This window comes from Lithobates pipiens, unplaced genomic scaffold, assembly GCF_037356315.1.
Source record: "Lithobates pipiens isolate NorthernLeopardFrog02 unplaced genomic scaffold, aLitPip1_a1.2 Scaffold_162, whole genome shotgun sequence".
Taxonomy (NCBI): domain Eukaryota; kingdom Metazoa; phylum Chordata; class Amphibia; order Anura; family Ranidae; genus Lithobates; species Lithobates pipiens.
The window spans coordinates 7161945-7234033 of NW_027507750.1; positions in this window are offsets into that span (position 1 = coordinate 7161945).

Sequence of the window (72089 nt, forward strand, 5' to 3'; positions counted from 1 at the left end):
TAAGTATGATTTAAAAAAAAACAAAAAAGCAACCCAAACTTCTCTTTTAAACTTTAGTCTTAGTAGGTATACAAAGAATATGCAATGCACAGAAAGACCGCAATAAATCAACTGGTTAAAACCAATAGGTCCTGAAAGGTATAAAAGGGAAGAGGAAGAGCTTTCTTTGAGAAGAGGTCCTCGTAGTGTAGATGTTTAGAATCTTCAGCTAGCTCAACAAGGGCCCAGAGAGATTGCCGTGAAATGGCGACCAGCACTAGTGATTAGTGATTAGCATGTGCAAAGTGTTTTCTGGTGGAAGCTCTCACGTAAAGATAAAGGTGTCTGCATGCAGTGTCCTGGTACAGTATACACAGGGTGGGCTTCTGCCCACTCACCAATCCTGGTGATACCAAGGCTCAAGGGAACAGGATGTCCCCGGAACAGGCTCTTGAAGAATCTGCAACCAGTGAAGGGTGCCGGGCCCTTGCACCTGGCAACGCCGGGGGGTTCTGCTGGGTTTGTATTGGCGACGATGAGAGTGACCCTCCCGACAGTCACCCGGCCGACAGGGAGCTGGTGATAGTGGATCTGCCTGCAGGCGTACGGCTCCCTCTCTGAAGACTCTCCACACCATCCAGGCTGTGGCACCTACTTGGAGCAGCCGGGTCCCTGTTCTTAGCTTACAGTGGACCTTCAGTCATTTTTTTCATCTTTCCAAGAACAAAAGAAAGAGCTCCTCCCCCAGACCAGGCTATTTATGTCCTCGCCCAGCATTCTCCCCTTTCCCAGGCGGCTGGAACTTGTAGTCTGCAGCAGCACTGGCTCTAATGTAAATCCCGGCTCTCCGGACCACATGTCCCACAATCCCCTGCTTTCAGTAGTGGTCTCTCTCTTTCTCTCTCTCTCTCTCTCTGCCTTCAGGAAATGACACAATGTCCAGGCTGAACACTAGAGGGAAACAAGCTCACTACAGCCTTTGTTAAAGAATTGCCCCAGGATGACACAGGCAAGTCATCCAGCACCCGGCCACACAAGAGATGCACCAAGCATGCCAAATTAGTCCTTTTTCTGAACATGACCAAATACTACGCAATATTTTATACCAACTCAACTAATTTTGAACATCATTTACAACAAAAATGTAACATGCAGCACTGATTGGTTTATTTTTTCTTTGTAACTGTTTTTTGAAAGACAACCCCCTAGAGCAGTGATGGGGAACCTCGGCACTCCATATGTTTTGGAACTACATTTCCCATGAGGCTCATGCACTCTGCAGTGTAGAGGAGCATCATGGGAAATGTAGTTCCAAAACATCTGGGGTGCCGAGGTTCCCCATCACTGCCCTTGGTTAATGACCCCAATAGGTATTTGATAGATTTCTCCAAACTTTAAGAGGGAAAGGATGAATAGTGGTATACCTGTGTGTATAACCCCCGCAAGGGGGCCGCTATTTTATTAATATTATTTATTATTAATTTGTTCCATTCCATTTGTTTAGATGTGACTTCGGATAAATTTGCATTTGTTACGTTCACTAAAGCCGCGTACACACGTAGCCGCCTGTCCGATGTACTTAGTCTGGCGGACTTCCCGCCAGACTGTCCGTCGGACTTTCCGAACGGGCTACTTGCCCACACAAGGCACTTTTTCAGCGGACTAATACGCCGTACTATCCGCCCTACTTTTGAAATGAACGGACTCGCCCACACACGCGGAGGAAAGTCCGCTCATTTCGAGCGCGTCTCCAGGTAGGCGGTGCCCGCAAATGAGACGTCGCTGGCCCCGCCTCCTGGTATGAACTTAACGGGGAACCCCATCGCCGAAAAAAATCGGCGTGGGGGTCCCCCCAAGTCCACAACAGACCCTTGTCCGAGCACGCTACCCGGCCGGCCAGGAAAGGGGGGGCGAGCGAGCGCCCCCCCCCCCCTCCTGAGCCGTACCAGGAAGGCCCCCCCACCCCAAAGCACCTTGTCCCCATGTTGATGAGGACAAGGGCCTCTTCCCGACAATCCTGGCCGTTGGTTGTCGGGGTCTGCGGGCGGGGGGCTTATCAGAATCCAGGAGCCCCCTTTAATAAGGGGGCCCCCGGATACCGCCCCCCCCCCCACCCTATGTGAATGAGTATGGGGTACAATGTACCCCTACCCATTCACCTGTCAAATAAAGTACAAAAAAAAACACAACACACAAGATAAAATAATTTATTGCACAGCTCCGGGGGTCTTCACTCTTCGGGGGTCTTCTCGCCGGACTCCTCCGCTATCTTCTTGTAGCTCTTTTACTAGCGGAGGAGCCCGGCATTCTTCTTCGTCGCCGCGGCCTCTTCTTCCGACTTCGGGGGTCTTGTCCCCCTCTTCGGTTCTTCTGCCGGGCCACCGCGCCTTCTTCTAGCTCTTTTACAGGCGGTGGCCCGGTCTTCTGTCGCCGCCGCTGTCGCCGCCGCCTTACGTTCTTCTGTTCTTTTCTTCTTCTTTTTCTTCTTCTTCAGATGTTGCCTCGCCGAGTCCTCCGCTCACAATGACGGGGACTGGGCACGCGGCGACTTATATAGGGACAAGGGGCGGGGTCTTCGGTGGATGTCACATGGGTTCATGTCACATGGGTTGATGTCACATGGTGACCCCGCCCCCTTACGATGTCACAGTCCCGGAGGATGCTGGGACTGTCGCCATGTGACATGAACCCATGAGTTTGCCGGACTTTTGTTTGATCGTGTGTACGCGACAGACAAATTTGAGAGGTAAATTCCAATACTAATAATTTAATAGTTATTATTAGTTTGTTATTCTTTTGACTTTTTCGGATTTTCTCTCTTATTTTCGAATTATCGAATTTACGAGTTTATGAATTTACAAAATTACAAATTTATGAATTTCTGAATATTCAAATTTATGAATCTACAAATTTTCAAATTTATTAATTTACGAATTTTCGAATTTATGAATTTTCGAATATATGAATTTACAAATTTTCATAGCAAATGACCTGAATCGGTATCCATTACCCGTCTATTGGTGCCCTAGGGTAAGAGTCAGTGTGATTGGGTGTTGGTGACGGCTTTTAATAATTATTTATTATGGACATGAATTAATTCAGCGCGGCACACACCACATAATAAGTCATATAATTATCCACTGAAGGACCGCCCGCCGTCGTTATACGTCGCTACTTTTGCGTTAAATACCGTTGTTATGACAGCAGATATCTGCCATAACCCTGATATTTTTTTAAACGGCCTGTAGTCCTCTATAGGACAAAAGTGGTCTCAGCGGCAGATTCGCCGCTGAGGCCATTTTTATAAGGGAGCCCCCCTCCCACCACACTCCGGTTGTCTCTGCCGCTTACCGGAGCTGTCAGTAGTGGCGGAGACAATCGCTTCCGCTCCCCTCACTGCCTGGATGCCGAGTGAGGGGAAGATGGCCCGCGCTGGTCTCCAAAGAAAGCATTGCAGGGCAGAAGCGACGTCAAACATCACTTCCGGCCAAGGATCTTAAAGGAGTAAAAAAATTATTTGGTAAAAAACAAATAAACACTTTTTTAAATGTATTATTTTTTTTTATTGCATTTTAGTGTAAATGTGAGATGTGATGTCTTTTTGATCTCACATTAAAAAGGACCTGCCATGCTTTTTTTCTATTACAAGGGATGTTTACATTCCATGTAATCACCACCTATCAATACCCACCAGTGCCACCTACCAGTGCGAACAGTGCCACCTACCAGTGCGAACAGTGCCACCTACCAGTGCCCACAGTGCCACCCATCAATGCCCACCAGTGCTGCCAATCAATGCCCACCAGTGTTTATAATCAGTGCCACAGATCAGTGATCAGAGCCCATCAGTGCCACCTATCACTGCTGCTTACCAATGCGACCTATCAGTGCCCTTCAGTGCCAACCATCAGTGCTACCCATCAGTATCACCCATCAGTGCCACCCATCAGTGCCGCCTCATCAGTGCTTATCAGTGCCACCTATCAGTGACCATTAGTGCCACCATATCAGTGCCTATCAGTGCCGCCTATCAGTGCCCATCAGTGCCACCTATCAGGGCCCATCAGCGCAGCCTATAAGTGTCCATCAGTGCAGGCTCATCAGTGCTTATTAGTGCCCATTAGTGCCGCCTTATCAGTGCCTATCAGTGCCCATCAGTGCTGCCTATCAGTGCCCATCAGTGCAGCCTATCAGTGCCCATCAGTGCTGCCTATCTGTACCCATCAGTGCCGCCTATCAGTGCCCATCAGTGCCGCCTAACAGTGCCCATCAATTCTGCCTATCAGTGCCCATCAATGCTGCCTATTAGTGCCCATCAGTGCTGCCTATTAGTGCCTATCAGCGCTGCCTATCAGTGCCCATCAGTGCGGCCTATCAGTGCCCATCAGTGCTGCCTATTAGTGCCCATCAGTGCTGCCTATCAGTGCCCATCAGTGCGGCCTATCAGTGCCCTTCAGTGCTGTCTATTAGTGCCCATCAGTGCCCATCAGGGCTGCCTATCAGTGCCCATCAGTGCTGCCTATCAGTGCCCATCAGTGCCGCCTATCAGTGCCCATCAGCGCAGCCTATCAGTGCCCATCAGTGCTGCCTATCAGTGCTCATCAGCGCAGCCTATAAGTGTACATCAGTGCAGCCTCATCAGCGCCCATCAGTGAAGGAGAAGAATTGCCTGTTTTCAAAATTTTATAACAAAATATTAAACTGTTTTGTTTTTGTTTTTTAAAATTTTGGTCTCATTTTGTCTTATTTCGAAAACAAAATTAAAAACCCAGCAGCAATTAAATACCACCAAAAGAAAGCTCTATCTGTGTGAATAAAATTATAAAAATGTCATTTGGGTAAACTGTAGCATGACAGCACAATTGTCATTGAAAGAGTGAGAGCGCTGAAAGCTGAGAATTGGCCTGGGCAGGAAGGGGGGTGTAAGTGCCCGGTAGGCAAGTGGTTAAGAAATGAAGCGCAATGTATGCGTAAAATCCTACAGAACCGAGCGAAAGAGAAGTGATGTGTGAAGTACGTTCGTCGCACCATAATTCAATAACAATTTACTCATGGAGCTGAAAAAGGAAATGTTGACTACAAAAGAATGTATGCAATGTTGGTCTAGTGGGGCTCATGCACAAAGGGCGGCCCGGCCTTAGTCATTTCCTAGCCTGGGATTGTGCAGGTTGATGTTTACACCATGGAGGAGATGAAAGGAGGCTTTGCCCGGAGAAGTAGCTGAGAACTCGGCTGGTGTTTGTGATCGGAACATCAAGATAACAAGTTCCAGACAATGTGCTCCTTCACCAGTACAATTGCCCGCTGACCTCTCCGGTTAACCTCTCTGCCTGGGTTTCCCTTGTAAGAAAACAAGACGATATTCTATATACATCGGAGGCAGTAGCCGTATACACAAAGGGCTAATTTATTAACTTCTTCCACGCACTATGATGTTCTGGTGGGCTCTGGAGCTAGAAGACCTCCCTACAGCTCCAGAGGGGGAAATATCACAAGATACAACTGAATCAACGTTGCTTTTTTCTTCTTTGTCCTATGCAGACTTTTGCAGCTGAGAATATTAACAACTTAAAATTTGGTTCATTGAGATGGGGAACAATAGACATAATGGTCCACCTGGCGACACCAGCTCTCTACTCATGGAGAACTATGGTTGCACCTCACCTGAAGACACCAGCTCTCTGCTCCTGGAGAACTATGGTTGCCACCTCATCTGAAGACACCAGTTCTCTACTCCTGGAGAATTATGGTTGCACCTCACCTGAAAACACCAGCTCTCTGCTCCTGGAGAATTATGGTTGCCACCTCATCTGAAAACACCAGCTCTCTGCTCCTGGAGAACTATGGTTGCCACCTCATCTGAAGACACCAGCTCTCTGCTCCTGGAGAATTATGGTTGCACCTCACCTGAAGACACCAGCTCTCTGCTCCTGGAGAACTATGGTTGCACCTCACCTGAAGACACCAGCTCTCTGCTCCTGGAGAACTATGGTTGCCACCTCATCTGAAGACACCAGTTCTCTACTCATGGAGAACTATGGTTGCACCTCACCTGAAAACACCAGCTCTCTGCTCCTGGAGAATTATGGTTGCCACCTCATCTGAAAACACCAGCTCTCTGCTCCTGGAGAACTATGGTTGCCACCTCATCTGAAGACACCAGCTCTCTGCTCCTGGAGAATTATGGTTGCACCTCACCTGAAGACACCAGCTCTCTGCTCCTGGAGAACTATGGTTGCACCTCACCTGAAAACACCAGCTCTCTGCTCCTGGAGAACTATGGTTGCACCTCACCTGAAGACACCAGCTCTCTGCTCCTGGAGAAGTGACCTATGGTTGCCACCTTACCTGAAAACACCAGCTCTCTGCTCCTGGAGAACTATGGTTGCACCTCATCTGAAGACAACAGCTCTCTGCTCCTGGAGAATTATGGTTGCACCTCATCTGAAGACACCAGTTCTCTACTCATGGAGAATTATGGTTGCACCTCATCTGAAGACACCAGCTCTCTGCTCCTGGAGAACTATGGTTGCACCTCACCTGAAAACACCAGCTCTCTGCTCCTGGAGAATTATGGTTGCACCTCATCTGAAGACACCAGTTCTCTACTCATGGAGAATTATGGTTGCACCTCATCTGAAGACACCAGCTCTCTGCTCCTGGAGAACTATGGTTGCACCTCACCTGAAGACACCAGTTCTCTACTCATGGAGAATTATGGTTGCACCTCACCTGAAGACACCAGCTCTCTGCTCCTGGAGAACTATGGTTGCCACCTCACCTGAAGACACCAGCTCTCTGCTCCTGGAGAACTATGGTTGCACCTCACCTGAAGACACCAGCTCTCTGCTCCTGGAGAATTATGGTTGCACCTCACCTGAAGACACCAGCTCTCTACTCATGGAGAACTATGGTTGCACCTCACCTGAAGACACCAGCTCTCTGCTCCTGGAGAATTATGGTTGCACCTCACCTGAAGACACCAGTTCTCTACTCATGGAGAACTATGGTTGCACCTCACCTGAAGACACCAGCTCTCTGCTCCTGGAGAACTATGGTTGCACCTCACCTGAAGACACCAGCTCTCTGCTCATGGAGAACTATGGTTGCACTTCATCTGAAGACACCAGCTCTCTACTCATGGAGAACTATGGTTGCACCTCACCTGAAGACACCAGCTCTCTGCTCCTGGAGAACTATGGTTGCACCTCACCTGAAGACACCAGCTCTCTGCTCCTGGAGAACTATGGTGGCACCTCACCTGAAGACACCAGCTCTCTGCTCATGGAGAACTATGGTTGCACCTCATCTGAAGACACCAGCTCTCTGCTCCTGGAGAAGTAGCCTATGGTTGCCACCTCACCTGAAGACACCAGCTCTCAGCTCCTGGAGGAGTGACCTATGGTTGCCACCCCATCCCTTTAAACCCAAACACGTATTAATTACACGGGTTCCATGGCTGATTAAGGTGGTAATTAAACTCACTTGTTGCCTTATCTGCATTTAATTGGCCTCAGAGCCGGTGTCATTCAAAGGTCTTCAGGTTTAAAGGGGTGAGGTTGCAACCCTATGGAGAACTGGGCGATCAACGGTGTTAGATCTCTCACTTCTCAGCCTTAGAGCTAGCATGGGGGCAGATAGAACATCCACCTAGGTATGTATGATTGATTAAAAAAAAAAAAAAAAAATTCTCTTTAAATTAACGAATCAAAACAATTTTTTTTCATTCTGTACATGCCTAATGGGCAGCCTCTGTACTCTTCGGGAAAGGGCAGTTGTTACCAGCGGCCCCTTCAGGTGTAGTGCTGCATAGACAATAATCATATTGGTAAAGATTGTCACCTTCCCCAACCCCCCCTCGGGTATGAGAAGTACATACATTGTGCCACGCTGCTCCAAGATAACTACATAATACAGATCATACCCGGAGCTCAGCCTTAAGTGTGGCAGAAGCAATGCAGAGATGTTGGGAGACCTCCTAATACAGTGGTCTCCATACTGCGGCCCGTGGGCCAAATTCAGCCCCTTTTCTTGCCTTTATCTAACCCTTGGGTCACTATTCCTCTCATTAATAAAAGGCATTACACCTCCTACTGACACCAACATTGAAGCAACACTCCTTCCTCTGACACCAACAATGAGGCACTATTCCTCCCACTGATACCAATGATGGGGCACTATTCCTCCCACAGACACTAACGAGGGGGCACTATTTCTTCCACTGACACCAATGATGGGCCACTATTCCTCCCACTGATACCAATGATGGGGCACTATTCCTCCCACTGATACCAATGATGGGGCACTATTCCTCCCTCTGACACCAATGATGGGGCACTATTCCTTCCTCTGACACCAACAATGAGGCACTATTCCTCCCACTGATACAAATGATGGGGCACTATTCCTCCCACTGACACCAATGATGGGACACTATTCCTCCCACTGATACCAATGATGGGGCACTATTCCTCCCACAGACACTAACGAGGGGGCACTATTTCTTCCACTGACACCAATGATGGGCCACTATTCCTCCCACTGATACCAATGATGGGGCACTATTCCTCCCACAGACAATAACGAGGGGGCACTATTTCTTCCACTGACACCAATGATGGGCCACTATTCCTCCCACTGATACCAATGATGGGGCACTATTCCTTCCACAGACGCCAATGATGGGGCACTATTCCTTCCACTGACACCAATGATGGGCCACTATTCCTCCCACTGACACCAATGATGGGACACTATTCCTCCCACTGACACCAATGATGGGACACTATTCCTCCCACTGATACCAATGATGGGGCACTATTCCTCCCACTGACACCAATGATGGGACACTATTCCTCCCACTGACACCAATGGTGGGACACTATTCCTTCCACTGACACCAATGATGGGACACTATTCCTCCCACTGACACCAATGATGGGACACTATTCCTCCCACTGACACCAATGATGGGACACTATTCCTCCCACTGATACCAATGATGGGGCACTATTCCTCCCACAGACACTAACGAGGGGGCACTATTTCTTCCACTGACACCAATGATGGGCCACTATTCCTCCCACTGATACCAATGATGGGGCACTATTCCTCCCACAGACAATAACGAGGGGGCACTATTTCTTCCACTGACACCAATGATGGGCCACTATTCCTCCCACTGATACCAATGATGGGGCACTATTCCTTCCACAGACGCCAATGATGGGGCACTATTCCTTCCACTGACACCAATGATGGGCCACTATTCCTCCCACTGACACCAATGATGGGACACTGTTCCTCCCACTGACACCAATGATGGGGCACTATTCCTCCCACTGATACCAATGATGGGCCACTATTCCTCCCACTGACACCAATGATGGGGCACTATTCCTTCCAATGACACCAATGATGGGGAACTATTTCTCCTCTTACTGACCATAGGTGTTTCTTTTACACCCAAGCCTGAGGGACAGTAACCTGGCCCTTTGTTTCGAAGCTTTGGAGACCCCTGTCCTAATACAATGTACCTTATTAGAAGCCATATCCGGTCTCCCTGGACTATGAGCTCTCCTCTACACCTAACTCGATGGCGCGTTCTTCGACCCCTAGGCATGGGCCTACTTTGCCTAATACTAAGCCAAGCCCGGCTTTCGAACCATTTGGCATGCCATCAGAAGGGGGAGGTGGAAATGAATAGTAATCACAATGTGAAAGAAGTTATCCTGTGTGATTTATTTTTATTTTTTTTTCCCATCCTGTTGCCAAGACAGCCTGGCGCTGGGAATCCACTAAAATGAACTGCAGCCGAGGCAGAAAATCAATCACTGAACACGCAGCCAACGCGCTGCATCGAAGTCAATAAACCTGATCGACTATCAGCAACTGAACAGCGGCGAAACAAATATGACAACTCAAATGGCTAATAATCTGCAGCGGAATGCAAATGATCTCATGAAAGCCAATCAAGCGGAGAAATCAATGGGCCGCAGAAATCAGAAAGAGCAACGCTGACGTATTCCTGAAGGGCGACTCCGCCGCCCGCCCCCCCCCCCCCCCCCCCCCGCTGTCAGCGCGCCTCGTGTCAAGGGATCCACCGCTTAGATTTACTAAGAAATGAACTCCTATTGATTTCGGGGTGGCGGGGAACTAATTAGCGCCTTTGTTGCTGGAAGTAAATTGTCCTAAAGCTTTTGTCTTGTGCGAGAATCCATTTGCACCTGGTAAAATCCCGGCCGCGTGATGCATTTATTTATAGAGGGCCATGTGATCCGCGCCGGGCGTCACGCCGCCGACAGAATAAATACAAGGCAGTCAAATAAATAGAAAAGGAGTTACGGTAAGTGCGCGGCAATCCCGTACTGTATACAGGGAGACGTTAGGGAGACCTGCCCCATGGGAAACTTTATTATTATTCAAAAGATTTTCACTAAATACAATTTACTTCTACAATGTATCTCTTTATAAAACAAAGTTACTAAATTACATGCACGCTTTTACCCTCCGACAAGGGCAACTTACTGGCCACTTATCCGGATTCCACTATGGAAATTCATATATGAGCACCCACTTGGAACTGAAGATGCCACGGGCCGACCCATATGGGGGGCTGATTTGCTGGGTAATGGCCAATGGTGTCACTAGGACAGGGCCGTGGGTAAGGGGGTACCACCAGCTCCTCCTGTACGGGGCCAAGGCCAGCGGGGGGGTCGCTAGGTGAATCGGATGTGAGTAAGGAGGGTGATTGGCACAGAGGTGGGGGGGGGGCAATTTCTGGAACCGATCCCCTGCATGGCTCTCTCTGCAGCAGCTGAAAGTTGGCTTCTTCAGCTGCAGCAGAGAGAACCTTATAGGCGCAGGGATCTCCAAACTACGGCCCTCCAGCTGGTGCGGAACTACACGTCCCATGAGGCATTATAAAACTCTGATATTCCCAGACATGACTGGGTACAGGGCCGGCCCTACCTTGGGACCCGGGCAGCACTTTGAGAGGGGCAGCAAATTGAACCATCGCCGCTTCTTCTTCTCTTCTATTTACCCAGCAAATTGACAACAAGGATTTTTTTTTTTTTTCCAAACATATTTTATTGAGTATAAAGGATGGTAACAGGAAACATAAAATTAACAACTGTTACAGTTAGCATGGCACTTAAACGTGAAACATGCACAGTAATGCGTAAGACAATGTGTAGTAGTGTGACAGTAACAGTAAAAGTATAACACTGTAAGGCTATATCAACATGCATATTGTACGGTCCTGCTGTTAGGGGGTATATAAACAGGCCCGTGAGCGGGTTACTCGGACCTGGCTCTCTATAATCCGGGCTCAGGAGGCAGGATCCGTCTGGTGGTGAAATGGGGGGGGGGGAGGGGGAACGACCTTGATAAGGGTGTGGAACATGACATTTTACCTGTGGCCGGGAGAGGGTTGGGGGGGAGGGAAGACAGAGGGAAAACGGGTACTGGATAGAGGGGAGTGGGGACAACAAGGATTTTTTTCCAGCAGTTTTGTGTGTCATGATGACAACTGCCCCTCCACCTGCCCACCCCTATACTGCCCTAGCCTGTCTATATACTACCCTAGCCTGTCTCTATACTACACTAGCCTGTCCATATACTACCCTAGCCTGTCCATATACTACACTAGCCTGTCTATATACTATACTAGCCTGTCTATATACTACCCTAGCCTGTCTATATACTACCCTAGCCTGTCTATATACTACCCTAGCCTGTCCATATACTACACTAGCCTGTCTATATACTATACTAGCCTGTCTATATACTACACTAGCCTGTCTATATACTACCCTAGCCTGTCCATATACTACCCTAGCCTGTCTATATACTATACTACCCTGTCTATATACTACTCTAGTCTGTTCATATACTACACTAGCCTGTCTATATACCACACTAGCCTGTCCATATACTACTCTAGCTTGTCTATATACTACCCTAGCCTGTCCATATACTACCGTAGCCTTTCTATATACTACCCTTGCCTGTCCATATACTAACCTAGCCTGTCCATATACTACTCTAGCCTGTCTTTATACTACCCTAGCCTGTCCATATACTACACTAGCCTGTCTATATACTACTCTAGCCTGCCCCTATACAGCCTAAGCCTGTCCATATACTACCCTAGCCCGTTTATATACTACCCTAGCCTGTTTATATACTACCCTAGCCTATTCATATACTACCCTAGCCTGTCTATATACTACCCTAGCCTGTCCATATACTACCGTAGCCTTTCTATATACTACCCTAGCCTGTCTATATACTACACTAGCCTGTCTATATACTATACTAGCCTGTCTATATACTACCCTAGAGCCTGTCTATATACTACACTAGCCTGTCTATATACTATACTAGCCTGTCTATATACTACCCTAGCTTGTCTATATACTACCCTAGCCTGTCCATATACTACCCTAGCCTGTCTATATACTATACTAGCCTGTCTATATACTACCCTAGCCTGTCTATATACTACTCTAGCCTGTCCATATACTACACTAGCCTGTCTATATACTATACTAGCCTGTCTATATACTACACTAGCCTGTCTATATACTACCCTAGCCTGTCCATATACTACCCTAGCCTGTCTATATACTATACTACCCTGTCTATATACTACTCTAGTCTGTTCATATACTACACTAGCCTGTCTATATACCACACTAGCCTGTCTATATACTACCCTAGCCTGTCCATATACTACCGTAGCCTTTCTATATACTACCCTTGCCTGTCCATATACTAACCTAGCCTGTCCATATACTACTCTAGCCTGTCTTTATACTACCCTAGCCTGTCCATATACTACACTAGCCTGTCTATATACTACTCTAGCCTGCCCCTATACAGCCTAAGCCTGTCCATATACTACCCTAGCCCGTTTATATACTACCCTAGCCTGTTTATATACTACCCTAGCCTATTCATATACTACCCTAGCCTGTCTATATACTACCCTAGCCTGTCCATATACTACCGTAGCCTTTCTATATACTACCCTAGCCTGTCTATATACTACACTAGCCTGTCTATATACTATACTAGCCTGTCTATATACTACCCTAGAGCCTGTCTATATACTACACTAGCCTGTCTATATACTATACTAGCCTGTCTATATACTACCCTAGCTTGTCTATATACTACCCTAGCCTGTCCATATACTACCCTAGCCTGTCTATATACTATACTAGCCTGTCTATATACTACCCTAGCCTGTCTATATACTACCCTAGCCTGTCCATATACTACACTAGCCTGTCTATATACTATACTAGCCTGTCTATATACTACACTAGCCTGTCTATATACTACCCTAGCCTGTCCATATACTACCCTAGCCTGTCTATATACTATACTACCCTGTCTATATACTACTCTAGTCTGTTCATATACTACACTAGCCTGTCTATATACCACCCTAGCCTGTCTATATACTACCCTAGCCTGTCCATATACTACCGTAGCCTTTCTATATACTACCCTTGCCTGTCCATATACTAACCTAGCCTGTCCATATACTACTCTAGCCTGTCTTTATACTACCCTAGCCTGTCCATATACTACACTAGCCTGTCTATATACTACTCTAGCCTGCCCCTATACAGCCTAAGCCTGTCCATATACTACCCTAGCCCGTTTATATACTACCCTAGCCTGTTTATATACTACCCTAGCCTATTCATATACTACCCTAGCCTGTCTATATACTACCCTAGCCTGTCCATATACTACCGTAGCCTTTCTATATACTACCCTTGCCTGTCCATATACTAACCTAGCCTGTCCATATACTACTCTAGCCTGTCTTTATACTACCCTAGCCTGTCCATATGCTACACTAGCCTGTCTATATACTACTCTAGCCTGCCCCTATACAGCCTAAGCCTGTCCATATACTACCCTAGCCCGTTTATATACTACCCTAGCCTGTTTATATACTACCCTAGCCTATTCATATACTACCCTAACCTGTCTATATACTACCCTAGCCTGTTTATATACTACCCTAGCCTGTCTTTATACTACCCTAGCCTGTCCATATACTACCCTAGCCTGTCTATATACTACCCTAGGCTGTCTATATGCTAACCTAGCCTGCCCATATACAACCCTAGCCTGTCCATATACTACCCTAGCCTGTCTATATACTACCCTAGCTCACCCTTTGGAATTGAACATAATGATATGTCATATAATTTTGCATATAGACAAGGTGCTGTTGCATGTAAATCTGACTTCCTGATAAATTTTATTTTAGTTTTATTTATTATGATATAAAATAATTGACTTGGTGGCCTTTTGGTGGGTGTGATTGTTTTTGGGGAGGGAGCAGCATTTCATTCGTGGACCCAAGAAGCACCACAATGTCTTGGGCCAGCCCTGACTAGGCATGATGGGAATTATAGTTTCTGAAAAACTGGAGGGCCATAGTTTGGAGACCCCTGAGTAGGCGATCAGTTCCAGTAATTACCACCTTCTGCCCACATATATACAGTGGTGTGAAAAAATGTTTGCCCCCTTCCTCATTTCCTGTTCCTTTGCATGTTTGTCACACTTAAGTGTTTCGGAACATCAAACCAATTTAAACAATAGTCAAGGACAACACAAGTAAACACAAAATGCAATTTGTAAATGAAGGTGTTTATTATTAAAGGTGAAAAAAAATCCAAACCATCATGGCCCTGTGTGAAAAAGTGATTGCCCCCTAAACCTAATAACTGGTTGGGCCACCCTTAGTAGCAACAACTGCAACCAAGCGTTTGCGATAACGTGCAATGAGGCTTTTACAGCGTCCTGGAGGAATTTTGGCCCACTCATCTTTGCAGAATTGTCCTAATTCAGTTACATTAAAGGGTTTTCGAGCATGAACGGCCTTTTTAAGGTCATACCACAACATCTCAATAGGATTCAGGTCAGGACTTTGGCTAGGCCACTCCAAAGTCTTCATTTTGTTTTTCTTCAGCCATTCGGTGGTGGACTTGCTGGTGTGTTTAGGATCATTGTCCTGCTGCAGAACCCAAGTTGGTTTCAGCTTGAGTACACGAACAGATGGTCGGACATTCTCCTTCAGGATCTCTTGGTAGACAGCAGAATTCATAGTTCCTTTTATCACGGCAAGTCTTCCAGGTCCTGAAGCAGCAAAACAGCCCCAGACCATCACACTACCACCACCATATTTTACTGTTGGTATAATGTTCTTTTTATGAAATGCAGTGTTCCTTCTACGCCAGATATACTTGGACACACACCTTCCAAAGAGTTCCACTTTTGTCTCATCGGTCCACAGAATGTTGTCCCAAAAGTCTTGGGGATCATCAAGATGTGTTGTGGAGAAATTGAGACGAGCTTTGATGTTCTTTTTGCTCAGCAGTGGTTTTCTCCTTGGAACTCTGCCATGCAGGCCATTTTTGCCCAGTCTTTTCCTGATGGTGGAGGCATAAACGCTGACCTTAACTGAGGCAAGTGAGGCCTGCAGTTCCTTGGACGTTGTTGTGGGGTCTTTTGTGACCTCTTGGATGAGTCGTCGCTGCGCTCTTGGGGTAATTTTGGGCGGCCGGCCACTCCTGGGAAGGTTCACCACTGTTCCATGTCTTCGCCATTTGTGGATAATGGCTCTCACTGTGGTTCGCTGGATTCCCAAAGCTTTGGAAATGGCTTTATAACCCTTTCCAGACTGATAGATCTCAATTACTTTCTTTCTCAATTGTTCCTGAATTTCTTTGGGTCTCGGCATGATGTGTAGCTTTTAAGGATCTTCTGGTGGACCTTACTGTGTCAAGCACCTCCTATTTAAGTGATGCCTTGATTGTGAACAGGTGTGGCAATAATCAGGCCTGGGTGTGGCTAGAGAAATTGAACTCAGGTGTGGACAACCACAGTTATAGTATGTTTTAACAAGGGGGCAATCACTTTTTCACACAGGGCCATGATGGTTTGGATTTTTTTTCACCTTTAATAATAAACACCTTCATTTACAAATTGCATTTTGTGTTTACTTGTGTTGTCCTTGACTATTGTTTAAATTGGTTTGATGTTCCGAAACACTTAAGTGTGACAAACATGCAAAGGAACAGGAAATGAGGAAGGGGGCAAACACTTTTTCACACCACTGTATATATATATATATATGGATTGCGCTTGGCAAGGGAATATACAAGCATATATAAGCACACAGACTCTAGTATATCACTGCAGCGCCATCTATAGTTCGGAGTGCATAGTACATACTGTTAAAATTCCAATATTAGTACATAATTGGCCCTTTGTGCTTCTTCATCCTGTCCCGGTCTGAGCTCTGTTGTGCATAGACTACAAGGCCGATATCAAATAAGACTCCGCTACATACACTGTTTGCATCAAAACTCCATTTAATGATATGATAATAAATACTGAGCTGTGTTTATCTGTGTCTCTAATATCTGCCTGGAGTACATTTTGCAGAGCTCTAAGGTTTAGGGAGTTCCTCTCCAAGTTCTTTCATAGCAAAGGCCATTGGATTTGATAAAGAAATTCAAAGTTCCTTGCGGTTTTCTGCAGCTGCTCAGCCTGTACCGGAGCCAATCATCTGGACGAAGATGTTTTTTCCATCATTTGTGTCAGTTTTGCTGAGCAACTTTCACCACGCAAGTGAAACTCATTGAAGGGAACTGCCGTGTATTTTCACTGAGCGTTCAGGAAACAGCCAAAGTTCCTTTAAGAGGACAAAATAAAAACGGAGATGTTGGAGAAGCCACCATTGACTAAAAAATTTCATTTAAATTAATGTGGTTGTAGACTTCAGAAGGGAAATCTGAACAAAGCACACCCCTCTATAGTGTGTACTTGTCTCAGTCCAGAGCACTAAGTGTCATTTCTGTCTGCTGCCGCCTTCCTCTATCAGCATGAATCACTTCTGACAAGTTATCCTGACACCGAGAGAAAAATGGTGACAGTGGAGGGAGCTCCAGCTGATTGACAGCTGAGTACAGAGATAGGCAGAGTACAGAGACAGGTGGAGTACAGAGTACAGAAATGGGTAGAGACAGGTGGAGTACAGAGACAGGCAGAGTACAGAGATAGCAAGAGACAGGTAGAGTACAGAGTACAGAGATAGGCAGAGTACAGAGACAGGTGGAGTACAGAGATAGGCATAGGCAGGCATAGTACAGAGACAGGTGGTGTACAGAGTACAGAAATGGGTAGAGTACAGAGATAGGTGGAGTACAGATTACAGAGCACAGAGATAGGCAGAGACAAGGGGGTTACAGAGACAGGCAGAGTACAGAGACAGGCAGAGTACAGAGACAGGTGGAGTACAGAGAACAGAGACAAGCAGTGGTGTACAGAGTACAGAAATGGGTAGAGTACAGAGATAGGTGGAGTACAGATTACAGAGATAGGCACAGACAAGTGGAGTACAGAGATAGGCAGAGTACAGAGACAGGCGGAGTACAGAGACAGGCGGAGTACAGAGACAGGCAGAGTACAGAGACAGGAGAGTACAGAGAACAGAGACAAGCAGAGTACAGAGACAGGTGGAATACACAGTACAAAGACAGGCGGAGTACAGAGTACAGAGACAGGTGGAATACAGAGAACAGAGACAGGCAGAGTACAGAGTATAGAGACAGAGGTAGTACAGAGTACAGAGACAGGCAGAGTACAGAGATGGGCGTAGAACCGAGACAGGCAGAGTGCAGAGACAGGTGTAGTACAGAGAACAGAGACAGGCGGAGTACAGAGAAGGGCTTAGTACAGAGAACAGAGATAGGCAGAGTACAGAGATGGGCATAGTACAAGGAACAGAGACAGGCGTAGTACAGAGTACAGAGACAGGCAGAGTACAGAGTACAGAGACAGGCAAAGTACAGAGACGGGCATAGTACAGAGAACCGAGACTGGCATAGTACAGAGAACAGAGACGGCAGAGTACAGAGACGGGCTTAGTACAGAGAACCAAGACAGGTGTAGTACAGAGAACAGAGACAGGCAGAGTACAGAGACAGGCGTAATACAGAGAACAGAGACAGGCAGAGTACAGAGACGGGCGTAGTACAGAGAGCAGAAACAAGTGTAGTACATAGAACAAAGACAGGCAGTGTACAGAGACGGGCTTAGTACAGAGAACAGAGACAGGCAGAGTACAGAGACGGGTGTAGTACAGAGAACAGAAACAAGTGTAGTACAGAGAATAAAGACAGGCAGAGTACAAAGACGGGCTTAGCACAGAGAACAGAGACAGGTGGAGTACAGAGTACAAAGACAGGCCGAGTACAAAGTATAAAGACAGGCGGAGCACAGAGACAGGCGGAGTACAGAGACAGGCGGAGTACAGAGACAGGAGAAGTACAGAGACAAGTGGAGTACAGAGACAAGTGGAGTACAGAGACAAGTGGAGTACAGAGTACAAAGACAAGAAGAGTACAGAGAGTATAGAGATAGATGGGGTACAGAGACAGTGGTGGCTACAGAGACTTGAGGAGTACAGAGGCAGGAGGTGTACAGAGATAGATGGGGTACAGAGACAGGCACACACTAGGGCACCGTAGACTTGTATTAGTTTATGTCTGCCTCCTTCTGAATCTGCCAAGGTCTGGAAAAAACATCAGAAGAGAACTGGGTCTTTTTGTTTTTTCCAGACCTGAACATGCTGAATTGGACTGATAAATGGACACAAGTCTGTTTACATCCAGCCACCCCGAGAGTCATGACGGGTCCACGGACGTCCGCTCATAGAAGGTGGACTGAGGTCACACACTGACATGCGGTGGGGGATCCATGAGCAGATCAGGAGCAGAGCGGCTCCGTGTGAAAAGGGCCCCTTGGCATGAACTGGCCAAGGAGCTGGAGCTCCATCTAATTAATGAATACGAGGCCTGTATGAAATACTTCTCCTCCTTACCAATAATAGGCTAAGTGTTCCAGAACAGCAAAGCCACAAAAAGCAAAGCTATTATTGTGAAGGGCTGGTTGGCCCCGGTATTTCATTGGCCTCCATTCAACCACCAAAGCCACCTACTGTTTCATACCAAGGGCTTTAGGCGAACAACCAACCCCAAGGCCAGCACAAACTCTCCCGAAGACCAAGAAGAAAAACATATTTGCATTTCCAAAAAGGAAATATTTATTTCTGCAAAAACACGTTTCTGTTTGGAGACCATCAGTGGCCAACGGGTCAACCCTCCCCCCTCCCCCCCAACCTTATTTTGTTTGATTTCCTGCCCTTAAACCGTGCGCCTGGCTGTGCCTCTGATATCCCAGCCCCCTCTCCTTTTTATAAAGAGTGCTGAGCAATGTAAATCATTGCACACAGCTAAGCAAAACAGCTTGTGTTATTTAGTGCAGCCGTGATGTATGGAGCTACTGTATGAAAGGTCACCTCGGTATTAATTCTCCACCGCTTCCATACCCAGGTCTAATTTAGGATGCACAGCTAGTGCTGACAGCAGGATTTTTTGGTGCTGTTAAGGCTGTTAGGAAACACAGATCTGTCGGCTCTTTGTGATAGTCCTGAGATTTAAAACCTGGTGCTCGCAGTTCCACCACCACGCGCCACGCTTGTTTCCACCAGGCCTTTGGGCTTTAGTCAAAAAAAAAAAAGGGGGGGAAGAGGTGATCGGATTTGTTTGTAAGCGACCCGCCATTAGGCGCGATCAATGAGACGACTGGTTGCCTTTTGTTGCCTTGCCCCCGCCGTTTCGAGACCACGTTGTATATATATATATATATATATATATATATATTTTTTTTTTTTTTTATTTTTTTTTTTTTTTTTTTCTGTCAACTCTTTCCAACACGCGGCGGGAATTTTGCTTAATGCATTAGTGAAATGAAACTCGGTGGAAATGCTATTTCCACCCCCCCCCCCCCCCTCTAATCAAGGCTTTCCACACAGGAAACGGCCAATGTTTCCTTCGGATGACAAAATAAATCTGCCGAGCGGATCTAAAAGCGATTGCGTAGAGGAAATATAACCAATGATCTCTACAGGGACATTATTACATGTGGTGGCGAGCGAAGGAGAGAAAAAAAAAGAAAAAGGAAATTATGCAAAGCGCAGGAATTTATCGATGGCACATAGACAAGTAAGGGGGCTTACAGGCATGAAAGACCATTGGCGCCCTACGGTCTATATTGACCGGTGAACACAGGTGGCGTGAAGGGCGATGTAACAGCATGGCGCGGACCACCTTCAGGAAGTAGGAAAGCTGGACAATAAAATACTAAAATGTATTAAGGTGAACTTCACCGGGGGTTGAAAAAAACGTAAAAGTCAGCAGTAGGGATGAGCTGAACTGGCCTGGGTACGGGTTCCAGGGGAGGTTGGTGAACTTCAAAGAAGATGCCGGACCCGAACCCTACTGCAATCAGTTACATAGTAGGTGAGGTTGAAAAAGATATCAAGTCCAACCTATGGACCTATTGGGAGTCTGATCTGTAACATTTTAAAAATTCCTATTTTCTGGGCTAATAGGGTGTCAAAGTATAGCAGGGGGGCACTGCCCTAGGGAACATGTAGCAAAGCAAAACATGATTTATTTTTATTTTTTTTATTCAATGCTTAAAAAGAATTATTAAAATAATTGTAAAGAATCCAATTTTTTTTTTTTAAATAACAGACATTTTCTGTGTGATGGTTTTGCACAAAGAAGCCCCAGTCCTCCTTTACTCAGGCCCCCCTGCTGGCACTCCCGGCACTCTTGGCACTCCTGGCTCCTGCCCACCCCCATTGAGTACCAACATACCAAGCCGCTTGCTATGGGGGCACTCGTGTGGGGCTAGCTTCATAGACACACAGATCGTGGCTCAGCCCCACCTCTCCTCCTGCCCCACTGGCTGTGATTGACAGCAGCATAAGCCAACGGCATAAGACATAACAGAGGGTCACTGGACTTCATCTAACTATACTGGTCACTGGACTTCATCCCACTGGACTGGTCACTGGACTTTATCTCACTGGACTGGTCACTGGACTTCATCCCACTGGACTGGTCACTGGACTTCATCTCACTGGACTGGTCACTGGACTTCATCTCACTGGACTGGTCACTGGACTTCATCTCACTGGACTGGTCACTGGACTTCATCCCACTGGACTGGTCACTGGACTTCATCTCACTGGACTGGTCACTGGACTTCATCCCACTGGACTGGTCACTGGACTTCATCTCACTGGACTGGTCACTGGACTTCATCTCACTGGACTGGTCACTGGACTTCATCTCACTGGACTGGTCACTGGACTTCATCTCACTGGACTGGTCACTGGACTTTATCTCACTGGACTGGTCACTGGACTTTATCCCTCTGGACTGGTCACTGGACAACATCTCACTGGACTGGTCACTGGACTTCATCTCACTGGACTGGTCACTGGACTTTATCCCTCTGGACTGGTCACTGGACAACATCTCACTGGACTGGTCACTGGACTTCATCTCACTGGACTGGTCACTGGACTTTATCCCTCTGGACTGGTCACTGGACAACATCTCACTGGACTGGTTACTGGCCTTTATCTCACTGGACTGGTCACTGGACTACATCTCACTGGACTTATATAGTTACATAGTTAGTCAGGTTGAAAGAAGACAGAAGTCCATCCAGTTCAATCAATTAAAAAAAAGAAAAATCATACAATCCCATATATACAATCCTTCACAGTTGATCCAGAGGAAGGTGAAAAACCCCAGCAGAGCATGATCCAAATTCCTCTTTTCCTCTAGACGTAAAGAGTGTCCCCTTGTCCTCTGTGATGACCTTAATGGGAAAAACCCAAAACCAAGTTCACTATATGGACCCCTTATATATTTATACATGGAGATCATACCCCCCTTATGTATTTATACATGGAGATCATACCCCCCCTTATGTATTTATACATGGAGATCATATCCCCCCTTATGTATTTATACATGAAGATCATACCCCCTTACGTATTTATACATGGAGATCATACCCCCCTTACGTATTTATACATGGTGATCATATCCCCCCTTATGTATTTATACATGGAGATCATATCCCCTTATGTATTTATACATGGAGATCATACCCCCCTTATGTATTTATACATGGAGATCATACCCCCCTTTATGTATTTATACATGGAGATCAAATCCCCCCCCCCCCCCCTCAAGGCGCTGGATTCGTCCTGTGTTGTCAAGCATCTGAGAAGAGGTAGGTCTTGAGTTTTTTCCTGAAAGCCAGATGGTTTTCTTCCATGCGGATGTGAGTCGGTAGGGCGTTCCATAGCCGTGGTCCTTGGACTGCGAATCTCTGTTCTCCCTTTGATTTGTAACGGGATTTGGGAATGTGGAGAAGGTTTTGGTTAGATGAACGAAGGCTGCAATTGGGTGTGTAGTGTTTTATTTTCTTACGTAGGTATTGAGGAGCGTCTCCATGTGTGCATTTGTGGGTGAGGCAGAGGGTCTTAAATGTGATCCGATTTTTTACGGTTAGCCAGTGTAGGCTCCTCAGCGAAGGGGAGATGGATTTCCAGGGTTTTTTTCCTGTTATCAGTCTTGCCGCCGTGTTTTGGATGAGTTGTAAGCGCGCAAGCGAACCATTGTAGATCTGAATCTGTGACTCCTGCTACTTCTGTGAGGCAGATCAGTAGAGTATTGTGGTCCACTGTATCGAACGCTGCACTGAGGTCCAACAGTACCAGGAGACAGGATTCTCCGTCATCTGCTGCTTCGAGGGCGTCGTCCAATATCTTGAGGAGTGCAGTTTCTGTTCCATGGCCTGGGCCGAAGCCTGATTGCAGTGGGTCCAGGAGTTTGTGTGTGTCCAGGTGGCGTTGTAGCTGTTGTACTACAGCTTTCTCCATAATCTTGGAGATGGTGTTAAGGCTTGTTATCGGTCTGCGGTGGTTAGGGTCCTGAGGGTCGAGGTTGGGTTTCTTTAGCAGGGGTTTGACTGTGCCTTGTTTGAGGGCGCCCCCGGAACCATCCCTTCTTTAAGTGACTGATTTATGAGGTGAGTTATGGTGGGAGCCAAGATGTCGGAACATTCTTTCATGAGTTTTGAGGGGATGATGTCAATTGGTGATGTGCTGTCTCTGAGGTTTTTGATGATGTTTATAGTTGTGTCCGTGGTGATTGGGGTCAGAGAAAACTTCGGTGGTTGTGGGATGTTCGTGTTGATATCTTCTTTTTGCTTTGCTTAACTGAGGTTGGTTGTTTTTTTCTGATGAATTGTTTTCCGGATGTTGTCCATTTTACCGATGAAAAAATCTGATAACTCATTACAGAAGTCTTGGGTTTCGTTTGCTGGGGGCTCTAAGCAGGTGGGGTTCATCGACTGATCGACTATTTTGAAAAGCTCCAGAGGGCGGTTTAAGACCAATGAGATGGTCTTCGAGAAATAATCTTTTTTAGCTTTGAAGATTGCTTTGTGATATTTCTCCGTTAGTCCTTTGTAGCTTGTGTGGTTTTCCTTGGTAGGGCTTCTTCTCCACACTCTTTCAGCTCTTCTACGTTCATGTTTGAGTAGAGTGAGAGTGCCATTGAACCATCACGAGTTTTTTCTCCGGATGAGTGTTTTGAATTTTGGAGCCACTGTGTCTGCTGTTTGTAGTAATGCCTTGTTTAAGGAGTTGAGCGTTAGTTCCGATGAGTGGCTTAAATTCAGCATTGATATTTTGTTTGATAATGTGGTTTTGAAGCTTTTGGGGTGTAGTTTCTTATGCAATCTGGTCCAATGAGTTGTTGGAAGTTTCCGTTTTTGGAGGGTGGTGTTCGTGAAGATTTTAAATTTGATGGCGTGGTGGTCCGTCCATGGTAGTGGTATGTTGTCGAGTATGTTGATGTCGATATTTTGTTTGAAGATGAGGTCCAGGGTGTGACCTGAGCCATGTGTTGGAGTCTTTATCAGTTGCTGGAGACCCAGTTCTTCCAGTTGGTTGATGCAGGCGGTTGCGATAGGGTCTTGGGTAGAGTTTGCCCAGAGGTTCCAAGTCCCCAAGTACCAGAAAGTTTTTGGTTTTCAGGGTGTGCATCGAAATGAATTCAGTGAGGGGCGTAAGGAGATTAGTCTTTGGTCCTGGTGGTCTGTAGCACAGAAGTATGTGAATGGTGTCTCAGGGTGTTGACTGAAGATGTAGAGTCAGTGTCTCCATGAAAGGCACTAAAGTTCTGTAAAATTGGTTTGGTGAGCACCAGGTGAGATTTAAAAATCACTGCTAGGCCTCCTCCTTTTTTTCCTTTCCTATGCTCAGTTAGGATCCTGTAGTTTTCAGGCACCAATTCCGTTAGGGTGGTGTTGCAGTCGGGTGTTAGCCAGCTTTCCATGATGAAGAGGCAATCTATGTTGTTTTGGGTAATGAAATCGCGTACTTCCAGTCTGTGTTTGACTGCCGACCTGTTGTTGATCATGGCGCATGCTAATTGTTGTGGTTGAGTTGGCATCTTCCTGTGTTTTATAGTTGGTTTTGGGTCTGTCTTTAGTAGTTGTTCTTTTCATAGAATTTTTTGAATGGAGGCTGGTAATGTTGAAGTGGTATTTCTTAGCCTGTGGAGAACTTCCGCTGAGTATTTGAAATAGAACATGGCGAGAGGATGAAGATGATTGTACTACCGGTAGGATGACTGCGATGATGGTCCTGGTGCAGGTTTTTTTTCCTGTTATCAGTCTTGCCGCCGTGTTTTGGCTATTTGTAAGCGCGCAAGATGATCTTGGGGTATCCCATGTGGAAGGAGTTTGAGTAGTCAAGACGTGAATTACTGATCGTCTGGCTACCTCTGCTTGTAGCGAGGATCCTTGTCCTGAAGAATACTGCTGACGATAGTTGTGGTGTGTAGTGGTGCTGATGACGGTGCGACAGGTTCCGGTAGCGGTGATGGGGGGGGGTCCCCGCTGACCTACCGCACTCCCGTTGATCCAGAGGAAGGTGAAAAACCCCTAGCAGTGCCGGTCAATTGCTCCAGCAGGGGAAAAAATTCCTTCCTGACCCCTGAGGGTGGTCGGCAGCGGGAACCTGGATCAACTGCTGGGGGGGGGCGGGAGCTTACCTGATCTGCGATAGTCCAGAGAAGAAGAGAGGCAATGAGAGGGGGCTAGGAGAAGAGGGTGCTAGTGGCTTAGCCACTACTTACCAGTGATGCAGCCGCGCCTGGGTGGGTCATGAAGGACGATGGGGTGGGCCTGAGTGTAATAGTCCTGGCTTGATGTGACACCCGGTGCCTCTGCGGTGCGGTCTGGTTGCTAAGGCAGTGGTGTTCTGAGCTGGGAAGGGCACGGAGGCCTGCTGAATGGAGGTGTGGGTGAGCTGGGAAGTGGGCTGGCATGGGCTGGAGCTCAGCCGCAGCCGCGGTCTTCCTCGTCTAGCTAGCTAGAGCAGAGGTGACCATCAGTGGCTGTGGATGGTGCCCACCAGATGGGCTAGGGTTGGAATGGACCAGGTCCCGGTAGAACCTGCTGGGGGAGTATGCTCCGGGTGCCGGTGGAGTCCTGTGTGTGGATGGACCAAGATGGCCGCCAGGCTAGGCCGGAGCCACGAGCTGTCCTGGTTTCGGGTACCTGGAGCTACTCCGATCCCGTTTGTGGATGGAGGGTGTCTCGGCCTGCCAAGGGAGGGCTGGTGGAGGGAGATAAGCTGTGGACCGGCAACTGGCCAGAGCTAGGCCCGAGCCGCTGCGTGTCCTGTGAGCCTCCCCACCAGGCTGGCAGCCTCGGCGCGCTAGGCTGGGCTGGCGAGTGGGGCCCGGGGGGGGGTCCCGTACTAGTTCCTCACACTGGGGAGGAGTGCTAGGGGGGGCCTGTGGGGGTCCGTGGGGTCCTGGAAGACTGTGTCCTGGATGGCTAGGATGCCAGGATGTCTGGATGGCCGGCGCTACAGAGCGGAGCTTCTGACAACACGTCCTCAGTGCTAGCTGGTTCCAGTGTAGTAAAGGTTGTCACACATGAAGATCATATCCCCCCCATTATGTATTTATATATGGTGATCATATCCCCCCTTATGTATTTATATATGGTGATCATATCCCCCCTTATGTATTTATATATGGTGATCATATCCCCCCCTTATGTATTTATATATGGTGATCATATCCCCCCCTTATGTATTTATAAATGGTGATCATATCCCTCCCTTATGTCTCTACACCTGGACCTATGAATTAGTCAAGATAAGGAAGTCGTTTTTATTTCTTGTTAGTGTGTTGATGGGGGCACGTGTTGGACACCGTATATACAGAAGATTGCGCGTGCTTCCAAGACATCACTAGTTCAGCCTTATTTCAGACAATGGTGTCACTCTTCCCGAGTGATCAATAGAAATTTGTGAAAAATGATTGACAACATTAAACTATGGGGTGAGTGCTGGAGGTCTCCTTGGTTTTGTGGGTTTAATTCTCCACGGTGGTGTGGGTGGAGGTCACATTGGTGTTCTTTGAATTCCTCTTGTTGTTCTGGGTTGAATTCTCTTCGGTGGTGTGGATGGAATTCTCCTTTGTGGTGTGGGTGGCGTTTGAGGGATTTCTCTGCTGGTCGCCTGGCCTTATTGAGATGACAGATGTCTGTACATAGTGGTAGTTGCCTCTCCTTTCCTCAAGACTGTAAACATATATGTGATGGGACCAGACCTGGAAGCAGAGAGGTAATTGGAACAGGCGTGTAATTGGCATGGACATGCTGCCGCTCTGCTAGACCGAGAATGGAAGAAGATAGAATAGCTTATAACGGGTCGCAATCCCAGCCAACCTTGTTCTTCCAATTGCCTCTCTGTTTCCAGATCTGTTCCCATCACATCCACATTTCCAACCCGAAGGAATGGAGAGGCAACTCCATAAAACATGTTGGCCTCACCTGTTAACTGTGAACTATTACCTTCAATAAACATCTTAAATACACCCTCAAGTGTGGCGAAATTTTGCACTAGGAGCACCTCTGTACCCAGGGCTGGTGCAAGGATTTTTGACACCCTAGGCGAAACCTCATTTTGCCGCCCCCCCCCGGCTCCACCCCTGACTCCACCCCCTTTCCCCTGCTCATGCATACCCCATCTTTTTTAATGAAGCGCCCATCAATGCAGCCTCACCAACGTCCATCAATGCAGCCTCACCAACGTCCATCAATGCAGCCTACCAACGTCCATCAATGCAGCCTACCAACGTCCATCAATGCAGCCTCACCAACGTCCATCAATGCAGCCTCACCAACGTCCATCAATGCAGCCTCACCAACGTCCATCAATGCAGCCTCACCAACGTCCATCAATGCAGCCTACCAACGTCCATCAATGCAGCCTACCAGTGCTCTTCAATGCAGCCTACCAGTGCCCATCAATGAATGTTTACTTGCATCCATTCATTCGGGGATGTCAGGCTGCACCTCTGACACTATGTGCGAAGGTGGCTGCCTGCTGATGCTGAGACTTAGTTGCTTGCTGCAGAGAGAAGAGAGTAGAAACACCAATGGCCCGGCGCCCCCAGGCAGAAGTGTGCCCTAGGCGGCTGCCTAGTTTGCCTAGTGGTAGCACCGGCCTTGTCTGTACCCATCAAAAGGATTCTCAGAGCATAATTTCCATCGCTACTGGAGAAGTAGCAGCCATAGACCTCATTAGAGTCCATCTACAATGGACCTTCCTTGCAATAGTGCATCTACCAACCTCCAGCCTTAAATCAGTCCAGAGCTGCCACACAGTATTATTATTATTATTATTAATTGGTTTGTTATGAATTGTTCTGTGATTTTTGTTTTCATTATTGTTTTTTTTTTATTTTTTTATTTTTTTTGTTATATATACAGTATCTCACAAAAATTAGTACACCCCTCACATTTTTTGCAAATCTTTTCTTCTCTCTTTTCATGTGACAACACTGAAGAAATGACACTTGTCTACAATGTAAAGTAGTGAGTGTACAACTTGTAGGAAGATTGCCAAGACCCTGAAACTGAGCTGCAGCACGGTGGCCGAGACCATACAGCGGTATAACAGGACGGGTTCCACTCAGAACAGGCCTCGCCATGGTCCACCATAGAAGCTGAGGAAGTAAGACTCTTCTAAAGATGATGCACAAGAAAAGACCACAAACAGTTTGCTGAAGACAAGCAGACTAAGGGCGCGTACACACGGGCGGACTGTTGGCTCAACTTTGTCCGCTGAACAGTGTTTCAGCGGACAGTTTGACGAACAAAGTTTTTCGGAAATTCCGAAAAACTGTCCGCTGAAACTTGGTTTGAGCGGACAGTCCGCCCGTGTGTAGGCTACTTTCGAAATGAGCAAACTGTTCCCGCTCGGAGGGAAGTCTGCTCATTTCGAGCGCGTGTGCAGGTAGGCGGGGCCCGCGACGGAGACGTCGCGGGCTCCGCCGCCTGGAATGGACTTAAAGGGGAACCCCAACGCCGAAAAAAATCGGCGTGGGGGTCCCCCCAAAGTCCACAACAGACCCTTGTCCGAGCACGCTACCCGGCCGGCCAGGAAAGGGGGGCGAGCGAGCGCGCGCCCCCCCTCCTGAGCCGTACCAGGCCGCGTGCCCTCAACATGGGGGGTGCCTTGGGGAAGGGGGGGCCGCGCGGCCCCCCCACCCCAAAGCACCTTGTCCCCATGTTGATGAGGACAAGGGCCTCTTCCCGACAACCCTGGCCGTTGGTTGTCGGGGTCTGCGGGCGGGGGGCTTATCGGAATCCGGGAGCCCCCTTTAACCACTTGGGATCCGCGCTATTGCCAAATGACGGCATTAGCGCGGATCTACTTTTCCGGGACTACGTCTATTGACGTCGTCCCGGGTACGAGCGACCTGCGCGCGCCCTGAGGGGCGCGCGCGCGCGCTCTGTGATCGGCGAGTCCGTGAGACTCGCCTGATCACCGATCCGTGCAAGGGGTCGATCCCGACCCCTTATCACGTGATCAGCTGTCAGCCAATGACAGCTGATCATGTGATAGAACGGAGCCGGTAATCGGCTATTATTCCTCCTCGCGCTGACAGCGCGAGGAGAGAAAAAAAAAGCCGATCACCGGCGGCCGTGATCGGGACATCAGTCCCGATCATGGCCAGCAATACAGCTGACCACCTGCCCCCTGCCAGTGCCCACCTGCCCACCGCAGTGCCATCCTGAATAAAAGTAAGTGCCCCCCAGCAGTGCCACCCAGCAGTGCCCATAGCGCCCACAGTGCCACCCACAGTGCCATCCAGCAGTGCCACCAACAGTGCCACCCACAGTGCCCACAATGTGCCCACAATGTGCCTCAAAGGTGCTGCACCCCAGTGCCGCCCATCAGTGCCCAGCAGTGCCGCCCATCAGTGCCCAGCAGTGCCGCCCATCAGTGCCCAGCAGTGCCACCTATCAGAGCCACCTATCAGTGCCACCTATCAGTGCCCATCAGTCCCATCTATCAGTGGTACCTATCAGTGCCCATCCATGCCACCCATCCGTGCCACTTATCCGTGCCACCCATCCATGCCATCTTATCTGTGCCCATCTTTGCCCATCAGTGCCGCCTTATCTGTGCCCATCGGTGCCGCCTTATCTGTGCCTATTAGTGCCCCCTTAACTATGCCTATCAGTGCCCACCAGTGCAGCCTATCAGTGCCCACCAATGCAGCCTATCAGTGCCCACCAATGCAGCCCATCAGTGCCCACCAATGCAGCCATCAGTGCCGCCTAATCAGCGCACTTCAATGAAGGAGAAAAATTACCCGTTTGCAAAATTTTATAACAAACTATTAAAACATGATTTTTTTTTATTTTTTTTTTGCATCTTTTTTTGTTTGTTTAGCAAAAAATAAAACTCCGAGCTGTAACTAAATACCACCAAAAGAAAGCTCTAACTAAATACCACCAAAAGAAAGCTCTATTTGTGGGAAAAAAATGATAAAAATTTCATTTGGGTACAGTGTTGTATGACCGCGCAATTGTCATTCAAAGTGCATCAGCGCTGAAAGCTGAAAATTGGTCTGGGACTGAGGGGGGTTTAAGTGCCCAGTAAGCAAGTGGTTAATAAGGGGGCCCCCGGATACCGGCCCCCCACCCTATGTGAATGAGTATGGGGTACAATGTACCCCTACCCATTCACCTGTAAAATAAAAGTACCCAAAAAAAAAACACAACACACGAGATAAAATATTTTATTGCACAGCTCCGGGGGTCTTCCGTCTTCGGGGGTCTTCTCACCGGACTCCTCCGCTATCTTCTTGTAGCTCTTTTGCTAGCGGAGGAGTCCGGCTTTCTTCCTCCCCGCCGCCGGCCTCTTCTCCCGACTTCGGGGGTCTTGTCCCCCTCTTCGGTTCTTCTGCCGGGCCACCGCGCCTTCTTATAGCTCTTTTGCAGGCGGTCTTCTGTCGCCGCTGTCGCCGCTGTCGCCGCCGCCTTCCGTTCTTCTTCTTCTTGTTCTTCTTGTTCTTCTCCAGGAGATGTTGACACGTCGCTCTCTCCGGCCGGAATGCCAGAGCCGCGCTGAGCGGCCACTTATATAGGGACAATGGGGCGGTGTCACATGGTATATGTCACATGGGTTGGTCACATGGTGACCCCGCCCCATTACGATGTCATAGTCCCCATGTGACATCAACCCATGTGACCAACCCATGTGACATATACCATGTGACACCGCCCCATTGTCCCTATATAAGTGGCCGCTCAGCGCGGCTCTGGCATTCCGGCCGGAGAGAGCGACGTGTCAACATCTCCTGGAGAAGAACAAGAAGAACAAGAAGAAGAAGAACGGAAGGCGGTGGCGACAGCGGCGACAGCGGCGACAGAAGACCGGGCCACCGCATGCAAAAGAGCTATAAGAAGGCGCGGTGGCCCGGCAGAAGAACCGAAGAGGGGGACAAGACCCCCGAAGTCGGGAGAAGAGGCCGGCGGCGGGGAGGAAGAAAGCCGGACTCCTCCGCTAGCAAAAGAGCTACAAGAAGATAGCGGAGGAGTCCGGCGAGAAGACCCCCGAAGAGGGAAGACCCCCGGAGCTGTGCAATAAAATATTTTATCTCGTGTGTTGTGTTTTTTTTGGGGTACTTTTATTTTACAGGTGAATGGGTAGGGGTACATTGTACCCCATACTCATTCACATAGGGTGGGGGGCCGGTATCCGGGGGCCCCCTTATTAAAGGGGGCTCCCGGATTCCGATAAGCCCCCCGCCCGCAGACCCCGACAACCAACGGCCAGGGTTGTCGGGAAGAGGCCCTTGTCCTCATCAACATGGGGACAAGGTGCTTTGGGGTGGGGGGGCCGCGCGGCCCCCCCTTCCCCAAGGCACCCCCCATGTTGAGGGCACGCGGCCTGGTACGGCTCAGGAGGGGGGGCGCGCACTCGCTCGCCCCCCTTTCCTGGCCGGCCGGGTAGCGTGCTCGGACAAGGGTCTGTTGTGGACTTTGGGGGGACCCCCACGCCGATTTTTTTCGGCGTTGGGGTTCCCCTTTAAGTCCATTCCAGGCGGCGGAGCCCGCGACGTCTCCGTCGCGGGCCCCGCCTACCTGCACACGCGCTCGAAATGAGCGGACTGTTGCCTCGTGTGTGGGCGAGTCCGCTCATTTCAAAAGTTGCACGGACTTAGTACGACGAACAAAGTTTGCCGTATTTGTCCGCTCAAAAAGTGCCGTGTGTGGGCGTGTTCGTTCATTCAAAAGTTTGAGCGGACTGTTTGATGAACTTAGTTTCGGCAGACAGTCCCCGCATGTGTACGCCGCCTTAGGAGATGGATTACTGGAACCATGTCCTGTGGTCTGATGAGACCAAGATAAACGTATTTGGTGTCAGATGGTGACAAGCATGTGTGGGGGCAACCAGGTGAGGAGGACAAAGACAAGTGTGTCTTGTCTACAGTCAGGAATGGTGGTGGGAGTGTCATGGTCTGCCAGCACTGGGGGGGGGGGGGGGGGGGGGCCTTAAATCATTGTCACATGAAAAGATAGAATAAAATACAAAAACGTGAGGGGTGTACTCACTTTTGTGAGATACTGTATGTATATATATATAGCTCCCAACTGTCCCTGATTTCGAGGGGCTGTCCCTGATTTGGAGTGTTGTCCCTCTTTTCACCTCATTTGTCCCTAATTTTGGTCTGATCTATATAGTTGTATATAAAATACATTATTTGACATTCAAAAAGTGTTTCCCGGTGCTAAACCTTTAGTCCAATTTTGAAATTGATGTCAAAATGTCAAAAGCCAATAAAAGGAATAGCGGTGGTTAAAAAAAAAAAAAAAAAACCCTTGTGGGTTTAACTCATTTTTATTTTTGGTTAATTCTCCTTTAGGGGGCGTGGCAGGGGGCGTGACCTATGCCTACACAGTTTTGCTATTAGGTGTCCCTCATTCCCATCTCAAAAAGTTGGGATATGTATATATACACACACACACGCGCGCACACACACACACCACACACACACACACACACACACACACACACACACACACACACACACACACACACACACACACACACACACACACACACACACACACACACACACACACACACACACACACACACTATAGTACCAAAAGTATTGGGACACCTGCCTTTACACACACATGAACTTTAATGGCATCCCAGTCTTAGTCCGGAGGGTTCAATATTGAGTTGGCTCCGCCCTTTGCACCTATAACAGCTTCACCTCTTCTGGGAAGGCCGTCCACAAGGTTTAGGAGATGTGTCTATGGGAATGTTTGATCATTCTTCCAGAAGAACATTTGTGAGGTCAGAAGTGTTGGGTGAGAAATTCACTCCAAAGGTGTTCTATTGGGTTGAGGTCAGAACTCTGTGCAGGCCAGTCAAGTTCCTCCACCCCAAACTCACTCATCCATGTCTTTATGGACCTTGCTTTGTGCACTGGTCCAAATCCTTTGATGGAGGGGGAGGGTTGTTTTTTTAGGGCTTGGTCCCTTAGTTCCAGTGAAGGGAACGCTTAAGGCGTCAGCATAACAAGACATTTTGGACAATTTCATGGTCCCAATTTTGAGGGAACAGTTTGAGGATGGCCCCTTCCTGTTCCAATCGGTTGAGGTCAGGACTCTGTGCAGGCCAGTCAAGTTCCTCCACCCCAAATTCGCTCATCCATGTCTTTATGGACCTTGTTTTGTGCACTGGTCCAAATCCTTTGGTGGAGGGGGGATTATGGTGTGGGGGGGGGGTTGTTTTTTAGGGGTTGGGCTTGGTCCCTTAGTTCCAGTGAAGGGAACTCTTAAAGTGGTTGTAAACCCATGGGGGGGGGGGGAAGCAACCTGCAAGGCAAAGGCATAATGAGCTAGTATGCATAGCATACTAGCTCATTATGAATAACTGCCATGGATCCCGGAGTGATTTCCGGGTCTCGCTGCTCCGACGCTGTGATTCGCCAGAGCAGTGATGACGTCACTGCCGCGCATGTGCACGGGAGCCGACACTCGCGGCATATCGCCGCGATCTGCGACCTGCTCAGTGCGCCTGTGCATGCGCCGTAGACAGCGGTGGCTGTCTTCAGGTAAATATCTCCTAAACTGTATAGGTTTAGGAGATATTTCTTGGACCTACAGGTAAGCCTTAATCTAGGCTTACCTGTAGGTCAAAGTGGTTTGTAAGGGTTTACAACCACTTTAAGGTGTCAGCATACCAAGACATTTTGGACAATTTCATGGTCCCAACTTTGTGGCAACAGTTTGGGGATGGCCCCTTCCTGTTCCAGTCAGGTTGAGGTCAGCACTCTGTGCAAAGGCCAGTCAAGTTCCTCCACCCCAAACTCGCTCATCCATGTCTTTATGGTCCTTGCTTTGTGCACTGGTGCGCAGTCATGTTGGGACAGGAAGGGGCTGTCCACAGACAGTATCCCTAAATTAACAAACAACAAAGAAAAGGGCGGTGGGGTAAACAAAACCCGGGACTTTTAAGGTATTCAACAAAAAGATAAATAGATATTCAACAAAATATCCATAAAACACAGATTTTTTATGAACAATAAACAAGAAAAACAAAAAAAAGGTTAAAAATATCCACATCAAAACTAGTTACAAAACAAGACAATTCGTAGAAAAGGAGGATACCAATCAGATTGTACCGCTCGACATGTTTCGCTCATCTGAGCTTCCTCAGGAGTTTTAGGCACACTGTTATTATTCTTTTTATTTGTTTTTATTTTTAGTTTACCACACAGTGTACCTAAAACTCCTGAGGAAGCTGAGATGAGTGAAACATGTCGAGCGGTATACTTTGATCTTGGTATCGTCCTTTTCTATGAATTGCCTTGTTTTGTAAAAAAAAAAAATTGATGTGGATATGTTTAACATTTTTTGTTTTTCTTGTATCTTATTGTTAATAAAAAAAAAAAAAAAAATCTGTGTTTTATGGATATTGTGTTGAATATCTATTTATCTACCCAGGACTTTCAACACAAGTTGCTCCACCCCAAACACCTTAAAATCCCAGGGGTTTGTTTACCCCACCGCCCTTTCCTTTGTTGTTTATACACTAGAGCTAGCGGTCTACCAAACTCTGGCCCTGGGGCCAAATGCGGCCCTTTCCTTAACTTTATACGGCCCTTGAGGCATAATTCCTGCCAGTAACACCAACGATGAGACTCCTCCCACGGACACCAATTGTTTCTCCCCCTAATATCAAAGATGGGGCGTTTTCTATTCCCGCTGGGTGCAGTCTGGCCCCTCCCACCCCCCCCCCCCCCTAAAATCAGAAGGACGGTAAACTGGACCTTTGTGTAGAAAGTTTGGAGACCCCTGCACTATAGTATATATATATATATATATATACACACAGTATATATACTGTATTTTCCAAATTTTACTAAATGCCGTACCATCTCCTTATACTACGATAGGCAACCCAACTGGGAATTCTACACAAACATTTCCATGCACTTGCTGCAGACCCCCACCGTTGGTTTTATGGATGGTGTGGTATCTACAGGCTCCATAGCACATCCAATTTTTTTGTCCAGTTTCGATATAACTAATTATATTAGAACAATTAATTTGTCTTCATAATGACATCATGCAAATGAAAGTAAGAATGGAGATTAGATGGCGCACGTTGCCCCATAGCTGAGCGGGATCCAGGCCCCGCGCCTACCTCTCTCTCTCTCTCTCTCTCTCTTTTTTATATTGGAAGTCCTGCGATGGCGCAGAAGCTGTTACAGCTAAATGAATGGAACAGCTGTCCTTCTGTTTTATCACCTTGTCTGGTAAGAACTCCAGTTCAAAGCCCCACTTGTCATGCAGTCATTTAGACTGAGGAGGTGAATATCTCAGGCGGACACTTCCCGAGCCAATTCCAGCCTGTCACTGGATGATTAATGAGTTGTGGGGACATTGAAAAGCTTTTACAACCAGGTGCCGAGGCGGCCAAATTTATATTTAACCCGTTGCGCGAAAGTGGGGCCAACAGCGAGAGGCCCATAACTAATTAACTTTTGACAGCACCAATCTGACCTGTCAGCAGCACTAAATCCAGGAGCATTAAGTGTACCTGTCATGCATACAAAGCCGATTCGGCTAGTCTTCTTTCTTTTATTTTTATTTTTCCTGGGTTGAACCCGTATTCAGCATATCAATCTACCAGCGATTAGCATTGCATTTATCCGATGACCTTAATGCCACGGTGACACCCCCCGGCTTCTAGCGAGCTGAAAGGCCATTCCGAAATATTGCTCCAGCCTATAAAATGGCTATTTCTGTTTTATGTGTGAGAGGCGGGTGTGCACCGACGACGTGCGCCGACAGGTCCCTCCAGAAGGTACACAAGAACATAATTTCCTGCAACTCCGGAACGCTTTCTCCGACCTGATCATTCCCCCGACTTAGTTTGTGTAGGCAGAACACGTTGGTGGAGGTGGGTCAGCCACACCTCTTGACCTTTGACCTCTTGGGGACACATGACCTTTGGAGAAGGTTCCTATTCCAATAACCTTGTTCTTCAAGGGGAAACCCCAACCCTAAGTTCTAACCCTAACTCCAACCCTAAGTTCTAACCCTAACTCCAACCCTACGTTCTAACCCTAACTCCAACCCTATGTTCTAACCCTAACTCCAACCCTATGTTCTAACCCTAAGTTCTAACCCCAACCCTAAATTCTAACCCTAACCCCAACCCTAAGTTCTAACCCTAACCCCAACCCTAAGTTCTAACCCTAACCCCAACCCTAAGTTCTAACCCTAACCCCAACCCTAAGTTCTAACCCTAACCTCAACCCCAAGTTCTAACCCTAACCCCAACCCTAAGTTCTAACCCTAACCCCAACCCTAAGATCTAACCCTAACCCCAACCCTAAGTTATAACCCTAACCCCAACCCTAAGTTATAACCCTAACCCTAACCCCAACCCCAACCCTAAGTTCTAACCCTAACCCTAAGTTCTAACCCTAACCCCAACCCTAAGTTCTAACCCTAACCCCAACCCTAAGTTCTAGCCATAACCCCAACCCTAAATTCTAACCCTAGCCCCAGCTGACCTTTGACCTATTTCCTGCAACTCTGGCATGCTTTCTCCGGCTTGTTCATTCCCCGACTTAGTTTGAGTAGGCAGAACACGTTGGTGGGGGTGGGTCAGCTACACCCCTTGACCTTTGACCTCTGGGGGACACGACTGCCGACCTTTGACCTTTGAAGAAGGTCCCTATTCCAATCCCTGACTCCTAACCTTGTTCTTCAAGGGTAAACCCTAACCCCAACAATATGTTCTAACCTTAACCCCAACTGACCTTTGACCTATTTCCTGCAACTCCGGCACCCATTCCCTTGACTTGTTCATTCTCCGACTTAGTTGGGGTAGGCGGAACACTTTGGTGGGGGTGGGTCAGCCACACCTCTTGACCTTTGACCTCTGGGGACACACCCCCTGACCTTTGATCTTTGGAGGAGGTCCCTATTCCAATCCCTAACTCCTAAACTTGTTCTTCAAGGGGAAACCCTAACCCTAACCCCAACCCTAAGTTCTAACCCTAACCCCAGCTGACCTTTGACCTATTTCCTACAACTCCGGCATGCTTTCCCCGACTTAGTTGGGATTGGCGGAACACTTTGGTGGGGGTGGGTCAGCCACACCTCTTGACTTTGACCTCTGGGGACACACCTGTTGACCTTTGGAGGAGGTCTCTATTCCAATATATTGTTACAGGAGAGAATTAAAATGCTACTGCGCTCCCCTTTGGTTATCCCATAGTGCTCTTGGAACCCTTAGTCATGTAATAACATTTGTAAAAAGCTATAAATAACTAATTGTAAGTGAATTTGATTAAAAACACATTATCATTTGCCTTTACCTGGAGGTGGCCTGGTGCTCTACGGAGAAAAACAGCCTTGGGCAAGGGGCGCAGTGCCGAATGAGCGCGTTTCGATGCTTAGCAATGCGTATTCACTGGGGTGGAACCTTCAGGCGGTCCTCGCTAAACTGATTTGGTTTGCGGACAGCGAACACTTTTTTTTCCAACTGTTGAAAAGCCAGTCAAGGCCTCACGTCAGGCAATTGACCAAAAAAGGGGAAATCTAAGAAATGTTTAGCCCAACTGTTGTCACATTTCAGCCCGGCAGCCTTGTGTGTACGGATTTCATAAACGTTTCAATCGGGAATGTTTAAACACGCCGTTCAATAATCTGTCCCTCATCACTCCGGCCCCCGTACATCCTGAATTCATTTATGGGGCAGAGGCTTGGATCAGCTGAAACAATTTTGGAAGTCAGAGGGAATTTGTGTGTGATATGTGCTGACTACCAATGAAATGAAAACGTTTCACGCAAAACAGCATCAAAGAGCCGCGGGACGGAGCCACTCAGATCTCTCCGATTCCAGGAAGATCTGAAAAGTCAGTTACATAAAAGAAGTGAAAAAAAAAAAAAAAACATTTAAAAAAAGTTCAAGAAATAGAATGTAGCAAAGCAGAGGCAAGTTGGCACTCTGGGCATTGCTCACTCTATTGCTTTATATTAGTATTATGAGTCGGCTGTGTGTGTCCATAAGACACACAGAGCGCGGTTTGCCTCGCATCCGCTCCTGACCCGCTGTCCGTGTGAGGTGAGGAGAGCCGATAACCGGTCGTTTCCTTGTTTACTTGCGATCAGCTGTGATTGGACACACAGCTGATCACATGGCTAACCACTTCCATTCCGGGGCACTCATACACCTTCCCGCCCAGACCAATTTTCAGCTTTCGCACTTTGAATGACAATTGCGCGGTCATGCTACGCTGTACCCAAACTAAATTTTTAGCATTTTGTTCCCACAAATAGAGCTTTCTTTTGGTGGTATTTGATCACCTCTGGGGATTTTTATCTTCTGCTAAATAAATTAAAAAAAGAACGAAGATTTTGAAAAAATACATTTTTTTGTTTTTGTTACAAAACTTTGTAAATAAGTAAGTTTTCTCCTTCACTGATGAGGCTGCACTGACGGGCACTGATAAGGCGGCACTGATGGGCACCGATGAGGTGGCACCAATGAGGTGGCACTGATGAGGTGGCATTGATGGGCACTGATGATGGGCACTAATATGTGGCACTGATATACAGCACCGATGGGTACACACAGGTGGCACTGATGGTCACTGATAGGTGGCACAGATGGGCACTGATAGGTGGCACTGATGTACATGAATGGATGGTAATGATGGATGCCAATAAGTGCCAAATGATGATGCCCAATGTGGGCACTGATTGGCATCCATTGTGGGCACTGATTGTCATCCCTGGTGGCCATGGGTGGCATACCTGGTGGTGTTTAGTGGTGGGCATCCCTGGTGGTCCTAGTGGCGTCCCTGGTGGTCCAGTGTGAGCACCCTTGGGGGGGGGGCTGTGCTGATAATCAATACAGTGAGGAAAAGCCGATCATGTTTACATCGTGATCAGCCGTGATTGGACAAGGCTGATCACTTGGTAAAGAGTCTCTGTCAGAGACTATTTACCTAGATCGGAGTTGCGGTGGGTCAGACTGACACACCGGAACAACGATCACCGTGATGCATGCCCCCGTGGGTGCGCAGCGGCTTGATATCCTGGCGACGTCATATGACGTCCGGTCAGGATATCGCAACTACTTTACCGACATCATATTGCTATATGGCGGGTGCCAAGTGGTTAAAGAGCATCGTTATCGGCTCTTTACTGAGATCGGGGATGCGTCGTGTCCCAGGAACACAGCGCGCCGTCTATCGCCGCCTAAGCTCGGCGAGAGTGGGACCGTGTCATATGCAGTCCTCCCAGAACGAGAGACGCCTTTTTATTTTACCTTTTATTTTACTATATGGCTGGCGGGACGTGGTTAAATGGGTCTATTTAGAAAAAAAAAAATATTCACATAGCCATTCTTCCAGACGAATGTCCTTTAGGCGATTTTCTTTTCTGAATGAATGTTCTTTTTTTTTATGAGCAGTAGTAAAATACTGCATTATGACCACTAGATGGGGCTGAGGAGCACAGGAGGCTTAGTAGCAAGAGAAGCAATGTAACGATTCCCGGGAACGCTAGAGGGAATTAGCAAATGAATGTAACCATTATTGGGGTTGGTTTACTAAAACTGGAGGGCGCAAAATGTGGTGCAGCTCTGCATAGAAACCAATCAGTTTCCAGGTTTTATTGTCAATGCTTAATTGAGCAAGCTGAAGTTAGAAGCTGATTGGCTGCCAATGCACAGCTGCGCCAGATTTTGCACTCACCAGTTTTAGTGAACAAATCCCATTGCATCTCTTGTTACCAAGACATATTTAATCCTTATGCTCCTCCATGCTCCTTAATCTGGTGGCCATAACGTTGATATTTTACCACTGCCCATAATGAAAATACATTCTTTCACCTTGGGAAGCACGACTTCCAAGACCCGTCTCTGACCTTACCACTAATAAACAGAAGCCGACAACCTTTTTCTTTCTAGCCACCCATCACACTATAGCTATGTCAGAAACCATGAATCAGACTGAGACAGAAGTAAAAAAAAAAAATAATAATAATAATAAAAGGTAAACAGAGTAAATGTAGTCAAAACATAGTCAGAGTTCAGGAACCGGAACGGATAGTCAGACAAGCCAAAACGTCAGGGAGCCGGAGATGAGCGTAGTAGAACAGCAAGCAGGATCTGGAGCCAGAAGGAATGTCAGCCAAGCAAGTCTTTAACAGGAACACAGGAGATAGTCTCTAGAGATGTGACCAAGGCAAAAGCAGAGATCATCTGGACTGGACGGCTTAAGTAGACAGGACTGACGAGCAGGATATCATCAACAGGTGAGTCACTGTGGAGAGATAGGAGCTGGCAATTAGCCGACAGCTGAGTGGCCAGCTCAGAGAAGGAAGGGCTGAGCCCAGCCCTGACAAGCTATAGCCTGGAGATCACACTATTTGAACCTTTACGAAAGTAAAGCAATGGATTATTTTTCAAAGGAAACTCTCACTCCAGATTTTTTTTAAATTGTTACCCATGGCTACAATATACTCGTGATCTCTTCAGCCTCAACCACCCTCTATTCTCACTTCGAAAATACAAAAATGTTACCCAAATTTTTGAAAGTTTGGTTCCCAGTGGCTAGAATATGCTTATGCCTTCGACCATAAAGAGGAAGTAAACTTTCTCTGCCAACATTTACCTATAATAAGGCTTACCTATAGGTAGCGTAAATATTTGCTAAACGTGCCCAGTTTAGGAGATATTTACATTGCATGCAGCCAGTGACATCACCGGCGCATGCGCTCTAAAGGAACGGCTAACCTTGCTGTTCCTTTCCGAGCCCTGCGCCACGCCCGGCGACTCCCGTGCATAAGCACGGGAGTAACATCTCCCGCCAGTCACAGAGCCGGAGCCGGCGAACCCGGAAAGCAAGACAGGTGAAGATGGAAGTGGCTGCAGCGCTGACATTGCGGTGCTGGAACAGCTTTTTTTTTAAGGTAAGTTTCACATAATGTGCTAGAATGAGATGCATACTAGCACAATATGACTTTACCTTGCAGGAAGAAGAAAAAAAAAACGTCCATCGGTATCCAACCGCTTTAACAACTTTGAAATACTACAATTTTACCAAAATTTTTGAACAATCAATCCCCTTGGCTAGAATATACTTGTGACCTCAACCTTAACCACTCTCTACATTCACTTTGAAATATTAACAGGTCGTGGGATCTTCTGGCCAGGTCCTTAGGACCCCCATACCTTCCTTAATACCCCCACCCCCCTAAGTTTCTGCTTCCTGAACCAATTGTGATCTATGTCTTACAAATATTCACTGGCTGGTATCATTCCTTCTCTTTCCTCTAGTCTTCTGTTCCTTCTTTTTACTCCTTTAACCACTTGGGACCCGCGCTATAGCCGAATGACGGCTACAGCGCGGATCTCCTTTTCCGGGACTACGTCTATTGACGTAGTCCCGTGCACGAGCGGCCTGCGCGCCCCCTGAGGGGCGCGTGCGGCACGCTCTGTGATCGGCGAGTCTATGAGACTCGCCTGATCACCGATCAGAGCAAGGGGTCGATCCCGACCCCTTATCACGTGATCAGCTGTCAGCCAATGACAGCTTATCATGTGATATAATGGAGCCGCTAATCGGCTATTATTCCTCCTCGCGCTGACAGCGCGAAGAGAAAAAAAAAAGCCGATCACCGGCGGCCGTGATCGGGACATCAGTCCCGATCACGGCCAGCCCTGCCAGTGCCCACCTGCCCCCTGCCAGTGCCCACCTGCCCCCTCATCAATAAAGATGTTACAAAAATAAGTGCCCCCCGTCAGTGCCACCCAGCAGTGCCCATAGTGCCACCCAGCAGTGCCCACAGTGCCACCCAGCAGTGCCACCCAGCAGTGCCCACAGTGCCACCCAGCAGTGCCCACAATCTGCCTCAACAAAGGTGCTGCACCCCAGTGCCACATATCCGTGCCCATCAGTGTCATCTACCAGTGCCCAGCAGTGCCGCCCATCAGTGCCCAGCAGTGCCACCTATCAGAGCCACCAATCAGTGCCACCTATCAGTGCCCATCAGTCCCATCTATCAGTGGTACCTATCAGTGCCCCTTAGTGCCACCCATCCGTGCCACCCATCTGTGCCACCCATCCGTGCCATCTTATCTGTGCCCATCTTTGCTCATCAGTGCCGCCTTATCTGTGCCCATCGGTGCCGCCTTATCTGTGCCTATTAGTGCCGCCTTAACTATGCCTATCAGTGCCCACCAGTGCAGCCTATCAGTGCCCACCAATGCAGCCTATCAGTGCCCACCAGTGCAGCCTATCAGTGCCGCCTCATCAGCGCACTTCAATGAAGGAGAAAAATGACCTGTTTGCAAAATTTTATAACAAACTATTAAACATTATTTTTTTTTTTTTTTTGCAAAAAATAAAACTCCCAGCTGTAATTAAATACCACCAAAAGAAAGCTCTATTTGTGGGGAAAAAAATGATAAAAATTTCATTTGGGTGCAGTGTTGTATGACCGCGCAATTGTCATTCAAAGTGCATCAGCGCTGAAAGCTGAAAATTGGTCTGGGACTGAGGGGGGTTTAAGTGCCCAGTAAGCAAGTGGTTAAAGATATATACGTTTCAATGACGTTTGTATCAATGTATCATTTTTTGGGCATCTAAACCTAGAAATGATTTTCAGCATTTTCTCGTTCAATGTTTTTATTAATGTATCAGTAATGACAATACAGAAGAGAAACAGTGTTAGCCATACATTGGATCATTATAAACAGGTTTCGCATGAACGTGTATGATTGGCAAAACCATTGTAGGAAACACGTGGGCTCAATGTAGTCTATCCTGAGAGTTAAGCAGAAGGTGGGGTCATCGTCTTAGTGCCGCCAGACACCCCAATTGGGGACTCACTGTGTCACGGGGGGAGGACAACTCACCCCCCCCTGAGATGTCAGAAGTTTTCTAAGGATGACCAAGTGCATAGAAATGGGTGTAGTGGTGTGAAGACAAACCATTGTCCAAGTGTAGCACTGACCCCCGAAGGAGCTGTTGGTTTGAATTGGGCCTGCAATCTACCGAGAAACCCCACTAACTTAACTCAATCCCCTTGACACAGCTGTGGAGCAATGTAATACAGTGCAATATAAGACAATGCAAAGTACCTGTATTATATCCTCAGGGTCCACTGACTCCACCTGGTGGGGAAAACACAGTACGCCACACAACTGGATACTTAACCAGAAATATTGTTTACTGCAAAATATATAGACAGGTGGTTGCAGAAATTGTGCTGTCATCCCAACGTAGGGCGACAGCACAATATATTTCAATATGAAAACAATATTAACTGTATATATATATATATATATATATATATATATATATAGTATATATAGACCTGGGAGCTCCCCCTACTTTAAAGGCTAAACGTGAAATCTCACTTAAAGTACTTTATCTGGGGTCTTCTTTCTTCGCTAGGTAAAAGTCACTCCTTTGTTATTTGTAATCCAAAAGTCTGTGGAAGGTTAAGCTGAAGTGCTCCTGGTGTAATTTCAATAATTTATCTACAATGCTTGAGGCGCCAAGGTAGATAGGCCTCCAGCGTCAGTTGCTCTGCTACTCCTCCGTGGAACCACAGATTCAAGCGAGGCCTGTATGTGAGTCCAACTGTGTGCAAAAGTTAACAAACGGTGGGCCGTAACCCGCTCACCAACTGGATCAGAGTTCCGCGTGATCACTTTAGTCTGGTGACTGTAGCTTGTCTCTCAGTCAGCTGGGCCAGACGCACTGTATCGCTCCGCTGAAATTAATCTGGTTCTCCGATTCTCGGCTGAGTGTCTCTGGACCTTCTCAATCCGGTCTCCGTCTGTCCGGCTCCATCAGGTCTCTTCACAACCGAACAGGCTGACGTTCTGCGATGCCTACAGGCCGCTGTCTCCGGGAAGCCTCCCCACAGGCAGGCAGCGTGATCCCAAGAGACCTCAAATGGCCGCTCAGGTCCTTTTTATCCCCTACCCAGCATGCACTGTGTAAGAGAGTGTTCTTGGGTAGATCACACAGACTCCTGGGTAACAAGGTCAACCTTCACAATCCAAACAACAGTCACTTCCTGTCCAAGTCTTTAGGTTGTTCTCAAATAAAAATATACAGGTGCTTTATCCATATTTAGTCACTAGATGGCTCTGGTACAGAACCACAGTAATGTCCATAAACCTTACATTAAAGTATACATAACCACATCAATAAGCAAGAATGTCAGCGCTACACAAGTATGGGCTAAACTTGCGGTAGGAACATTAGAAAAGCCAGCGCTAGCGAGCAAGGAGAAGGTTGTTAAGTCTAGGGATGAAATCCCAGAGAACCAATAAGCTGATGTGTATAGAATATTGTTGTTAACTGTAAAGCAACCGTATAATAAGAGTCAAACAATTGACCTGGCGATAGGTTCAACTATAGAAAAGAGTTGTAAAATGACAACTACCTACAGGAATGGGGAGGTAGGATATTTAGAACCGAGAATAGGGTAAAGAGGGGGGGGGGAGGAGAAGATTAGTGGGGGAGAGTGGAGAGGGTGAGGGTAGGTGTGAGGTCCTAGGTTTTGTTAGCTAGTAGTAGGTAGGTTGGTCGAGAGATACGTTGGTGAGGATGCCTCCTATGGGAGTAAAAGGGATTCATCAAAATTGGGTGGGAGAAAGTGTGTCACCCAAGGGGACCAAAGGGCTTTCGAATTTGGCTACCTTATCAGATACGATCGCCTCTATTTTAGTGTGGATCATCGCTTGCGTGGACTTGTTTTTTGACCGCAAGGACACAGAGGCTGGAAGTTTTCTAGGATTTGGCAACGATTTGTTTGGCTGCCGTTATGCCCGGCAAGAGAAGTTTAAATTGGTGTTGGGATAGATTTGGCGGATTGAGATTTAAAAGGGCTCTAGTTGGGTCAGGTTGTAGAGTTGTTTTTCGAAGACAGGTTGGACCAGAAGGTTCGTGGAATTGGGCATGACCACCAAATATGGTGGAAGTTCCCTTGTGCGGAACAAGATTTTCAGCATTTTCATTACAGATCAATATATGTTCATAATTCTTCTTTCTATTTTCCATTTGATTAGATAATTAATATATCATCAGCATGGGCGTCCGTAGAAATTTTTTCAGGGGGGGGCATAATTTTAGAGTCACCCATGCACCGCCCCTTTTCGACAATGTCATTATCACATTATCATGGTCAGAGACTGCAGGCGTAGTACAGTCCCTAGGATAAGTAATGAATAATGGATGACAGGCCCTCTTACCAGACCCAGCGAAACTACAGCAGTGATCCCTCCAGCTGGACGATCGCTCACTCTGGGTTACCCAGGGGCGACTCGGGTCAGTAGTGTAGCATGTCTGTACCCTGGCAGTGGCTCAGTCTTTCTCTCTATAGCGGTGCTGGGCAGTGTGGCTCTCTCTGGTGGCGTTGGGCAGCATGGCTCTCTCTGGTGGTGCTGGAAAGCATGGCTCTCTGGTGGTGCTGGGCAGTGTAGCTCTCTTTCTGGTGGCACGGGGCAGTGTAGCTCTCTCTCTGGTGGCGCTGGGCAGCTTGGCTCTCTCTCTGGCTTCCGCCCAGCACACTCCTCATTCTTTGTCCTGTAGCACTCTCTCCCTCAGCTTTTTTCCAGGTGGCAGTCTCTCAATCTCTCTCTTGATCGAGCTGTAGTCTCCTCTCTGTGGAAAATGGGGCTGCCAATCTTTGGGACTACATGTCCCATGATGCTCTCCTCTCCTAGTCTCCTTTGATTGGCCCTCAGTTGTGGCCAATAGGGAAGGAACGGAGCGGAAAGGAAGCTGTGCGAGGAACCTAGTGAGAGCCGTCGTCTCTTCTCCCTGACAGGAGAAAGGGGGGAGGGGTGACTGGGGGAAACCTGATAGCCCACAGCTAACCTTTCTCCTGTCACAGCGCCGCTGAGTTCTCTGCTGGACTGAGCAGGGAAAAGAGCCCCGCAGTCACACTACACTGATGGGGGGGCTTGACAGAACCTTAATGGTGTCACCCTAATAGTGATGGAACTGTGCTGAATTTAAGATCTGATCCCTGATTCCAGGGGGGGGGGGGCACTTGACCCCTCTTGCCCCTACCTGCGGACGCCCATGATCATCAGGTTTCTTTTGTTATCCTATGGTCAATACTATGTTACGCTGTTTGCAAACATTTGTGTTCTTGACCAGCTTGGAATTATATTTAATATGTTATAAGCTGCACAATGGGTATCATTGCGCGCTCCTCTTCTGACTGTACTAAACTTCTTGAAAAATCAATAAACTCAAAGCGAAAGAAAAAAAAACATTCGTTCAGAAGAAAAAAAAATACCCTAAAGGACATTCGTTTTTTTTCCAAATTCACAAAGAACGAATGTACTTGCAGATTCCCTGGACGAATGGCTTTTAGGTGACATGCCGAAGACAAGGAAGGCAAAAAGGGGGTAAAAAAATCCAAATCCAACTATTGATTGGATTTGTATTTCTCTTCTTTTCAGTTACTTTCCATTTTGTTAACTGATAAAAAATAAACTATTAAGAATTCTATTTCTGAAAGCCTTCTTCATTTACAGCATTACCATCCCGCCTGCCAAAGACTTTTGCACAGTACTGTGTATGCTGTATGCTCTAATGTCCTCCCAGTCTTAGTCTGTAGGGTTCAATATTGAGTTGGCTCCGCCCTTTGCAGCGATAACAGCTTCAACTCTTCTGGGAAGGCCGTCCACAAGGTTTAGGAGATGTGTCTATGGGAATGTGTGACCATTCTTCCAGAAGAGCATTTGTGAGGTCGGGCACTAGTGATGGCCGAACGGTTCGCCCGGCGGTCGTTTCGCGGCGAATTTCCGACTTTCGCCGTCCGCGGGTTCGAACGCCTTTTTCCGTCGTTCGCCCCGGCGGACTTACGTGTTTAATGTATACAAGAACTTTAACCTTTCGTGACACGTTTATCATGTGTTACAGGACAACCAATTGAGACATGACAGCTCATGGACACTTGGACATTCCCCCTAACCTATAAATACACCCGATCCGGTGGCCATTTTACATTCTTTCTTCTGTCACTGTAGGGAAAGGATCCTGTGTGGAGTAGGGACAGAGAAAACGCTAGCTATTTGGTACACAAAAGTTCTTTTCAGGACTGGTATAGGTGTTAGGTCAGCAGCCTGAGTTTCTTTTGTCAGTTTAGATAAAGGGACAGAGCGCTGTATGCTGCTATTTTAGGGACAGCTCAGCCAGATTAGTCTTTCTTCATCATCATCATCATCATCATCATTAGCTGTTACTATCAGGTCCACAAAAGAGCTGTTCCAGCTAATCGTTCCAGCCTACTCTTTTTTGCCAATTTGTATAGGGACAGGCAGGAAGCAGTGTGTCAGGCAGTGAGGATAATTTTAAAGACTTGCTGTTACTATTAGTTCCACAAAGGTTCTTTTCAGGACTGGTATCAGTGGTACGGTAATAGGCTTGTACACGTATAATATTCTTTCTTCCAAATATAGAAAGAATATTATACTTGACTGCTGCCCTTCTGCTGCAGTCTGCTAATCATTCACAACTCACTTGTTCCACAAAAGTTCTTATAAGGACTGGTAACTTGGTCTGTCTAGGGTGCTACGGTACATAGGCTTGGGTGCGGTACAGTCTGCTGTTCTGTAAGGACCGCTATCGGTCCACAATAGATAGGGTTGCCGTGCACTACTGCTGACCGCTGCCCTATACTGCAGCAGTCCTTCAGCGGTATAGGGACTGACGCACAGTCTGCTAAACACTAATACACAACCTGCTTGGTCCACAAAAGTTCTTATAAGGACTGGTAACTTGGTATAGGGTGCTACGGTACATAGGCCTGAGTGCGTTACAGTCTGCTGTTCTGTAAGGACCGCTATCGGTCCACAATACATAGGGTTGACGTGCACTACTGCTGACCGCTGCCCTATACTGCAGCAGTCCTTCAGCGGTATAGGGACTGACGCACAGTCTGCTAAACACTAACACACAACCTGCTTGGTCCACAAAAGTTCTTATAAGGACTGGTAACTTGGTATAGGGTGCTACGGTACATAGGCCTGAGTGCGTTACAGTCTGCTGTTCTGTAAGGACCGCTATCGGTCCACAATACATAGGGTTGCCGTGCACTACTGCTGACCGCTGCCCTATACTGCAGCAGTCCTTCATTGGTATAGGGACTGACGTACAGTCTGCTAATCACTAACACACAACCTGCTTGGTCCACAAAAGTTCTTATAAGGACTGGTAACTTGGTATAGGGTGCTACGGTACATAGGCCTGAGTGCGTTACAGTCTGCTGTTCTGTAAGGACCGCTATCGGTCCACAATACATAGGGTTGCCGTGCACTACTGCTGACCGCTGCCCTATACTGCAGCAGTCCTTCATTGGTATAGGGACTGACGTACAGTCTGCTAATCACTAACACACAACCTGCTTGGTCCACAAAAGTTCTTATAAGGACTGGTAACTTGGTATAGGGTGCTACGGTACATAGGCCTGAGTGCGTTACAGTCTGCTGTTCTGTAAGGACCGCTATCGGTCCACAATACATAGGGTTGCCGTGCACTACTGCTGACCGCTGCCCTATACTGCAGCAGTCCTTCATTGGTATAGGGACTGACGTACAGTCTGCTAATCACTAACACACAACCTGCTTGGTCCACAAAAGTTCTTATAAGGACTGGTAACTTGGTATAGGGTGCTACGGTACATAGGCCTGAGTGCGTTACAGTCTGCTGTTCTGTAAGGACCGCTATCGGTCCACAATACATAGGGTTGCCGTGCACTACTGCTGACCGCTGCCCTATACTGCAGCAGTCCTTCATTGGTATAGGGACTGACGTACAGTCTGCTAATCACTAACACACAACCTGCTTGGTCCACAAAAGTTTTTATAAGGACTGGTAACTTGGTATAGGGTGCTACGGTACATAGGCCTGAGTGCAGTACAGTCTGCTGTTCTGTAAGGACCGCTATCGGTCCACAATACATAGGGTTGACGTGCACTACTGCTGACCGCTGCCCTATACTGCAGCAGTCCTTCATTGGTATAGGGACTGACGTACAGTCTGCTAATCACTAACACACAACCTGCTTGGTCCACAAAAGTTTTTATAAGGACTGGTAACTTGGTATAGGGTGCTACGGTACATAGGCCTGAGTGCAGTACAGTCTGCTGTTCTGTAAGGACCGCTATCGGTCCACAATACATAGGGTTGACGTGCACTACTGCTGACCGCTGCCCTATACTGCAGCAGTCCTTCATTGGTATAGGGACTGACGTACAGTCTGCTAATCACTAACACACAACCTGCTTGGTCCACAAAAGTTCTTATAAGGACTGGTAACTTGGTATAGGGTGCTACGGTACATAGGCCTGAGTGCAGTACAGTCTGCTGTTCTGTAAGGACCGCTATCGGTCCACAATACATAGGGTTGACGTGCACTACTGCTGACCGCTGCCCTATACTGCAGCAGTCCTTCAGCGGTATAGGGACTAAGAGTTTTGTCACAGGGTGATTTAAAAAATGACAGGCAGAGGAAGAGGCAGGCCCTTCCGCAGGGGTGGTAGGGGTAGGGCAGGAGCAACAGCCTTGAGCCAAAGTGGGAAGTTGCAGAAGGTGCGTTCAATTACTTTAAAGGACGCACCAGACTTGGTTGAGTGGCTCACTCAGCCTTATTCTTCTGCACCCTCCTCATCCTCTCGATCTGCACCCTCTTCTTCACTCTCTGCTATGTGCACCCCCAAAGACACTACCACCAACAACACCACCACCACCACATACCTTCCGCTTGAGTGCAAATGGGGGCCTTCATGCTCCAGTGTTTTAATAGGGACCCCCGTATAAAAAGCATGAGGGTCAAGGACCAGTACTGGGTGGCAACGTACTTAGATCCCCGGTACAAACACAAAATGGCGGAAATGTTACCGCCGTCGCAGAGGGCTGTCAGAATGCAGCACTTCCAGGCCTTGCTTCGAGAAATGCTGCATTCTGCTTTTGCGTGCGCTGGCAGAGGAGCAATTCCCACTCCCAGAGAAGGATTTGCGGGTACCAATCCAACAGCGCCTGCAAGAAGAGGCCGGTTTGAAGATGTGTTGGTGACTTCGGATATGAGGTCATTCTTTCAGCCGACCCATCGACAGGTGTCATCCGGATCCAGCATCAGGGAACGCCTAGACCGTCAGGTGTCCGACTACATTGGGTTAACGGCCGATGTGGACGCTCTGAGGAGTGATGAACCCCTAGACTACTGGGTGGGCAGGCTTGACCTCTGGCCAGAGCTTGCCCAATTTGCAATCGAACTGTTGGCTTGCCCCTCATCCAGTGTCCTGTCCGAAAGGACGTTCAGCGCAGCAGGGGGGATTGTGACCGATAAGCGTACTCGCCTAGCTCACGACAGTGTTAACTACCTCACATTTCTAAAAATGAATGAGGCATGGATCTCGGAGGAATTCAACACATGTGATCAGTAGACCATGTATATGTCTATAAACAATTTTTGGAATCAAGCACACAGACCTTCTTAATTCATTTGGCTCACTTCCCTGACCCAAAAAAGCACACCGTACTATATGCCCCTACCCTCCTCTTTGAAGAGGTTGAGCGGTGTCATATTTCTACTGGGGCTGCTTATTATGAGGGGTTCCCACCATCCCTGTGCTGTGCTGACTTCCTCCTGGGTGTTCTTATTATGAGGGGCTCCCACCATCCCTGTGCTGTGCTGACTTCCTCCTGGGGGTTCTTATTATGAGGGGCTCCCACCATCCCTGTGCTGTGCTGACTTCCTCCTGGGGGTTCTTATTATGAGGGGATCACACCATCCCTGTGCTGTGCTGACTTCCTCCTGGGGCTGCTTACGGTGCTGCTGTCAGCGCTGTATGTCACGGAGCTGCTGTCAGCGCTGTATGTCACGGAGCTGCTGTCAGCGCTGTATGTCACGGAGCTGCTGTCAGCGCTGTATGTCACGGAGCTGCTGTCAGCGCTGTATGTCACGGAGCTGCTGTCAGCGCTGTATGTCACGGAGCTGCTGTCAGCGCTGTATGTCACGGAGCTGCTGTCAGCGCTGTATGTCACGGAGCTGCTGTCAGCGCTGTATGTCACGGTGCTGCTGTCAGCGCTGTATGTCACGGAGCTGCTGTCAGCGCTGTATGTCACGGAGCTGCTGTCAGTGCTGTATGTCACGGAGCTGCTGTCAGCGCTGTATGTCACGGAGCTGCTGTCAGCGCTGTATGTCACGGAGCTGCTGTCAGCGCTGTATGTCACGGTGCTGCTGTCAGCGCTGTATGTCACGGAGCTGCTGTCAGCGCTGTATGTCACGGAGCTGCTGTCAGTGCTGTATGTCACGGAGCTGCTGTCAGCGCTGTATGTCACGGAGCTGCTGTCAGCGCTGTATGTCACGGAGCTGCTGTCAGCGCTGTATGTCACGGTGCTGCTGTCAGCGCTGTATGTCACGGAGCTGCTGTCAGCGCTGTATGTCACGGAGCTGCTGTCAGCGCTGTATGTCACGGAGCTGCTGTCAGCGCTGTATGTCACGGAGCTGCTGTCAGCGCTGTATGTCACGGAGCTGCTGTCAGCGCTGTATGTCACGGTGCTGATGTCAGTGCTCTGTATTACGGTGCTGCTGTCAGTGCTCTGTATCTCCTGCACCCTCTTGTTTGCCTACCCTGGTCCCTGACCTTCCCTCTCCTCCATTGCCTTCATTAGCTCCATAGTCCTGAATTGTCAGAACAATTTCCCAAATAAAAAAAAAATGCTTGTAGTTATCGATCCCAAATTCACCTCATACATGTATTATGCTATTGTCCAGGTGGTGGGACTGCGTGCTACCCCCTAATAATTACCCCGTGGCCGCAAATTCGACCTAAAGGTTTGCGAAATTCGCCTCCCATTGAAGTCAATGGAGCCCGCGGCGAACGGTCGTTTTCGCGAACGTTTGTGCCCGTTCGCGTTTCGCGTTCGCGAAACGTCCCGTCGGAAGTTCGTCCATCACTATCGGGCACTGATGTTGGACGAGAAGCCCTTGGCTCACAGTCTCCGCTCTAATTCACCAAAAGGTGTTCTATCGGGTTGAGGTCAGGACTGTGCAGGCCAGTCAAGTTCCTCCACCCCAAACTCGCTCATCCATGTCTTTTATGGAACTTGGTTTGTGCACCGGTCCAAATCATTTGGTGGAGAGGGGGATTATGGAGTGGGGGGGGGGGGGGATTATGGTGTGGGGGGTATTTTACAGGGGTTGGGCTTGGCCCCTTAGTTCCAGTGAAGGGAACTCTAAGGCCGCGTACACACGCGGGGACTGTTCGCCCAACTTTGTCCGCCGAACAGTGTTTCGGCGGACAGTCCGCTCGTGTGTGGGCTTTCAGCGGACAGTTTCAGCGAACAGTCCGCTGAACAAGGTTTTTCGGAAATTCCGAAAAACTGTCCGCTGAAACTTTGTTTCAGCGAACAGTCCCCTCGTGTGTAGGCTTGTTCGTCAAACTAAGTTCCGCGCATGCTCAGAAAGGATTTACACGCCGAAGTTTGCATTGCAGTGTATAGGACGTCGTTTTCTAGTCCCGTCGTACGTGCCGTTCACGTCATCGCGCACGGTTTCAGCAAACTGTTCGTTCGTCGTGTGTGGCCATGTCCGTCCATGCTAATTTTGAGCGGACTGTTTGCTGAAACTGTTTGATGGACAAAGTTGGGCGAACAGTCCCCGCGTGTGTACGCGGCCTTAAGGTGTCAGCAAACCAAGAAATTTTGGACAATTTCATGGTCCCAACTTTGTGGGAACAGTTTGGGGACGGCCCCTTCCTGTTCCAATATGACTGCGCACCAGTGCGTAAAGCAAGGTCCATAAAGGTCCAAACTCGCTCATCCATGTCTTTATGGACCTTGCTTTGTGCATTGTTGCCCCATGTTGGAACAGGGAGAGGCCGTCCCCAAACTGTTCCCACAAAGTTGGGACCATGAAATTGTCCAAAATTTCTTTGTATGTTTACGCCTTAAGCGTTCCCTTCACTAGAACTAAGGGGCCAAACCCAACCCCTGAAAAAGAACCCAACACCGTAATCCCCCCTCCACCAACTGATTTGGACCAGTGCACAAAGCAAGGTCCATATAGACATGGATGAGCGAGTTTGGGGTGGAGAAACTTGACTGTCCTGTACAAAGTCCTGACCTCACCCTGACGGAACACAGTACTGTATATATATATTTTTTTCTTTTACAAACTTTATAACTTACCGTATATACTCGAGTATAAGCCGAGATTTTCAGCCTCTTTTTTGAGGCTGAAAGTGCCCCCCTCGGCTTATACTCGAGTCATCGCTGTCTGCCCGCTCGATCAGCGTGTCGAGCAGACAGACAGCGGCCATTCTATAGTTCAAAAGCCGCGCCTCCGGCTCCGCCTTCGCCTGTGATAGGCGGAACACTGAATTTCCCAGCAGCCTGTGTTCCGCCTATCACGGACATCGTATCATCCTCGTACTACGGACGAGGATGATACGATGTACGTGATAGGCGGAACACAGGCTGCTGGGAAATTCAGTGTTCCGCCTATCACAGGCGAAGGCGGCGGCGCAGCTTTTGAATTTTACAATGGCCGCCGAGGCGCCGACGAACGAAGAGGGCACGGGACGGAGGCAAGGCAAGGCACGGCACGGGACGGGACGGGACGGGACGGAGGCAAGGCACGGCGGCGAGGCACGGAGGCAAGGAGGCCCGGCACGGGACGGAGGCTCGGGACAAAGGCTCGGGACACAGGTAGGCTGGACACACACACACACACACACACACACACACACACACACACACACACGGATGGATACACACACACACAGGGATGGATGGATGGATGGAGACACACACACACAGGGATGGATGGATGGATGGATGGAGACACACACACACAGGGATGGATGGACACACACACACACAGGGATGGATGGACGGACACACAGGGATGGACGGACACACAGGGATGGACGGACACACAGGGATGGACGGACACACACACAGGGATGGACAGGCATGTCTTACCCTCGGCTTATACACGAGTCAATAAGTTTGCCAGTTTTTTTGGGGGTAAATTGGGGGCCTCGGCTTATATTCGGGTCGGCCTATACTCGAGTATATACGGTAACTAACCGTCACTATGTCCTCATCACACATAAAATTACGAATCACTAGACTAAAATTAGAAGAAAAAAAAAAACAAGACTATAACCTCGTCACTCGCTCATTCCACAATCATACTCACACACTTCATCAATGGAAGTAAATTGAGAGTAAGAAAGGGAGATAAGTTATTGGCAGGTATTATCTGGCATAATACCACCAATAAACTATTATCTCTAAAATAGTGCCAAAGTTCCTTCAAGAAACATTTGGGTAACTGTTGGGTAATTTATTATGTAATGTGCATTTCCCATGCTATGAATGTGTTCTATTTTATCAAAAGAGTTTGGAAGAGGCAGCCAGGCAATAAACAATGGAATTCTGTCCACGAACATGAGACAGCCATAATATCCGTACCCAACCCTAATCCTAATCTTAAGGGGGTCTAGCAATCAGGAGTGGACTGACAACTCATGGGGCCCCTGGGCACTAGGAGATTATGGGGCACCGGGCAATAGGAGAAGATTATGGGGCCCCCGGGCAATAGGAGAAGATTATGGGGCCCCCGGGCAATAGGAGATTATGGGGCTCCCGGGCAATAGGAGATTATGGGGCTCCCGGGCAATAGGAGATTATGGGGCACTGGGCAATAGGAGATTATGGGGCTCCCGGGCAATAGGAGATTATGGGGCACTGGGCAATAGGAGATTATGGGGCTCCCGGGCAATAGGAGATTATGGGGCTTCCGGGCAATAGGAGATTATGGGGCACTGGGCAATAGGAGAAGATTGTGGGGCCCCCGGGCAATAGGAGAAGATTATGGGGCCCCCGGGCAATAGGAGATTATGGGGCTCCCGGGCAATAGGAGATTATAGGGCCCCCAGGCAATAGGAGATTATGGGGCCCCCGGGCAATAGGAGATTATGGGGCCCCCAGGCAATAGATTATGGGGCCACACAGTATACACACACACACACATACAGTATACACACACAGACACACAATATACACCCACAGTATACACATACAGTACACACACATACAGACACTGAAAAGGTACTGGAGAGGCGGGGCAGCTATAATCTTGGGATTTTTTAAAAAACACAGATTTTTACATACTGTCCCTGGTTTAATGAGGCTGGCAACCCTGATGGGGCCCCTTAGTGGCACGGGGGCCCTCGGGTAGTGCCAGAGTGCCCGAATGGTCAGTCCGCCCCTGCTAGCAATAAATATAGAGGCTTCCATTTCTAACTTGCTTTTAAAGGTGCATGCTCTTGGGCATTCTTCTATATCCTTTTTTTCCACTACTTTGTAAATCGCTCACGCCAATTAAGCATGTGCATATTAGGGATCCCACCCCAACATCAGAAAGACTCAAAGCCCCCGTACACACGGTCGGAGATTCCGTCAACCAAATCCGTCGGAGTAATTCCGATGGATTAATTCCGGAAGAGGTCCGGAAGTGATGTTGCATACACACGGGTCGGACTATGTTGTCGGAAAATCCGATTGTACATAACGTGATGACGTTATTTCATTACGACGGGGACTACGTTCAGGCTAGTAGCCAATAGCTTTGGTCTAGGAATTTGATCTGAGCATGCGTGGCACTTTGTCCGTCGGAGTAGGCTACACATGATCGGAGTATGTCCGATCGGATCATTTTGTCGGAAAATTTTACCGGCAAGTTGGAAAACTTGGTCCGTCGGATATTCCAACGGAAACAGTCCGATGGAGACCACACACAGTCGGATTATCCGACAAAATGGTCCGATAGGACACATTCTGTCGGAATCTCCGACCGTGTGTACAAGGGCATACTTGTGTTCGGCCAGAGACTGACCAAGGAAAGATAAGCATGCTAGTCCTGGAACACCTTCAAAGACAAGTTAGCAAGTAACAGCTTCCATCGTAAGAGGTTCCTTTTACACACCTGTACTACCACCTACCAACTACGTGCAATATATGGGAATAAAGAAGCTGAGTGAGTTTTCTTTAGTGAATTAATCCCATTATTTTTGAGACCAAACACTGTGTGGTGGTTTCTGTGCTGCACCGCGCTCATATAACCACTGAAGATCATAAACTGTAATAGTTGGGAATGGAGTGGTGAAGGAAAGATAAGCATGCTAGTTCTGGATCACCTTCATAAACAAGTCAGCGGTGACAGCTTCTATATTTCCATTGTGAGGGGTTCCTTTACCATATACAGTGCCTTGCGAAAGTATTCACCCCCCTTGGCATTTTTCGTGTTTTGTTGCCTCACAACCTGGAATTAACATGGATTGTTTGAGGATTCGCATCATTTAATTTACAGAACACGCCCACAACTTTGAAGATTTTTTTATTATTTTTATTGTGAAGCAAACAACAAATAGGACAAAATAACAGAAAAAGTCAATGTGCAGAACTATTCACCCCCCTAAAGTCAATACTTTGTAGAGAAACCTTTTGCGGCTATCACAGCTCCAAGTCACTTTGGATAAGTCTCTATGAGTCTTCCCACATCTCACCACTGGGATTTCTGCCCATTCCTCCTCCTTGCAAAACTGCTCCAGATCCTTCAAGTTGGATGGTTTTGCGCTTGTGAACAGCAATCTTTAAATCTGACCACAGATTTTCTATTGGATTGAGGTCTGGGCTTTGACTAGGCCATTCCAACTCATTTACATGTTTCCCCTTAAACCACTCAAGTGTTGCTTTAGCAGTGTGTTTGGGGTCATTGTCCTGCTGGAAGGTGAACCTCCGTCCTAGCCTCAAATCACACACAGAGTGTTGCAGGTTTTGCTCAAGAATATCCCTGTATTTAGCACCATCCATCTTTCCCTCAACTCTGACCAGTTTCCCAGTCCTGACTACTGAAAAACATCCCCACAGCGTGATGCTGCCACCGCCATGTTTCACAGTGGGGATGGTGTTCTTTGGGTTATGTGATGTGTTGGGTTTGCCCCAGAAATAGCGTTTTCTTTGATGGCAAAAAGTTAAATTTTAGTCTCATCAGAGCAGATCACCTTCCTCCGTACATCAGAGCAGATCACCTTCCTCCATACATCACACCAGATCACCTTCCTCCATACATCAGACCAGATCACCTTCCTCCATACATCAGACCAGATCACCTTCCTCCATACATCAGACCAGATCACCTTCCTCCATACATCAGACCAGATCACCTTCCTCCATACATCAGACCAGATCACCTTCCTCCATACATCAGACCAGATCACCTTCCTCCATACATCAGAGCAGATCACCTTCCTCCATACAACAGACCAGATCACCTTCCTCCATACATCAGACCAGATCACCTTCCTCCATACATCAGACCAGATCACCTTCCTCCATACATCAGAGCAGATCACCTTCCTCCATACATCAGACCAGATCACCTTCCTCCATACATCAGACCAGATCACCTTCCTCCATACATCAGACCAGATCACCTTCCTCCATACATCAGACCAGATCACCTTCCTCCATACATCAGACCAGATCACCTTCCTCCATACATCAGAGCAGATCACCTTCCTCCATACATCAGAGCAGATCACCTTCCTCCGTACATCAGAGCAGATCACCTTCCTCCATACATCAGAGCAGATCACCTTCCTCCATACATCAGAGCAGATCACCTTCCTCCATACATCAGACCAGATCACCTTCCTCCATACATCAGACCAGATCACCTTCCTCCATACTTGAGACCAGATCACCTTCCTCCATACATCAGAGCAGATCACCTTCCTCCATACATCAGACCAGATCACCTTCCTCCATACATCAGACCAGATCACCTTCCTCCATACATCAGACCAGAGCACCTTCCTCCATACATCAGACCAGATCACCTTCCTCCATACATCAGACCAGATCACCTTCCTCCATACATCAGACCAGATCACCTTCCTCCATACATCAGAGCAGATCACCTTCCTCCATACATCAGACCAGATCACCTTCCTCCATACATCAGACCAGATCACCTTCCTCCATACATCAGAGCAGATCACCTTCCTCCATACATCAGAGCAGATCACCTTCCTCCATACATCAGACCAGAGCACCTTCCTCCGTACATCAGAGCAGATCACCTTCCTCCATACATCAGACCAGAGCACCTTCCTCCGTACATCAGAGCAGATCACCTTCCTCCATACATCAGACCAGAGCACCTTCCTCCGTACATCAGAGCAGATCACCTTCCTCCATACATCAGACCAGATCACCTTCCTCCATACATCAGAGCAGATCACCTTCCTCCATACATCAGAGCAGATCACCTTCCTCCATACATCAGACCAGAGCACCTTCCTCCATACATCAGACCAGATCACCTTCCTCCATACATCAGAGCAGATCACCTTCCTACATACATCAGAGCAGATCACCTTCCTCCATACATCAGAGCAGATCACCTTCCTCCATACATCAGACCAGATCACCTTCCTCCATACATCAGACCAGAGCACCTTCCTCCGTACATCAGAGCAGATCACCTTCCTCCATACATCAGACCAGATCACCTTCCTCCATACATCAGACCAGATCACCTTCCTCCATACATCAGACCAGATCACCTTCCTCCATACATCAGACCAGATCACCTTCCTCCATACATCAGACCAGATCACCTTCCTCCATACATCAGACCAGATCACCTTCCTCCATACATCAGACCAGATCACCTTCCTCCATACATCAGAGCAGATCACCTTCCTACATACAGTGGTGTGAAAAAGTGTTTGCCCCCTTCCTCATTTCCTGTTCCTTTGCATGTTTGTCACACTTAAGTGTTTCGGAACATCAAACCAATTTAAACAATAGTCAAGGACAACACAAGTAAACACAAAATGCAATTTGTAAATGAAGGTGTTTATTATTAAAGGTGAAAAAAAATCCAAACCATCATGGCCCTGTGTGAAAAAGTGATTGCCCCCTAAACCTAATAACTGGTTGGGCCACCCTTAGCAGCAACAACTGCAACCAAGCGTTTGCGATAACGTGCAATGAGGCTGGAGGAATTTTGGCCCACTCATCTTTGCAGAATTGTCCTAATTCAGTTACATTAGAGGGTTTTCGAGCGTGAACGGCCTTTTTAAGGTCATACCACAACATCTCAATAGGATTCAGGTCAGGACTTTGGCTAGGCCACTCCAAAGTCTTCATTTTGTTTTTCTTCAGCCATTCGGTGGTGGACTTGCTGGTGTGTTTAGGATCATTGTCCTGCTGCAGAACCCAAGTTCGTTTCAGCTTGAGTACACGAACAGATGGTCGGACATTCTCCTTCAGGATCTCTTGGTAGACAGCAGAATTCATAGTTCCTTTTATCACGGCAAGTCTTCCAGGTCCTGAAGCAGCAAAACAGCCCCAGACCATCACACTACCACCACCATATTTTACTGTTGGTATAATGTTCTTTTTATGAAATGCAGTGTTCCTTCTACGCCAGATATACTTGGACACACACCTTCCAAAGAGTTCCACTTTTGTCTCATCGCTCCACAGAATGTTGTCCCAAAAGTCTTGGGGATCATCAAGATGTGTTGTGGAGAAATTGAGACGAGCTTTGATGTTCTTTTTGCTCAGCAGTGGTTTTCTCCTTGGAACTCTGCCATGCAGGCCATTTTTGCCCAGTCTTTTCCTGATGGTGGAGGCATGAACGCTGACCTTAACTGAGGCAAGTGAGGCCTGCAGTTCCTTGGACGTTGTTGTGGGGTCTTTTGTGACCTCTTGGATGAGTCGTCGCTGCGCTCTTGGGGTAATTTTGGGCGGCCGGCCACTCCTGGGAAGGTTCACCACTGTTCCATGTCTTCGCCATTTGTGGATAATGGCTCTCACTGTGGTTCGCTGGATTCCCAAAGCTTTGGAAATGGCTTTATAACCCTTTCCAGACTGATAGATCTCAATTACTTTCTTTCTCAATTGTTCCTGAATTTCTTTGGGTCTCGGCATGATGTGTAGCTTTTAAGGATCTTCTGGTGGACCTTACTGTGTCAAGCACCTCCTATTTAAGTGATGCCTTGATTGTGAACAGGTGTGGCAATAATCAGGCCTGGGTGTGGCTAGAGAAATTGAACTCAGGTGTGGACAACCACAGTTATAGTATGTTTTAACAAGGGGGGCAATCACTTTTTCACACAGGGCCATGATGGTTTGGATTTTTTTTCACCTTTAATAATAAACACCTTCATTTACAAATAGCATTTTGTGTTTACTTGTGTTGTCCTTGACTATTGTTTAAATTGGTTTGATGTTCCGAAACACTTAAGTGTGACAAACATGCAAAGGAACAGGAAATGAGGAATGGGGCAAACACTTTTTCACACCACTGTACATCAGAGCAGATCACCTTCCTCCATACATCAGACCAGATCACCTTCCTCCATACATCAGAGCAGATCACCTTCCTCCATACATCAGAGCAGATCACCTTCCTCCATACATCAGAGCAGATCACCTTCCTCCATACATCAGAGCAGATCACCTTCCTCCATACATCAGAGCAGATCACCTTCCTCCATACATCAGACCAGATCACCTTCCTCCATACATCAGAGCAGATCACCTTCCTCCATACATCAGAGCAGATCACCTTCCTCCATACATCAGAGCAGATCACCTTCCTCCATACATCAGAGCAGATCACCTTCCTCCATACATCAGACCAGATCACCTTCCTCCATACATCAGAACAGATCACCTTCCTCCATACATCAGAGCAGATCACCTTCCTCCATACATCAGACCAGATCACCTTCCTCCATACATCAGACCAGATCACCTTCCTCCATACATCAGAGCAGATCACCTTCCTCCATTCATCAGAGCAGATCACCTTCCTCCGTACATCAGACCAGATCACCTTCCTCCATACATCAGAGCAGATCACCTTCCTCCATACATCAGACCAGATCACCTTCCTCCATACATCAGAGTAGATCACCTTCCTCCATACATCAGAGCAGATCACCTTCCTCCATACATCAGACCAGATCACCTTCCTCCATACATCAGACCAGATCACCTTCCTCCATACATTTTGGGAGTCTCCCACATGCCTTTTCCCAAACTCAAAACGTGACATTTTGTTTTTTGCTGAAAGTAATGTCTTTCTTCTGGCCTCTCTGCCATAAAGCCCAACTCTATGGAGCGTACGGCTTATTGTCGTTCTATGTACAGATATTCCAGTCTCTGCTGTGGAACTCTGCAGCTCCTCTAGGATTACCTTAGGTCTCTGTGCTCCTCTCTGATTAATGCCCTCCTTGCCCACTCCGTGAGTCTTGGTGTGCGGCCGTCTCTTGGCAGGTTTGCTGTTGTGCCATGTTTTTTCCATTTGGGTATGATAGATTTGATGGCGCTCCTAGGGGGTCATCAAAGATTTGGATTTTTTTTATAACCTAAACCTGACTTGTACTTCTCAACAACATCGTCCCTTACTTGTCTGAAGAGATCCTTGGTCTTCATGGCAGTGTTTGGTTAGTGGTGCCTCTTGCTTCGGTGTTGCTGCCTCTGGGGCCTTTCACAAAGGTGTGTCTATGTGATGACAGGTCATGTGACACTTAGATTGCACACAGGTGACATCATTTCACTAATTATGTGACTTCTGAAGGTAATTGGTTCCACCAGAGCTTTTTATGGGCTTCATAACAAAGGGTGTGAATACATACGCACATGACGATTATCAGTTTTTTATTTCTGAAAACATAGTTTTATGTATATATTTTTCTAATTTTACTTCACCAACTTAGACTATTGTGTTCTGATCCATCACATATTATTCAGATAAAAAAAAAAAAACATTGAATTAAAGGCTGTAAAACAGGGATATGCAATTAGCGGACCTCCAGCTGTTGCAAAACTACAAGTCCCATCACACCTCCGCCTCTGGGTGTCACGCTTGAGTCTTGCTATGCCTCATGGGACTTTTAGTTCTGCAACAGCTGGAGGTCCGCTAATTGCATATCCCTGCTGTAAAGTAACAAAATAGGTAAAAAGCCAATGGGGGTGAATACTTTTGCAAGGCACTGTAAGTTGAGGGGATGAGTAAAAGAGAAGTTCCTGTGCATTAAGGGACAATCTATGGCAAAAAAAAGGGGAAGGTGAGTGAGTTTTCTTTAGTAAATTGAACCCATTATTTTCAAGACCAACCACTGTGTGTTGATTTCTGTGCCGCACTGCACTCATGTAACCACTAAAGATCACAAACTGTAATGGCTGGGAATGGAGCAGAGGGGGAGTGAGCCACATATTCATCCATACCCAGAATAACACAATCATTTCTGCTAAAAGGGGTGGTGGGGGAGCACAAGCAATGTGGGGGTCATTAAACTGAATCTGCAGTTTTTTTCCAAAATGGGTAAACCACATGTGACTCACCAAGCGGTGAAGGAAAGATAACCATGCTAGCCTTGGAGCACCTTCACAAACAAGTCAACAGTAACAGCTTCTATACTTCCATCGTGCTAGGTTCCTTTTACATAACTGGACTACCAGCAACCAACTACATGTGCTTCAAGGGACAATATAGGGGAAAGAGGAAGGGGAGGAAGTTTTTATTAAGTGAATTAAAGAAGAAGTAAACCCTGATGAGTTTACTTCCTCTTTCATTCCCTGCAAAGGCAAAGCATAATGGACTACTATGCATCACATAGTAGCCCATTATGTGTCACTTACCTGACACAGGAGCCAGCGAAGTCGCCGCTGTCCCCTGTAGTCCGCCGCATCCATCTTGTTGGTGGAGTCTCGGAGCTCCGCCGCTGTCATTCGGCGAAGCCGCGATGACGTCACTCCCGCGCATGCGCACGGGAGCCGACACGCGCGGCAGCTCCGTCGCTGAGAATGCTGCGCTCAGTGCGCCTGTGCGCCGCTGTCTACGGCGCATGCGCCATAGACAGCGGTGCCCGTTTTTGGGCAAATATCTCCTAAACCATATAGGTTTAGGAGATATTGCTTGGACCTACAGGTAAGCCTTAATCTAGGCTTACCTGTAGGTCAAAGTGGCTTGTAAGGGTTTACAACCACTTTAACCCCATTATCTTCAAAACCAAGCACCATGTGATGAATTCTATGCCGCACTGCACGCAAATAACTACTCAAGATCACAAACTGTAATAGTTGGGAATGGAACAGAAGGGGGCGAGTCACATGCTCACCCATACCAAGCAGAACCCAATCTTTTCTGCTAAAAATAGTGGTGGGGAGCAAAAGAAATGAAGGGTAACATATGAATTGAATGGATGAGCAAGAGTGTAGTTTGTGTGCTTTAAGGGACAATATGTCGGAATAAAGAGGAAGGGGAGTGAGTTTTCTTTAGTAAATCGACCCCATAATCTTCAATACCAGCCACCAAGTGATGATTTCTGCACCGCACTCGTATAACCACGGAAGATCACAAACTGGAACAGATGGGAATTGAGCAGAAGGGGATTGAGTCACATGCTCATCCATACTTCAAAGAACCCAGTCTTTTCTTCTAAAAAGCGTGGTGGTGGTGGAGCACAAGGAACGTGGGGCCATTAAAGTGAACCTGTTGCTTTTTCCCAAATGTGTAAACCACAGACGACTCACCAAGTGGGGAAGGAAAGATAACCATGCTAGCCAGTCTTTTTTGCTAGAAAATGTGGTGGGGGAGGGCATAGAATGTCGGACCATCAAAGTGAACCTGCTGGGTTTTCCTAAATGGGTAAACCACAGGCGACTCAACAAACGTTGAAGGAACAGTAAGCATGCTAGTCTTGGAGCATCTTCAAAAACAAGTCAGCAGTAAGAATTTCTGTATTTCCATCATGATAGGTTCCTTTACCGTATAAACTGAAGGGCAAGGGAGAACTACCTGTGCTTCAAGGGACAATATATGGCAATAAAGAGGAAGACCACTGTGTTTTCTTTGGTAAATTGACCCCATTATCTTCAAGATCAAGCACCATGTGATGATTTCTATGCTGCACTGCACTCATTTAACCACTGAAGATCACAAACTGGATCAGATGGAAATGAAGCAGAAGGGGAGTGAGTCCATAGAACCCAGTCTTTTCTGCTAAAACGAGTGTTGGGGGAGCACAAGTAATGTGGGGCCATAAAAGTAAACCTGCTGGGTTTTCCTAAATGGGTAAACCACAGGCGACTCACCAAGTGGTGAAGAAAACATGAGCACGTTAGTCCTGGAGCAGTAACAGCTTCTATATTTTCATCCTCATAGGTTCCTTTACCATATAAATTGAAGGGATGATGAAGGGATACCTACCTGTGCTTCAAGGAACAATATACAGTAAAGGAACAAAGAGGAAATGGAGTGAGTTTTTCTATAGAAAAATTGACCCTGGACCCCGTTATCTTCATATACCTTCTTCAAGGGTTCTTGGTGAAGGTTGGATTCACTATAGGTTCACTATTTAAGGGAGACGACGCTAACTTCTGGTAATATGAAGCCTCTCCAAGAAATGTTTAGCATTATATCGGTGTTATTTGTCCTATGTCATAACTTTCAAGGTTGATTCCACCATATTATGAATTCTAAGCTGCACTGCCCTCATATAACCGGGGAAAATCACAAACTGGAACAGATGGAAGTGGAGACGAACGGGAGTCACATCTTCATCCGTACTTAGAAGAACACAGTCTTTTCTGATAAAAAGGGTGGTGGAGCACAAGGAACGTGGGGCCATTAAAGTGAACCTGTTGCTTTTTCCCAAATGTGTAAACCACAGGCGACTCACCAAGTGGTGAAGGAACGATAACCATGCTAGCCAGTCTTTTCTGCTAGAAAATGTGGTGGGGGAGGGCATAGAACGTGGGACCATTAAAGTGAACCTGCTGGGTTTTCCTAAATGGGTAAACCACAGGCGACTCAACAAATGTTGAAGGAACAGTAAGCATGCTAGTCTTGGAGCATCTTCAAAAACAAGTCAGCAGTAAGAGATTCTATATTTCCATTGTGATAGGTTCCTTTACCATGTGAATTGAAGGGCAAGGGAGAAACACCTGTGATCCAAGGGACAATATATGGCAATAAAGAGGAAGACGAGTGAGTTTTCTTTGGTAAATTGACCCCATTATCTTCAAGATCAAGCACCATGTGATGATTTCTATGCTGCACTGCACTCATTTAACCACTGAAGATCACAAACTGGATCAGATGGAAATGGAGCAGAAGGGGAGTGAGTCCATACCCAGAAGAACCCAGTCTTTTCTGCTAAAAAAAAAAGAGGGGGGGGAGCAAAACAAATGGAGGGTGACATATAAATTGAAGGGATGAGCAAGAGAGAAGTTCCTGTGCTTTAGGGGGCAATATGTAAATATGTGGGAGGCACAGTGGTGTAGTGGTTAGCACTCTCGCCTAGCAGAGAAAAAAAAGGGTCGCTGGTTCGAATCCCAACCACGACACTACCTGCCTGGAGTTTGCATGTTCTCCCTGTGCCTGCGTGGGTTTACTCCGAGTATTCCGGTTTCCTCTCACACTCCAAAGACATGCAGGTAGGTTAATTGGCTTCTTCCAAAAATTGGCCCTAGTATATGAATGGGGACCTTGGATTGTGGGCTCCTTGAGGGAAGGGACTGATGTGAGTGTGCAATCTACAGGGATAGGGACAATTGTAGACACTCACTCAGGTTGAACTGGATGGACTGGTGCATTCAACCTTAGTAACTATGTGGGAATGAAGGGGAGTGATTTTTCTATAGTAAATTGACCCCATAATCACCAAGTGATGATTTCTAAGCTGCACCGCACTCGTATAACCACAGAAGATAACAAACTGGAACAGATGGGAATGGAGCAGAAGGGGAGCGAGTCATCTGTTCACCCATACCCAGAAGAACCCAATCATGCTAAAAAAAGAGTGGAGGGGGAACACAAGGAATGTAGGGCCATTAAAGTAAACCTGCTGCTTTTTTCACAAATGGGTAAACCACAGGCGACCCACCAAGTGGTGAAGAAAAGATTAGCATGTTAGCCTTGGAGCACCTTCAAAAACAAGTCAGTGGTGACATCTTATATATCTTCATTGTGAGGGGTTCCTTTATCATATAAATTGAGGGGATGAGGAAAAGAGAGGTCCCTGTGCTTTAAGGGACAACAGCGAAAAGAAGGAAGGTGAGTAAGTTTTCTTTAGTGAATTAACCCGATTATCTTAAAGACTAAGCACCATGCGATGATTTCTAAGCTGCACTGCACTCGTATAACCACAGAAGATCACAAACTGGAGCAGATGGGAATGGAGCAGAAAGGAAGTGAGTCACATGTTCATCCATACCCAGAAGAACCCAGTCTGGGTATGGCGGTGGGGGAGCACAAGGAATGTGGGGGCTATTAATGTGAAAATATAAACAAAGAAAACATTTCCCCTGCGCTCGTGAAGGCATTGTTGGTATAGAGTGGTGTTACTTTCAAAGGAAGGGAATTAGAGGATGATCATGTGAGTCCCGCTACCTAAACTGACCAGGGGTGGTCCGAAAAAAAGCCAGGTAAAAGTAAGAGGTAGAAGGCACGTGATCTGACGCTTTGATTAAATTGTTACAGTTTATTCGTATACAAAAAAAGATGGATGCATATAAAAAGTATCTACGTATTCATACAAACGAAGTTACAAAATATACACATTCAAATTTAGAAATTAGACATGCCCATACCAGGGCTAGCGCTCAAAGGTGGGCTGCCGCCTTTTGAGGGGTTCCCTCTTCATCAGAGCCTTGTAAACCACAATAGAAAGGAGTGGCTAGTTGGGAGGTGTATCCAGGGCTGGACTTACCATTGGGCTTGACTGGGCTCAAGCCCATGGGCCCCACCCAATAGGGGGCCCCGCCGAGATACATAGCCAAGTGTACTTGGAGCGGCTCCGCTCACAGTCACGCCCAGTCCCGCTCTATGATGGACATAACACAGAGACTGGGCGTGACTGTGAGCCGAGCCGAGTACACTCGGCTACTCTCGGCTCCACTCGGGACTGCGAGAGGACCCGAGAGCCGCCAAGATACGCAGGACTCTGTATCTCAGCGGCGCCATTTTTAAGCTTCAAGACTGCAAAGACAAGGCTGCACACAAGGCTGCAGATGGATGGGCAAGGCTGCAGATGGACACTGATAAGGCTGCATTGATGGGAATTTAAATGTACGTTTTTTCATTAAAATTCCCTCCTAAACTTGTGTTATACGCTGGCGCGTGTTATAAGCCGATAAATACAGTAATGTATAGAAGGTAGGGCCCGAAAGTGACTCAAGCCCAGGGGCCCCCACCACCCTAAGTCCTGCCCTGGGTGTATCACATGGTAAGTAATGAATTCTCCTTAGAGATATTCATCTCATGAACCACATCTCTCTACGCTATATAGAGCTCCGGGATGTGGACAGCTTTAGAGCTAAGGATAATTCATCACTTACCATGTGATACACCTTTCCAACTAGCCACTCCTTTTTATGTTGGTCTACCATATTGTACAGACTTTTCTTGTTGTTCTTCAAGGCTCTGATGAAGAGGGAACCCCCTCGAAACGCATCAGCCCACCTTTGTGCACTAGCCCTGGTATGGGCATGCCTAATCTCTTAATTGTAATGTGTCTATTTTGTAACCTAGTTTGTATGAATATGTAGATACTTTTTATATGCATCCATCTTTTTATATATGAATAAACTGTAACAATTTGATCAAAGCGGCAGATCATTCGCCTTCTAGCTCTTTCTATTACTTGGCTCTATTAATGTGAACCTGCTGCTTTTTTCCTAAATGGGTAAACCACAGGCGAGTCACCAAGCGGTGAAGGAACGATAAGCATGCTAGCTTAGGGGGGTTCCCTCTTGGAGCATCTTCAAAAACAAGTAGTAACAGCTTCTAAATTTCCATCGTCATGGGTTCCTTTAACCATATAAAATGAAGGGCTGGAAGCCCGGCAGACGCCAGACCCAGCCGGGAAGAAATCTCGCAGGAGTGACGATATCGTGGCTCCGGCCACTCACAGCGCCGGAGCCGCAATACCCGGAAGAAACGCAGAGGGAACAAGTCAGCTCCCTCGGCGTGGATCGGGCCAGATGTCAGGGGCCTCGGTAAGTATTTCATAATGAGCTAGTATGCGGTGCATACTAGCTCATTATGCCTTTTTCCTTTTGCAGGTCAGGAAAAAAAAAAAAAAAAACTTCCGTGGCTATACAACCGCTTTAAGTAAATCGATCCTATTATTTTCAAAACCAAGTACCAAGTGATGATTTCGAAGCTGCACTGCGCTCATATAACCACGGAAGATCAGAAACTGTAATAGCTGGGAATGGAGCAGAAGGAGAGCGAGTCACATTCTCATCCAGATCCAGAAGAACTGATGCCGCGTACACACGAGCGGATTGTATGGCGTACTTAGTCCGTCATACAATCCGACGGACAGTCCGTCATACTTTCGACTGAACGGACTTGACCACACACGGATGCACAAACAGTCCGTCGAAAGCTTGCGCGATGACGTGTACAGCACGTACGACGGGACTAGAAATAGGAAGTCCGATACACAGCAATGCACCCTTCCGCCGTGTAAATCCTTTCTGAGCATGCGCCATTCTTAGTCCGTCGAACTAGCCTACTGACGAGCGGATTGTCCGCTGAAACCAAAGTACAACGGACAGAATTTCGAAAAATCCGAAATACTTAGTACGCCGGACTGCACGCTGAAAAAGTCTGCTGAAGCCCACACACGAGCGGACTGTCCGCTGAAATGTGTTTTGACGGACTAAGTACGTCATACAGTCCGCCCGTGTGTACGCGGCCCGAGTCTTTTTCTGCTAAACAGAGGGGTGGGGGGAGCACAAGGAACGCGGGACCATTAAAAGTGAACCTGCTGAATGGATAAACCACAGGCCACTCACCAAGCGGTGAAGGAACGATAAGAATGCCAGTTCCTGGAGTAGCCATGTATGGCTAATTTATAATTCCCCAGAAACACATGGTTGGAATTAGAGAAAAAAAAAAAAAAACTGGCATATAACTCTTGCAAGAGGCACATAATCAGCTTGATTAATTAGCTGTTCAAAAACAATGACCAGTTTTTGTTCTGCGTATTAGATGGAAATGTCTGCAGACAAGGAGATGGATTTCTATGGAGTGCCGGTTCAAAGTCTGCACCTTGAATCCCTCTTAAAGAAAGAATCATTAAGTAGCAGAGTCAGGTGCGGTAATTGTATTGAACTGGGGGTCAGAATTTTATTTCCAGCCCCCGAAAGGTTTAAAGCGTTGTAAAGAATTCTCTCTCCGGGGTTATTAGCATTTGTAACCACCGTTCCACCGGCTAAATCCTTTTGTGTATCAAGCGTCTAAAGAAATTAGTCACTCAGCTGGACCCTCATCTGGAAAATAGAAGGAGAAATTTTGAACGCTGGAAACGTGCAAACTAGACGTCGTTTATCAGTCGGACCGCAACTTTTTCTCTATTACCGAGAGTATTGTATTGACCATTTTTTTCCCCCCCCCGAATTATTCCGGAAATTTGCGATGCTCGCGGGGGGGGCAGAGGTCAAAGTGGTGTTAAGAAAACCAGCAGGGCTGTGCTGCGTTCAAAATGTGTGGGACATTAAGACCCTCTTTTTTCTTAATAAAGAAAACGGTGAAAGGGATAAGCGAGATCTATGTGTGTCCTGAGGTCATTCTTTGCCAGGCTGCAGCACTTCAGTCGGAAATTCTCATTTTCCAGCCCATATCACCTGTCTGCTGAGTGGAAACATAATTGGGTTTTTCTTTATAGCAGAATGGAAAAAAAGTTTTAAGAGTTAAAGCCATTCTTTTAACCACTTTCAGACCGGACCATTTTGCTGGTAAATGACCAGAGGTCTTTTTACACTTTGGCACTGCGCTGCTTTAACTGGTAATTGCGCGGTCATGCAATGTTGTACCCAAACAAAATTTGCGTCCTTTTCTTCCCACAAATAGAGCTTTCTTTTGATGGTATTTGATTGCCTCTGCGATTTTTATTTTTTGCGATATAAACGTAAAAAGACCGCAAATTTTGAAAAAAAATGATATTTTCTACTTTTTGTTATTAGAAAAATCCAATAAACTCAATTTTAGTCATACATTTAGGACAAAATGTATTCAGCCACATGTCTTTGGTAAAAAAAAAGTCAATAATTGTATATTTATTGGTTTGCGCAAAAGTTGTCACATCTACAAACTAAGGTACGTTTTCTGGAATTTACGCAGCTTTTAGTTTACGACTGCCTATCTCATTTCTTGAGGTGCTAAAATGACAGGGCAGTACAAAACCCCCCCAAATGACCCCATTTTGGAAAGTAGACCCCCTAAGGAAATTGATAAGAGGCATGTTGAGCCCATTGAATATTTTATTTTTTTGCCTCAAGCGATTGAATAATGACAAAAAAAAAATTTTTTTTTTTTTTTTACACAAAGTTGTCACTAAATGATATATTGCTCACACATGCTATGGGCGTATGTGAAATGACACCCCAAAATAAATTCTGCTGCTTCTCCTGAGTACGGGGATACCACATATGTGGGACTTTTTGGGAGCCTAGCCGCGTACAGGGCCCCGAAAACCAAGCACCGCCTTCAGGCTTTCTAAGGGCGTAAATTTTTGATTTCACGCCTCACTACCTATTACAGTTTTGAAGGCCATAAAATGCCAAGATGGCACAAAACCCCCACAAATGACCCCATTTTAGAAAGTAGACACCCCAAGCTATTTGCTGAGAGGCATGTTGAGTCCATGGAATATTTTATATTTTGCCACAAGTTGCGGGAAAATTACAAACTTTTTTTTTTTTTTTTTTTTTTTCACAAAGTTGTCACTAAATGATATATTGCTCATGCATGCCATGGGCATATGTGAAATGACACCCCAAAATAAATTCTGCTGCTTCTCCTGAGTACGGGGATACCACATATGTGGGACTTTTTGGGAGCCTAGCCGCGTACGGGGCCCCGAAAACCAAGCACCGCCTTCAGGCTTTCTAAGGGCGTAATTTTTTGAGTTCACTTCTCACTACCTATTACAGTTTTGAAGGCCATAAAATGCCAAGATGGCACAAAACCCCCACAAATGACCCCATTTTAGAAAGTAGACACCCCAAGCTATTTGCTGAGAGGCATGTTGAGTCCATGGAATATTTTATATTTTGCCACAAGTTGCGGGAAAATTACAAACTTTTTTTTTTTTTCACAAAGTTGTCACTAAATGATATATTGCTCACGCATGCCATGGGCATATGTGAAATGACACCCCAAAATAAATTCTGCTGCTTCTCCTGAGTACGGGGATACCACATATGTGGGACTTTTTGGGAGCCTAGCCGCGTACGGGGCCCCAAAAACCAAGCACCGCCTTCAGGCTTTCTAAGGGCGTTACAGTTTTGAAGGCCATAAAATGCCAAGATGGCACAAACCCCCCCCCCCAAATGACCCCATTTTAGAAAGTAGACACCCCTAAATTTAGGGGTACACTAGTGAGACTAGGTAATAAATGGCGGGTGCCCTGAAACTATAAAAAAATAACTAACCAACCAGCGTCACCTGTAACAGTTATATGGTGATCACTGGTGAAAGGGTTAACTAGGGGGCAATCAGGGGGCTTTATGCGGTAGTATATGGGGGTCCCTGGCGCTATAAAAAGCTGCGGCGAACCTAAATACCTACCTGCCTAACTAGCGTCACCTGTGACACTAATACAGCGATCAGAAAAACGATCGCTTATTAGGCTGGGTTCACACTGGAGCGATGCGGGAACGCCACGAATGCGCGGCGGGTTCCCGCATCGCATGCCTCCCGGCGGCAGTTCACACTGCCCTATGCGAACTGCTGGGAGTGTCAGTGAAATGTTAATGACACCCCCAGATCAGTTCGCATATCGCAGTGCGATCTGCAAACTTGGATCGCATGGTGTGAACACCCATGCGATCCGATTCTGCTGCGGACCAAAAAAAGGGTCCCGTGCGAGTTTGCGGCGGGTTCGGCGGGTGCGACACGAATTCAGCCATACTATCTGTATAGCTGAACTCGAATCGCACAGAGATCGGATGTGATTTGCACTGCAGTGCGGTGCGAATCACATCCGTTCTCATAAACCGCTGCAATGTGAACCCAGCCTTAGTGACACTGGCGACGGGGGGTGATCACGGGGTTAAACCTTTATTGGGGGGGTTAGGGGGGTACCTTAGAACTAAAGGGGGCTAACCCTAACTGCC